Source organism: Rattus norvegicus, chromosome 14 (assembly GCF_036323735.1).
Source record: "Rattus norvegicus strain BN/NHsdMcwi chromosome 14, GRCr8, whole genome shotgun sequence".
In the NCBI taxonomy this organism is placed as follows: Eukaryota; Metazoa; Chordata; class Mammalia; order Rodentia; family Muridae; genus Rattus; species Rattus norvegicus.
In genome coordinates, this window is record NC_086032.1 from 98,194,542 (window position 1) to 98,266,630 (window position 72,089).

At 46.9% G+C, this 72,089-nt stretch overlaps 2 long non-coding RNA genes across 3 annotated transcripts; one reads left to right on the forward strand and one right to left on the reverse strand.

Annotated features, from left to right (window-relative positions):
- The first annotated feature begins 2,783 nt into the window (after positions 1-2,783).
- Positions 2,784-14,690, forward strand: LOC134481797 (uncharacterized). The gene is made up of 2 exons (XR_010057610.1): positions 2,784-2,879; positions 14,338-14,690. It is a non-coding gene; the product is annotated as an uncharacterized LOC134481797 (long non-coding RNA).
- Positions 14,691-23,085: 8,395 nt separating this feature from the next.
- Positions 23,086-29,488, reverse strand: LOC120096679 (uncharacterized). Of its 2 annotated transcripts, XR_005493439.2 has the most exons (3): positions 27,958-29,488; positions 25,728-25,793; positions 23,086-24,300 (listed from the first exon to the last, which is right to left on the reverse strand). It is a non-coding gene; the product is annotated as an uncharacterized LOC120096679 (long non-coding RNA). The 2 variants fall into 2 exon arrangements; XR_010057611.1 differs by having other exon boundaries at positions 25,728-29,488.
- Positions 29,489-72,089: the final 42,601 nt, after the last annotated feature.

Below are 72,089 nucleotides of genomic sequence, written 5' to 3' on the forward strand. Positions count from 1 at the left end.
CTCTTTTCAGATGACACTAGCTTATATCAAGTTGATATAAAACTAGCCAGGATAACTGACCTTGTCAACTTGACACACAAATCCACTGTTCAGTCATTTCTTTTTTGTTTATCCCCCAAATCACACATTAACATCAACATCACAACATAAAACATTTTACAAACCTTAAAAGTCCTATAGCCTTTACAAATTAAAACACTTTAAAATTCAGCCTCCTTAACAATCCGAAACTCTTTAAAATGTTAGGTTGTTGTAAAAATATAAAAAAAAATTAAAAATGCTGACTTTAATCCCGATCTAGATCCGGCACTGTGGTGCCCCAAGATATTTGCTGGATATCTTTTTTTTTTTTTTTTTTTTTTTTTGGTTCTTTTTTTCGGAGCTGGGGACCAAACCCAGGGCCTTGCGCTTCCTAGGCAAGCGTTCTACCACTGAGCTAAATCCCCAGCCCGTTTGCTGGATATCTTAAGTCTCAGTCAGCAAAGCCTCTCACCCGCTCTGCTCCGTCCCATATCACACTGCCGAAGGCCTCTCTCTGAGCCTGGCAGCAATCTCTCTACCTACCTAGTTCCCAAGGTAGGTTTCCATGCCAGAAATACACATCCCAACTCCGTGGTGGCCCACACCAGCTGCCTTACACTTAAATCTACACATGAAAGAACACACAACACAATAACCTTTGACCCAGTTGATAAGAAATAATTGCCCACCTAAACATACAAAACCCAATACACATCCATCCCTTAAGAACATTAATAACAACCTGTAAACTCACAGAACAGAATCTTAACATCACCTTCCACATTGTCTACCAGCTACTTTCTCTCTCTCTCCCCCCCCCCATTTCCTCCTCTTCCTTCAAACTTTTCTCCCTCCCATCCTTCCTTCTCCTCCAATGACAGGCCTCCTTCTATCCTGTACCTGCCCCTCACCTGTATTTTACAAATTAAATGGGGAGAAGGTTCTGGTGAAGTCACCTGAGTCCTGAGTACGTGGCAGCCGTCCTTGGGGCAGTGGAATTATCGTCAAAATACAGAAAACTCCAGGGCAAACCACAACATTTCCCCCTTTTTGTCCAGTTAAAAGGCCTTTCCACTTACATATAAATTGAGTACAATTATTACCATTCTACAATTTATAAAACATACGATACACTCAACACCCAGTCCATCAATTTTGTGCATTAACTAAAGACTATAATTCTCTACCTGACTTATATCCTGGTTTGAGATCTTATGCCATCTGAAAAACCACCCTTTCAAATTTATTATCCTTCTCAATGATTAGGCTCTGGAAACCTCAGAGAGTCATACTGATCAGATTTGATAGAGGTAGACCACCTGAAAAACTAGATTCAAGAGAATCAAACAAAAAGATATCTTGTTTCTAAACTTTTGTCTTGAGAGCTGTATTTTACAGAGTGTGCCTACTTGGAATCCTGGTCTCAAGGACTTTCAGCTGGGTCCAGTCAGGACACATTGGCTACAGCATTTGCTTCATTCTTCCTACCTCCTACCCCTAAGGATATCTCAACACCCATGTACAGCTTGAAGAATTTGTGGAGGAGCCGTCGCCCCAATTCCCTGGACTTTTTGGGGGCTAAAAGTGGTTATTCTAAAGTTGTTTTTATGAGGAATTTGAAATTGGTTGTAATTTAACAGGGAGGAATTAGCTAGATTGAGTTGTACAGTCATAATCTCATTTGGTAACTAAGCTAAAATCATATCTGTGCCTTGGTATAGAATTTATTTGTCAAAAAAGTTTAAAAGTACAAGGTTTAGAGCCAGTCCTTCTATTGATGTCATTACAAACTTCTGAGTTGATTACACATGTGAGTTAAGGGCCAAATAGCAAATTCATGGCTCTGACTTTGTGAGAGTACTTTTAAGATAATATTAAGATATAAAGACAACAGCCCAGATTGTCTTATATAGAGAGATGGTTTTCAAAAACGTCAGAAATCCACAAAATTTGAGATTTAAAGTTATTTATCCTTTGTTGAGACATATCTGCTCCTAACAGTTCCCCTTTGGTGGATTTAATGAAGAAGTTAAACACCTCTATGTCCAGGTGAGGCAATACTTTGTGGCTAGGCAGCCACTGGACAAAACTGCCTGTTTCATCTGCAGACTAATACTGTCCAGAAAAGGACAAATTATGCAGAATAATTGACTGATAAACCCTGCCAAGACAGGATGATCTGCCCTTCAAAATCTGCATTTCAAGAGTCTGTCAGTTGATTTGGGGCCAGAAGGCTGAAGACTTGCACTCACATGTTGCTAACAGGGGACTGTGATAGTGGGGATTTGTCTCTACAACCTGTCAGTTCTGGAAGCTATGTTATGCTTCTTATGAGTATAGATATTTGGTCATTCTCAGATTCCTGACAGGGTTGAAGACTGATTATAGTCTCATAGCCTATCAGGCTGTTTAACTCTGAAAATACCTATTTTATTAGATATTATCATATAGTATACAAGCTAGCCAGGATATAACATAGATTTTAAGCCTTTCTTAAACTGGAATGGATAATTAAATGTTCTGTTTAACTGATAAAATGTTGGGCTGGGTGTTAGGTATATTTTATACTTTTTATTACAAAATGATAATGGTTGTGCTCAGCTTATATTTGAGAGAAAAGTTTGGTTTTTTTTTTTTTTTTTTTTAATTAGACAAAACGGGTGAAATGTGGGATGATGTCACAGGTGAGGCAGGTACAAGATACAAGGAGGCCTGTCATTGGACGAGAAGGAAGGTGGGTGGGAGAAAAGTTTCAAGGAAGAGGAGGAGACAGGAACGGAAGAGAAGAGAAGACTGGGAGAGAGTAGCTGGGAACAACATGGACGCTGACGTAAAGATTCCATGCTGCACCTTTACAGGTTGTTACGAATGTTTTTAAGGGATGGATGTGTACAGGGCTTTGTATGTTTAGGTGGGCAATTATGTCTTATCAATTCGGTCAAAGGTTATTGTGTTGTGTGTTCTTTCATGTGCAGATTTAAGTGTAAGGGAGTGTGGGGCGGCTGGTCTGGGCCGCCACGGAGTTGGAATGTGTGCTTCTGGCAAGATATCCAGCAGATACCTCGGGGCACTGCAGTGCAGATCTAGTGGGGATAAAGGACAGTGATACTTTTTTTATTTTTTATATTTTTACAAAAACAATGTTAGTCTCTCGATTGCGGTCTCCTGTAAGATAAAGAATAAGGTTTGTACCGAGACAACAGAGTTAGTCAAAGCCAGGCCGACTCCACGACAGGCTGCAAACTGGCAGTTTGAGAGACTAGGACTAAGTGTCTGTTTCCAGAACTGGGAAAATCCAAAACCAGTCAATTTCAGGGAAAACCACCCCTTACGGGTAACCAGTCAAGAAGCTGCCTACCACCAAGCCAGAACCAACCTCACAGGCAACCAATCAAGAGCTATGGAAGCTGCCCCACCACCTAGTCTGAGTCAAGTATAGTTAATCAGCAAAAGTCCCCAAAATCCCCCAAAGCCTTAACCAGGATAGAGGCACCCATACCCCTGAAGACAGAGCCAGCCCATCAAGGGGAAGGGAGGTAAAAGTCCCCCACTGACAGGCTTTAAATTGACCCTGACAAAGCCACAACACTATTCCAACCTCATGCAAGGTGGGCTCCTGCCTGCAGGTTCTCTGCAGAACAAACGCTCTTTGCTGTTTCGTGCTGCTCGGTTGAGTACCCCCGGGACAAGGGGTTATAGGCAGTTGTGAGGCACAGGAGGCAGGTACTGAGAATTAAACCCGTGTCTTCTTGAAGAACTCTTGACCCCCGAGCCATCTCTCCAGTCCCTAGAACTCCCTGCACTCCTTGGGGTTTTTTTGTTTGATTGTTTGGGGGTCTAGAGTTTTTTTTATTTTTCTGAGACAGGGTTTTGTTGTGTAGTCCTGGCTGTCCTAGAACTTGCTCTCTCTATAGGCCACGCTGGGCTCGAACTCAGAATGTTGACTGCCTCTGCCTCTAGAGTACTGGGGTTAAAGACTACCATCACCCAGCAAGAATCTAACCTTAATGACATTAAAAAGCATTTAAAAAAAAAAAAATCAGGGCTGGAGAGATGGCTCAATGGTTAAGAGCACTGACTGCTCTCTCAGAGGTCCTGAGTTCAATTCCCAGCAACCACATGGTGGCTCACAACCATCTGTAACAGGACCTGATGTCTTCTTCTGGTGTGTCTGAAGAGAGCAATAGTGTATTCACATAGGTAAAATAAATAAATAAATCCTTTTCCAAAAAAAAAAAAAAAAGAGCATTTTTATCCTGAGAATGGGAAAACCAACTTGATTTTATATTTATTTATATAATCTGACTTAAGCCTAAAAATAATAAAATATAAATAAAAAATAAAAATAAATAAAGAATAAAACAACCAAAGCATGACAGACAGGGAGAGTTATTAGTGTGGGGGAGGGGGGTGGGAGGTAGGGGGAAGAGCCTCTTGCCTTACCCAATAGATTTAGCATTTGCAGTTAAGGTTGCTGACAAAGAGCTGATATTCCTGTTACAGTACCCATGAACCAGGCTTAAGGTCTGAATGCTATGACCGTGGGTAGGGCTTTATTTCCCTCCCATACATTTTCTGAGAATCTCAAACAAGTCTGGTAACTTCATTTATAATGAAGCTATCCTGCCTTTGCTGGATATCCTGCCTGTGGTTTCGACTTTTACTTTGTCAATCCTAATCCTGTCAGGTACACTCCAGAACCACCCTGTGATCTCATCTAGATTCCCAAACAACCTTTTGAGGATGGTGACTTTAAAAATAACAGATCTTACACACATCTTCTGTAAAGACAATACGGTCATTGTGTAAAGAGTGACTCTCTCAGAGAGGCCCACATTCATGCTCCCCTGAGCTCTACTGTCTTCCCAAGTGCCTCTCTCTCCACCCTCATGTTTAACATCTACCACTGAAATCCCTTAATAAATTCTAACCCTGCGTCACAATGGCCTGTCTCGAAACTCCTTTCTGCATCAAAGGCAATGATCTGGTTTTCCCTAAGTAAGGTCTCTCTAAAGGATTAAGAGAACCCCTGAGACAGTTGTGGACAACAGACACAAAACAGTGTCCCTGCCCTTGCCACTACTAACACAATTACTCTGGGGGATCAGTCTGAGGGCCCAGTTGTCCCTCTGACACCAGCAGATTTTCACACTTGACAGTCTCCTGCAGAGAAAGGCACATTCATCTTGCCCCCACTGTAATTTCAGAACTCAGGGACTCTATGTGTACAAGGAGGGCAGGAGGTGAGGAAGGCATCATAGAAAGGAAACACTCGATCTGTAGGAAGAATATAGGGCCTTTTGAAGCAGTTTGGTTAGAGAAATCCTAGAATACCATGAGTAGAGTTTAAGGACCCACTCTGATAGAAGTGTGGAAAAGCAGAATGCAAAGAAATGCAGACAAAGGAGACCTGAGTCACGAGGCTTCAGAGAAGACCAAAATCTGTTGGAAACCAGACGAGAGGCCATTCATGATACATTCTGATCAAAAAACAAAAAACAACAACAAAAAAAATCTGCCTGTGTTCTGCCCTTCAAGGCAATTGGTTACTCTGTTTGGTAGAGCAGATTTCAGTACAAAATACCATGCACTGTTACATTGTGGCATGACTGTTGTTTACCACAGTAACTATAACCCGGACCCCAGGGAACAACAACAAATACAGCAGAAAAATACAAAAACCTGCAGCTTGGCAAGGGACGGGGCAAGAGAAGGTTTAAAGCCTCAGGAGAAAGTATCTAGGATTCACATCATTAATGAGAACCCCTCGTTCTGCATTAGGACACTGAGGGCAAGACCCCACCAACCAAAGGCTCTGATTTGTGAAAATCCAAATTATTTAAGCATGACCTGGGAATGCTGCTGACGGGTATCCCTGCTCAAAAACAACTCTTTAGGAGAGCGTTTTGGTTTTTTTTCCCTGATTGAGCCAGAGGGCGTCATAGCTGTGATAGAAGGAAGTTAGTAGCAGAACGTGGCAGTGTTGTCGATGTGGTGCTGGCTTTTCAGACATGCAAAACGTAGCCATGAGCAAAAAATGGAGGCCTGAATCAGGGTTCCATAAATCTGATGCCAGGCAGTGCGTGGCAAGGTCGGATTCCCTGGGAGGAGGCCCTGAGAAGTCATCGAATGAAGCTGGAAATCGACACCTCAATTACAATGGAAATTCCAAGATGCTAGAGATGCCAAGGCTGGAGGACACCCACCAGAGAAAACTCTACAGTTTCCTGTAGAGTGGAGCTGGCCCAAGAGCTCGGTTCTGTGCGCTATAAGCAACAGAGCTGGAGAAGCAGGGCCACCCAAAGCTGACAGAGCCCAGGGATCCATTGTCAGTCCTGGATGCCAGACACCGACGTTGATACCCCCTTGAAACAACAGAATTTTAGTCCTTCTTTGGTCCTGTCTTTCCAGTTACCCTCCTGTTGCTAATTTTTAGATTGGATGTATTTATTCTGTCATATATTTGGAGTCATCTAACTTGCTCTATTATTTTTACAAGGCTTCACAGTTAAGAGCTTGCCTACAGAGTGTCAGAAGAGACTTTGGGCTTTTTTTTTTTTTTAACATTTATGTGTATATGTGTATATCTGTGTTTATGTATGTGTATATCTGTTTTTATGTGTGTGTGTTTATCTGTATTTATGTATGTGTATATCTGTTTTTATGTGTGTGTTGTGTATATCTGTGTTTATGTATGTGTATATCTGTGTTTATGTGTGTGTATATGTATATCTGTGTTTATGTGTGTGTATGTGTATATCTGTGTTTATGTGTGTGTGTTTATCTGTATTATGTATGTGTATATCTGTGTTTATGTGTGTGTATGTGTATATCTGTGTTTATGTGTGTGTATGTGTATATCTGTGTTTATGTGTGTGTTGTGTATATCTGTGTTTATGTGTGTGTGTATTTGTGTTTATGTGTGTGTATATCTGTGTTTGTGTATGTGTATATCTGTGTTTATGTGTGTGTATGTGCGACATGGCACATGTGTAAGTGTCAAAGGTCAGCTTTTAGTAGACAGCTCTCTCCCTCCACCATGGGTTCCAGGAATCAAACTCCTGTCATCAAACGTGACAGTAAGTGCCCTTACTCACTGAGCCAGTGAATCCCTGACTCCAAGACCTTAGACTTTGAAACAGGGTGAGGACTGTTAATAGTGCTGTGGTTTGAATGTAAAATGTCTACATCCGATTCTAATGCATGGATCCAAACACTTGGTCCCCGGCTAATGGTGGTATTTGGTAAGGCATAGAACCTTTAAGAAATATAGCCCTGAATGAGGAAATGGTCCCTGTGGGAGTGGACCTTCAGAGCCCAACTCTACTTCCGGCCTGCTCTCTGCTTCTTGACTTAGGACCCAGTGTGTTCAGTGCTTCATGCTCCTGCTGCCATAGCTGCCCCATAGTAATAAAGTCTTCCTCCAGAGACAGACAGACAGACAGACAGACAGAAACAGACAGAGACAGACAGACAGACAGATGACAGACAGAGACAGACAGGCAGACAGAGACAGAGAGACAGAAAGAGAGACAGATGACAGACAGAGACAGACAGAGACAGACAGGCAGACAGAGACAGAGAGACAGAAAGAGAGACAGAGAGTGACAGAGACAGAAAGACAGAGAGAGTGGAAAGTTCAAATCACAATTCCTGCTGGAGATAGCAAAGACATGTACCACCAGCATCATCTTCTGAAAGCAACACTAAGACCAGTGCAGCAGATTAGAATTAATCTATTGTTTATCTGCTATGACACAGTACAGGGGCTGGAGAAATGCCTCAGGGGTTCAGAGCACTGACTGCTCTTCCAAAGGTCCTGAGTTCAAACCCCAACAACCGCATGGTGGCTCACAACCATGGGCAACTGGATCCAATGTCCTCTTCTGGTGTGTCTGAAGACAGCAACGGTGTACTCACATAAATAAATAAAACATTTCTTAAATAAAATGATACAGTACAAGGAGACATGGGATTTAGACTTGCACTCTTCAAAGAGCATACAATTTAGCAGGAGAATGAGACGTGTGTGGAAGTAAGACACCACCATGATTGACTCGGCAAAGCAAATCATAAAATAGAGACATTAATGGGCAAAAGAAAAAAAAAGTGCTACACTTTAGAAAATTACACAATAAATCTCCTCGCTAAAGAGAACCAAACCAACATGCAAAATAGTAGAAAGAGAGACTGAAATAATAAATTACATACTTTAACGGGCAGCTACAAAATTAGCTTATTATAAAAAATGCTAAATTATAGGTGCTGCCCATGAAAAGATAGATTCCCAAATTCTTCCTCATGGAAGAAATTTTTACTTCATGCTGTAATGTATTTAAGCAAGTATGATTTGCACATTTTTACATTAAGTAACTGTTCATGCATTATTTCTATAACTTAAATAAACATTTTTAAAATATTTAGGGGCAATGCCTAATGTAGGCTTCAGTCTCTTCCTGGAGTCTCTTTGTTAGACTCTCAGCGCCCCTCACGCTGATAGAATATATTAAACTGAATCTGGGCAAGCATTCAGAGAGGAACATTTGAACAACAACCTTTCTGTGTTTTGATAAGTGCCCATTCACTTACTATTAGACAAAGCACAATGACTTGGAAAAGAAATGAATTCTGACACATCAAAAGCATTTTCCTTCCTCTGATATTTTATCTGTATGTGGTCTGGATTTTGAAATACTGGAGAATGTTATCGTGAATTCCAAATATAATTATGTGTTTCTAGAAAAGAGACATCATTATTTGATAGCATAAATGGCTTTGGTATAATATCCAATGTCACTTCCCCCACTTTGTTCTCGTAACTTACCCTAATTGAACACTTGGAGGAGACTCAGGCCCTGTCCACATAGGCAAAATCAGAAATGGCATTAAAGCTACGACAGAACACTCTACTAAAAGATTACTCCTACAGCTTAATTGCATCCAAAGCCAGACTCAGAGGTGGGGGACAAGCACTAATCTCATGCTCCTCTCCCATGAAGAAAATTACATCACCCCAAAACACAAGAGGCTTGTCTTTCACAAGGTACCGGAGAAGAAAAAGATCAAGCTCACATCCTAATCTTCTTGATTTCACTCCAAATGGGAAACGGACCCAGGGAATTCTGAGCCTGGCACCAGATTAAGTTAATGCCAATTCACCCTTCCCAGTGAAAGATTAATACACATGCACTGGGCAAAATATGACATATACACAAATATCCCTGGGTACTGATTTTTGTTTAACATTTATTCTACTTGTCTGCTTACTAGCATCCTAAACAGAGTTTGCGGGATTTTTTTTCTATTTATTCATGTACACTCTGCCCTCCATAGGGGGTACAAACAGCTGGAAAACAGGTGCCTCAGAAAATTGCCATCTGCCTGGCCTTGTCACCAGCATACAAATGTTCCCTCCTCTAGCCGAAGGATCCAGAACAGTAAGAGAAACTCTAGGCAAGTATATGTCTGTCCCCAGCCTCCTGAAGAGAAAGCATCTCCTCTTGGGGAGGAGGGGCATAGCTAACATCAGAGGTGATGACAAAGGCGGTCCAGAAGGAAGTTAGCTGGGTGTAAGAGCTCACACCTATAATTCCAGCACCTAAAAGGCTGAAGCAGGAGGATGATGCTGAGTTCAAGGCTAGCTGGGGCTACAGAGTAAGACAGAAAAAACAGACAGAAGATGAGGTAGAGTTGACTTGACGTCGCTCCTTTGAATGCATGGTTGTCCCCACACTTCTCTCCCCATCAGAATTCATGAATATCAGAAAGAAGAGTGATGCTAGTGGGAAGCAGCTCATTTCCTAATACAGGCTCACTTCCTGGGTGGGATGTGTGCATACCCCATAGGGATTCTAAGACATCAGTGGAATGAAAACTACATTCTGGAGGAAGGTTCAGACCAAATATGCAAATAGAGCAAGGGAAAGTAAACCAAGATAGAGAGAGAGAGAGAGAAATAGATATAGATAGATGTAGATTAGATAGATAGAGATATAGATAGAGATATAGATAGATAGAGATATAGATAGATACAGAGAGAGATAGAGATATATAGATATAGATATAGATAGATGTAGATGAGAGAGAGAGAGAGAGAGAGAGAGAGAGAGAGAGAGAGAGATCTTTCATAAACAGTGGCAAGGCTAAATGGGAAACAAAATCCTGCATAATACAATGCTCACAGCTACACAGAAAAGAAAAGCTCACAGACACGGTGCTGGAGAAGGAGCTGAGATTCCTCCACCTTGTTCTAAAAGGGAACTAGGAGAAAACCATCTTCCAGGCAGCGAGGAGGACGACCTCAAAGCCCACCTCGCAATGACACACTTCCTCTAACAAGGCCACACCTACTCCAACAAGGCCACACCTCCTAATAGCACAATTCCCTGGGCCAGGCATATTCAAACCATCACACCTATCTTCAGAACTACAGGGGCTTTAGAAAAGATCTCCACTGCCATCTTTATAAAGATCTTAGAGTTTACTAAAACCTAAGCGGTGTGAGGAAACACTGTTGGACATTGAACCAAAGAAGCTACACACACACATACACACGCACACACGCACACACGCACGCACACGCTTGCGCACACACACATTCGTGCACACATTCGTGCACACAGGTGCACATGCACACAATGACAGTGGCTGCTGCAAACAACCCAAGGGAAGAAAACCTTGGGATTTTATATCCAGCCTGTGTTTCAAAATGCATGGAAGAATCACTCCAGAGAATTAAGTGTCGTCTGCACCGGCCCAAAAAGCACCAGGTCCAGAACTGGTGGGCTAAATGGGTCACACCTCTCAAGCAGATGCAGGCTTAGTAGGTCACTGCTCAGAAGTGTGAGAAATCCTTGTAGTAATTCCCTAATTGGTTCTTGATTGTGTCAATAAAAGAGACGGGAGCCAATTGCTGGACGAAGGTAAAAAGGGTGGGACTTCCGGGTCCCAGGAGGACGAGAAGGAGACTAGAGAAAGATTTTTACCAGGCTGTTGAGCAAGTAGGAAGCTACAGGCATGTAGGTCTCGGGGCACTTATAGTTTGTAGCCTCTGCTGAAGCCAAGGAGGATGGAAAAAGCTAGTTGCTAAGATTAGGGCAGGAAATTCTTCACCCAGCCATTGAGTTATCTGGCTAGTTTTAAATTTATCTAGTGTTTTCCGTCTGCGGAGCTCTGGCTCGGCAAAGCTAGCCAGGAAGAAAAGGAAACCAGGTAGAACATGGGCTGGCAAGAGCACAATCTCGGAGCCTAGCCTAGAGCTCGGGAAGAGCTCCCCACAAAGCCTGTTTTTAAAAATTACACTCAACAAATCCTCACACCAGAAGCGAGGGCTCCAAATGCCAGTCAAGATAAAGGAAATTGCATCCTAGACTCTTTCCCACTGGCTACAATATAAAATTCTCCCAGAACAGAAAAACTAGCCAGGGGGATCAGAAAAGGTGGCCAAGACTTGAAGACATTCAACATACTCAGAACTTTGACCTGTTTCACCATGCAGGTCTCACGCAACCACACACAGCCACAGCCAGTCCTAAGTCAGGAGACTGAGACAGACACAAGTAGCAAATCTTCCAAAGAACCCTACATTTTCTGGCCAGACAACTAAGACAAGGAAAAAGGAAAAAAAAAAAAAAAAAAAAAAAAAGACTTGTGTGTTCCAAAGAACGTTGATAAACAACTGGGCTGGTTAATTTTTTGTCAACTTGACACAAAGTAGCATCATCTGGGAAGAAAGTGTTGGAGATTGGTTCTAATGCCTTATGCAATGGGGAATCTGCCTGTCTAAACACTGAAGGTCCTTGTCCCCATTTGGTTTGTGATGGGTCAATGAAGATGCCAGTGGCCCATGTCTAGACAAAGGATGATGGGTTAGGAACCTTAAATGTGCTTGGGCTAGGACACAGAAGGGAGGAGGAGACAGAGGATAACCATGACTCAGGGGAGAGATATGAATGGATATAGGAGCTGCAGGAAATAAAGCCAACGGCCAGTCATGTGAGAATGTGGGTGTGTGGACACTGGCCACTTCCCCATTTGGGCCTAGGGTAGCAGGGAAGGTTTACCGGGAGCACAAAGCCATGTAGCAAAAACTCACCACTACAGAGGGGAACCTCAGCTTGAGGAATCACGTCCATCAGATTGGTCTGTGAGGAAATTCCTTGCTAAATCAGGCTGAGCAAGCCACGGAAAACAAACCAGTAAGCAGAGTTTCTCCATGGTCTCTGCTTCAGTTCCTGCCCCCAGGTTCCTGCTTTGACTTTCCTACTTGATGAACTGTAACCTGTAAGTCGGATAAGCCCTTTCCTCCCCTCAAGCCCCTTTGGGTCATGATGTTTGCCACAGTAACAGAGAAGCAAACTAACACAACAACCGTTTGTTTATACATCGACCTCAGGTCAGTCTGGCCTGTTGAGCTATGAGGAATCACCCACTCCCTTCATCTAAAGTCTCACTGGCCATAAGAAATGTCCTTGTATTCCAGGGTTGGGAAAAAGGGAGAGAAAAAGGGGAGAATATTGTCCTCCCTTATCTCCTGTCACTCTGAGCATTGCAGCAGCTCAGCAGTGCAGAACTGCACAGGTGAAGACCGGGTAGTGAACTCTACCGACCGCCCACATCTGTGTGGGAACCAATATGTGTCTAAGCTGTACGTGTATGAGGCAGATTGTAAGACTTGGAAAAGCCACCAGGCACCAAATACCAATCCCTAAGTGGTGCGTGCTCAAGGAAGACACACACTTGATTCATTCACGGCACACGGATGGCAGGCCTGAACTCTACGTCTAAACCCACGGAAGTTGACTGACTTTGGTTTTGTTTTGGGGTTTTGGTTTTGGGGGATTTGTTATTGTTGTTGGGGTGTTTGTTTATTTGTTTTCATTTTTACTTTCTGTTGTTTGATTGCTTGCTTGCTTGCTTGCATGGCTGGTTGGTCACTTGATTGATTGATGATTGATTGATTGATTGATTGCATGACTGATTGGTTGATTGGTTGACCGTTTGGTTGGCTGACTGGCTGCTGGCTGGCTGGTTGGTTGGTTTGGTTGGTTTGGTTTTGGGGAATTACCATATGAAGCAATGAGTTTCATTATTGCATTTTCGTGCACATGTTGTTCTCAATGGCTCACCTCCCTTACTGGGCGTCCCTATACCCTTTCCCCCAGTCCAGCTGATTCCTTCCCACATGGTCTTCCACCACCCCACCCCTTCTGCTTTATTTTCTTTTAAAAAAAACAATTTTGCATTTGTTTATTGGAAGGAGGCACATCCTGCACTAGAGCACCCTTGCAGGTGAAAGGAAATGTTCAAAGGAAATGTTTTGGGAGTCACTCCAACTCTCTCCTTCCACCATGGTCATCAGTTTCTGGGCAGGCACCTCTACTGGCTGAGCGACCTCACCAACCCCCTTCCGTTTTCCCATCTGATCCATTACGTTCTCTTCTCCCCTCCCCTCTCATGATTCCCTTCCTAGTTTCACAATTTCTACACATGCACATACACACACACATAGTTTTTTTTTTTCTTTTTTTTTTCCGGAGCTGGGGACCGAACCCAGGGCCTTGCGCTCGCTAGGCAATCGCTCTACCGCTGAGCTAAATCCCCAACCCCTACACGCACATAGTTTTAACCTCTGTGTTTGTAGCTGTTCAGCGCCTCTGTTGCGGGTCCTTTTTCTCTTCCATGTTAACAAGACAGCTGTCACGTCTGTAGTTTACTGCTGGCAGAACACTAATGCGACCGCTGTGAAAAATCATGATGGAAATGCCTCGCAAAAGCCTGAAAACAGAATTACCAACTATGAGACCCAGCTATAAAGAGTGCATGGTAGCCGTCTGGCACTTACTGGTTTCCAGTTGCATCCTGTTTCTTGCAAATATGTCTTTTTGGTCTTTAGGGGAGCAGGGGGGTGGGGCGAGGTTTGTTTGTTTGTTTGTTTTGAGACAAGTTCCTACTCTGTCGTTAAAACTGACCTCAGACTTGCAGGGATTTTTTTTCTGATTCCCCTTCCCATGTGCTGGGGTTGCAGGCACTTGTCTCAGTGCCCAGCTTCCCATAACTGTCATGACTTCCGTGTTCTTTATAGCTATATAAAATTCTCTTGTGGGTAAGTAATATTTTCCTTATCCATTCATCTGTTGCCGGACCTTTAAGACTGTTACATTTCCTGGTTGTCGTGAGCAGTGCAGCGTTGAACATGAACAAGCGGGTATCTCTGTGGCATGTTGACTTGGAGACGTTTGGCATATACCCGCGTGTGCTACAGCTGGGTCACATGGCTGGTAACTCTATTTTCCGTTTTTTTGGGTTTTTTTTGAGGCACCTCCATCACGGTTTCCCTGGTGACTGCATTAGTGTACCACCGGGAGTATACATCTACCATGCATGGCCGGTTGGTTGACAACTATCGTGTCAACATGGAAGGCAAGGAGGACACACAACAGAGGAGCCGAACAGAAGACAAATAAGAGCACATGAAACGGGGGCTGGAGAGATGGCTCAGCGTTTAAGAGCACTGACTGCTCTTCCAGAGGTCCTGAGTTCAAATCCCAGCACCCACATGGCGGCTCACAACCATCTGTAATGAGATCTGATGCCCTCTTCTGGTGTGTCTGAAGACAGCAACAGTGTACTTATATATAGTAAATAAATCTAAAAAAAAATTCATTTAAGAACACGTGAAACGCTAAAATGTTACAAAATCCCTGCATGCATGAACAACCCAGGGAGGTACATGCCTCACATGTGTAATCGAGGTATTTGGAGGCTGACGTAGAACAATCATGAACTTCAGACCAGACAGCCTGTAGAATGAGGCCCTGTCTTGAAAGTCAAAAGCCAGGGGCCAGCAAGGTGGTTCAGCAGCAAATGAGCTGTCCACTAACCTGATGCTAAGTTGTGTCCTTAGAATCCACGAGGTGGAAGGAGAGAAATGAGCACAGCAAGGTGTCCTCTGACCTCTACGCGAGTACCTAGGCATGTGTGCAGGAACACACGCACACCCCATAAATGTCATTTTATAATATACACATGCTCCTCTGTGTATGCGTGTACAGTTTAAGGAAGCCCCTTTCATGGGCTACAGAGGTAGTTCTGCAGATGCGTGCACTTGGTGCTCTTGCAGAGGACCTGGGGTGGGTTTCTAGCACCTACATAACTGCTCACAACCATCCATAACTCTGACTTCACGGGATCTGGTGCCCTCTTCAGGGCTCTATATGCACCCGACATGTGCATGGTGAATAGACATCATGCACATTAAAAAAAAAAATTAACCACATTAAAATTTTAAGCTGGGCCTGGTGACACACACCTTTAACCCCAACACTCAAGAGGCAGAGACAGACAGAACTCTGAATTCTACAAAGTGAGTTCCAGGACAACCAGGGCTACACAGACAGACCCTGTCTCAGGAGGGAAAAAAAAATTAAAAATTTAAATGCCTATTAGAGACCCAACCTTATGCTAATATTAAAATTTTTAAATAAGTGGGGTACCTGTGACACCCCACTCCACCCTGGCCAGTTGTGCACAAGCATGGGCAGAAGAGCCAGCAGCTAGGGACTGGGATGGTGTCCAGGGCTATGCAGACTTCCGTGGTCTGTGCTGCAGCCTGAAGCCATTTTGATGTCTCTGAGCCCGACTGCCCTGAAGGGAGGGAGACATATTAATGTGAGTGACCTGTCCAGCCACCTGAGGCCATGTTGATGTCCAGAGCCCAGCAGTCTCAGGGGACCTTGTCTGGATCTGTGGTCCTACTACAGCTGTGAGCCACGTTCATGATCTGTGCTGTTACCAGAAACTGTGCTGGAAGCCATGGTCTGTGCCCCCATTGATTGTGAAGATCTAGGAGGCCATGATACTATGGTATTCGTGACAGCACAGCTGATATGGAAGGCTTCAGTGATAACTCCTCCCCCTACAGTAACAGCCTAACAGGAAGCCACCAAGGAGAACTCTTAACTGTGACGGGGATGCTGAAGTGTGGCTGTCCACCACTGACACTCTGGTGGACGTGTGGGAGGGGAAGGACGCGGTTTTATTTAAGGCCGGGCCACTGAGAGTGGGCCACACCAAGCGGGCTTGTTTTGTTTTCTTATTTTTATTTTTTTACTTCTCTGCAGGGGAAGCCAGAAGCGGGGTGGGGCAGACTCAGAAGGACTGGGAAGGGATTATGATGGGGGTGTGTGGTGTGAAACTCCCAGCGAAAATCAATAAAAATGTTATGTGGGAAAAAATTTAAGTAAGTTATAAGCATTTAAGCATAGTAATTATGTGATAATTAAAGACAGAATGGTGGGAAATATATACTATGCAAATATCAATTTGATTTTATAGGACTTTTCTAATCGTGCATAGGTGTGCTTTCCTCTAGGCAGTCGGTATATTGCTCATGTCCTTTGACCTAGACGACCTTCCAGGGGTCACAGAGGAACTCGGTGTGTCTGGGCTTGCCGCCATGCTCTTCGCCGCCTGGCAGGTGTTCACCAGGAAGCCACAGTGAGCTCTGGGGGTTTCCGCTGGCCACCAACTCATCTTTTAAACTTGGGTTAAGGCTGGAATGGAGAGCTAAATGTTCTATTTAACTCATGAAACATTGGACTGGGTGTTAGGTATATTTTATGCTTTTAATTACAGAATGATAATAGTTGGGCTCAGCTTATATTTGAGAGAAAAGGGTTTTTTTTTTTTTAATTAGACAAAAAGGATGAAATGTAGGATGATGTCATTACGCAGGTGAAGGCAGGTACAAGATAGAACGAGGCCTGTCATTGGGCGAGAAGGAAGGATGGGCAGGAGAAAAGTTTTAGAGAGGAGACTGGAGGGAGGGAAAGAGCAGCCGAGAGAGCATGGGGGGGCGGATGTTAAGACTCCATGCTGTACCTTTACAGGTTGTTATGAATGTCCTTAAAGGATGGATATGTACAGGGCTTTGTATGTTTAGGTGGGCAATTATATCTTATCAATTAGACCAGAGGTTATTGTGTTGTGTGTTCTTTCATGTGGCGATTTAATTGAATTCAAGAGAGTGTGGCAGCTGGAAACAGTGGGCCGCCACGGAATTGGGATGTGTATGTCTGGCATGGTGGTACATCGGCAGTGTGATACGGAATGGAGCAAAGCGGGTGAGACGCTTTGCTGACCGAGATGAAAATATCTAACAGATGTCTCAGGGCACCAAGGTGCTGGACCTAGTGCAGGATAAAAGACAGCCATTTTTATTTAATTTTACAGCAACACTAAGCTAAAGCCAAAAACATTGTAAATTAATACAGGCCTCTGTGACCTTTTTGGGAACTGGGGTGGGCATAGAAAGGCCTACAGTTACACCCAACCTCATCCAAAAAGAAAAACTGTTTCTTGACGAGTTTGTAAATTCATCCCAGACTGAAGAGGTGAAAGCACTTCTCTCTCCAAAGGAAGAGCTCCAGAAACATCCACAGTTCTCGGCTCACCCATCATTATGTAGCTAATTCTTCCCACCACAGACAACATCCTGAGATTTACAGACATGAGTTCTAAGCCTCTAGAGGTCGGGTGAATTGTCTGCATGTCATATAGCTGTGGCTAGTAAGTGGTAAACAAGGGCCCTTGATTCAAAGTCAAGAGTCCCCTTTGCTCATTCAACTCCACTTTAGCGGACTTGAAACAAGCCTTACGTGCTCTCAAAAAATGCTCCACCATCTGAACGTGACAGAAAAAACCCCATCGCCAGCACCTCACGCCTCACTGGATCTGCAGAGAGTAACCCATCGCCATGTTGACTGTGACAGACAGTAAGGGACCCACAAAGATACAACCCTAATCCCTTCATCCCCAAAGCCTCTGGTCACGTAACTTTACAAGGCCAAGGAGCTCAAGTAATCAATACTGAAATGGAAAGCACAAAAGATTCTGAGTGGTAGCATCAATACCATTCGTAATGGTGGAAGATACACAATGCTTTAGTGTTTGAAGCTAGGAGCCGTTGGAGAAATTCAACAACAAAATGCCACATAACTGTTTGGAGAGCAGTGGTGTGCAAACTAATAGAAAAATATCCATGACCTCTTGTTAGACAAGAAAACCTGGAACCCTGGTATAAATTGTTGTGAAGCAAATTAGATGAACAGGCGATAGAAAGAGCTGTGAAGTGCTCTCTTCTGTTAAGAGAGACCACGTCAAGCTGGAGTGATGGCTCAACAGTTAAGAGCCCTGGCAGTTCTTCCGAAAGATCAGGACTAGATTCCCAGCACCTATGTGGTGCTAACACTATCTCTAACTCAAGTTCCAGGGGATCTGGTGCCCTCTTCTGGCCTGTGTTGGCATTGCATGAAGCATGCAGACGAAAACGTGGTCTTACTTTAAAAACCTTTTAAAGAGAGAGAATATGTATTCACTTCTGCTTCCCTTGGACAGAGATGCCCCCTGAAGTCCCCTAATCTACCTTTACCTTTTCTTTAACACCTTCCTTGGAAGGAAGGTGACTTGCCTGGCTGGCAAATTTGAGAATAGAGGCTGTCCCCAGCTGTCCCTTCCCTCCACCCTTTCAAGCCATGGCTGTGTCAAGAATAGTCTCTACCTTTCCTCCAAGTCAGGAGTCACCCACTGGTGTCGGCTACAACCATCTGTTGGTGTGGGCTTGGTTCTAGGGCTCCGTTCGCAGTCCCTGTGACTCTAACACTGGGTTACACCTCCCGTGTTTCCTTTTCAGTACTATGTCCTATTCTTTACCTGCATTCTTGTGTTTGTGCCTCCATTTGTCTGAGAACCCAGAAGGTCATGGCAAGTAGGATAGAATTGGTCTCCCCAGAGGCTCTAACATGTAACAGGTAAGGCTCTTGGTGAAATGTGATTTTTTTTTTTTTTAAGTTACTTAATGGCTGGGCAATGGTGGTGCATGCCTTTAATCCCAGCACTCCAGAGGCAGAGGCAGATGAATCTTTGTGAGTTCGAGGCCAGCTTGGTCCACAGAGTGAGTTCTAGGACGGCTAAGGTTACATAGAGAAACCTTGTGATGAACTCATGAAAAACAGTGCTAGAGGGAGCAAAGTGTTTGCAGACTGAACAGAAGACCAGAGGAGCAGCCAATGGGAAGTCATGAAGCATGACGCTTAGTAATGGAGTTCCGGCAGGGACTCTGGGTGATTATGCCACCCCGTCAGCCCGCTCCTCTCATTCCTGCAGGGCCTTCTACCCAGTATCCACTGTCCACCTTCCCAGCAGACCTCAGGTTTCTCTGTATTCGTCTGCCCACTGCTCTTTATCCTGAGAAAGTGTACCCCACCAGAGTATAATTCCCGCCTATCTCCCCCCCCCCATCTCAGCCACTGGTTCATGAGTGAACAGGCTACTTGGACTGGGCCAATCAAGTGGTGGCTTGGAATTGGGGTACAGAGCAGAAATTTCTATTATTCCTGTCTCCCGAGTCCCCCTCCAGCAAACATGACTCTGAAGGCTGTTAGTAGGTTTAAAACTCGGCAGCTGACACCATGCAAGGCTCAAGAGCTAAACCGAAAGAGAGTGAAACCCTCAAAGCAGCCTGAAGCAAGAGCGGATGCTGGGCACGCAGAGACAGTAAAACAATAACTTGCACTAATTACAAATAAAGAAGGGAGATTCAGAGAGCAGGGGCTCGGGTCCCAGATCTTCGAGGCTAGATCGGCTGAGCGAACAGCCTTTCCAAAGCTTACTTCCTCTACAGTGGCGCGTATAACAGCAGTTCCTCCCAGCGTTACCAGGAACCAGATGAGAGCAGTCCAACCGCAGCATCGGCCCAAAGTAACTGCGGGGCATGTGTGTGTGCAGACTCTGCCTCACGCGTCTCGAGTGGCCTTGCCCTGTCTCTTAGTTCTCAAACCACAGCACCAAATGCAGGCCCACACTGGCTGTTCTTCCCTCCCTCTCTGGGCTTTTGCCGCTGTGTCCCGGAAAAGCAATCCAGGCGACCTCTCTGAGAAGCCAACTTTTCAGCAATAGACTGAGAGCCTTGGGTAGGCACTTTCTCCTCTCCATTGAGAAGTCTCAGTATGTATTCCCTACAGAGGATCAACCCAAGCAGCAGTCACTCCAGAACCACATCCTCCTGCCTCAGACCACCTTCTCTTCTGCCTCTTCTCTGGTGGCTTCCACTCTGAGCTCAGAACTAGGCAGCGTTGGTCTGACTGGTTCCCCCTCATCCCTGTTTTCTTTTTTTTTCTTTTTTTTTTTTTTTTTTTTTTTTGGTTCTTTTTTTTTTCGGAGCTGGGGACCGAACCCAGGGCCTTGCGCTTCCTAGGTAAGCGCTCTACCACTGAGCTAAATCCCCAGCCCCCTCATCCCTGTTTTCTAATTATCCTTATTTCTGATTTCTGACAAGTTGGTCTCTGCCGGTGAGCTGAGCCAGTTCGAGCCAGATTAGGGGTTTATCAGGAAGCCACCGGTGGCTTCACTGGTCCCAAGGATCAAGGCCAGGGAGGTCACCATGGGGAGAGAGACAGAGGGAAGGGGGAAGAGAAAGATCGTGTGAACGCAGGGAAAGAGAAAATGTGGAGCAAGAGAGACCAAAATGTCTGCATTACTTAGGGAAGAGCTTCTCCAGGAGAGGAAGCCCAGCCCCTCTGGAAAGTTCAGGACTCAGGGCCCCGGTAGGCCCAGCAGTTCCCGGTTTCAGGTAGGAACTGAGGGATGCTGGGAGAAGCTGGAGGTCAGGTCTGCTTTGTTATGTTAAATAAGCACCTCAGTCTCCTGTCCCGGGTCTGAATCCCAACACTAACACACCCAAGTCTTTCGGTTTCCTTTGTTTTCTCCAAGCCTGAAAACACCTCTCTAAGAATAACTGACCTTTGTTGTAAAAGTAATTCATAAGAGGAATAGAGAGAAATCAGTGCTAGGGAAAACCAGTTTTCTGTAAAACATCAGTTACCAACAGGAAGAACAAAAAGGGTAATTTCCATCCCTGGTGTTTCCAGATGTTTACAGCCAGCTTGGAGGACTTTCTCAGAGCAGGGGAATCCTGTAGAGTTTTCACGCCCGCCCCACCCCCCACCGACATCCTGAGCAGAGAAGACTCCGTGAGGTGGGAATGAGGAGCTAGGCCCCTTCTGTTCAGCAGAAGTGCTAACTAGTTGGCAACCCAAGGTAAGAGTGAGGGAGTGGGGAGGGGAAGAGGAGGCAGGAGGATGACAAGCTAGGTGTGAGACCCCACTCTGGGCTGGAGAGCCTTCCCCCAGGGCTGTCTTTGCACCTGAAGAACCACTGCTGCCTCTGGGGCCTCCACTGCTGCGGAAGGAAAATCTCTCTGAAACTGCATCCCTCGTACTGCTGAGGACCAAACCGTACATCAAGGTGCTGGTATCATTGCTGTGACCAAGCAGCTGGGTGACAGAGAGAAGCCCACACCTCAGCCAGCAGAGGGCAGGAGGTTAGGTAGCTGTAGGGTAGCCCAGAGATGAGCAAATGACACTCAATCAGCAGGTGAGACCATCAGATAATAAAGCAGGGCTTCACACTCCCCCACCCATACCCCCCACCCTCCACCCCTGCCTCCCTGCACAGCCAGGTCTCTCAAGAGACGCACATAATCCTGTTCTGAATTCTCTTTAGCTTTTATTGTTGTTGTTTTATTATTGTTGTTATAGCACAGGGCAAGGAATGTATCTGTACAGAGTGCTTGCCTACGGTGTCCGAATCCTTGCTGTCTACTCCCAACGCTACAGAGTAATTGTTTGTTTTGGTTTGGTTTGTTTCTGTTTGGTTTCTTTGGAGACAGGGTTTCTCTGTGTAGCCCTGGCTGTCCTGGAATTCACTCTGCAGACCAGGCTGGCCTTGAACTCACAGAGATCCGCCTGACTCTTCCTCCTGAGTTCTGGGATTAAAGATGTATGCCACCACTACCAGGCAATTTTTATAATTATAGTATTGTAAAGCCCAACCAACTCCAGGAAAAAAAAAATCAGAGTCCTCCTGAACAAGGGTCCTATGGCACCCCTCTTAGCAACAGCCAATCATGTTGGGGTTTAAAATCTCCCCACCCCTACCCCGGGTCTGGACAAAGCACAACAAACCAACATGGTTCCACATGGAAAGGTTTAATGAGAGAAGAAGAGGAGAGGGAGGGAGAGGAGAGGAGAGGAAAGGAGAGAAGAGGAGAGGAGAGGAGAGGAGAAGAGAGGAGAGGAGAGGAGAGGAGAGGAGAAGAGAGGAGAGGAAAGGTCAGCCATGGGCACGTGGGGGTAAGGGGGAGATGGGGAGAGAAGAGACAGGGACGAAGAAGGCACCAGAATAGGAAGAGCAAGAGAAAGCAAGAGAGAGGAGTAAGAGGGAGAGAAGGGGGCAAGCAGCCCCCTTTATAGTCAGGCACAGTGGGCTGTTGCCAGGCAACTGTGGGGCGGAGCATACCTGGCTATTGCCTGGTAGCTGTGGGGGTGGAGCTTAGACAGAATACCAATTTTCTTCCATTTTGGTTTAATTAAAAAAGGAAAAATTCGAAAGGTGATGGGGGAGCAGGAATAGGGTCATCATGATCTCTGATTGCTTCCTGCTTGCTTTGGGGTGACATGTCTCTAGGGAACCTAGAAAAATGAATATGGGATGTTTGCCCAGTCTTAGAGTTGGCTGTTTCCTTGTTGTACAGGGTCTGTGGAACCATCTGAGAATAAGTCAGAAGGAACAGGTTCAATAGAAGCGTCTGTGTCTGTGAGAGGAGATTGGACACCTGGAGGTGGCTTCTCTGGAGCTGTCCTGGGTGTAGTAAGCGCCTGAACTTGACAAGATGCTGAAACACACACACACACACACACACACACACACACACACACACACACACACACATTCTCTGCCTATATATTTAATATATATTAATATAAATTTTATATATATGCAGAGAATAAGATTAAGTGCATTTGGAGAAAAGAAAATTTTCTTCTTAGATGTACATTTGAAACCCAGAGGAATTCCATCCTTTGGAATAGGTAGTGAGTGGAAACTTTCGGCAGACGTACTTATCTGGGTGGAGTCTATTTGGTCTATGAGAGGTAGGTCAGAGTGGGTTTCCTGTAGCTTATACGTTTACAAAAGAGATAACAACATGAGTTAACAACATGAACATTTTTTTAAGGTTTATTTATTTATTTATTTATTTCATGTATGTGGGTACACTGTCACTGTCTTCAGACACACCAGAAGAGGGCACCAGATCTCATTACAGATGGTTGTGAGCCACGATGTGGTTGCTGGGATTTGAACTCAGGACCTCTGGAAGAGCAGCCAGTGCTCTTAACCTCTGAGCCATTTCTCCAACCCATGAACATTCTTTAAGATAAGTTTTTTCATGGAGCAGAAGGAAGAACTTATCCTACAGAATGTGTCCTAGATGTCTTAAAACAGTTTGCCACGACAAAAAGACAGAGAGAAAGCAGTTTCCAGATCCTATTTGGAGAGACTGTTCGTTTAGCAGCAGAGGGGTTCTGGATCTCCCAGACTCGGGGGTCTACCTGAGAAGCTGGTAAAGGAAGCAGCATGTCCGTGTTAGTAGGTTGGCTGGCTAGAGGGAGCAGAAGGGCTGCAGGCGAGCTTGAGTTTGGGCAAATGGGGGGAGCAAAATAGAGACTCCCAACTGAGCTAGAAGATCCCTTCCCAATAAGGGGACAAGGCAGGTTGGCACTACCAAAAAGGAATGGGTGAGAGGTACATCCCTAAAAATGTAGCCAAGTGGTGGGGTTTGGTGAGGAAGGTAAGGTTGCTCCCTACCCCAACAATGAGGAAACAGGAGAGAGAAGTGGATCTCCAAAACTCTGTTAGGACCGAGTAGATGGCCCTAGTGTCCAAGAGGAAGGAGATGAGCTGCCCACATACCATGATGGTTACCCAAGGCTTCCTGCTGGTGATGGCAGTGGTCAGGTCCAGAGAACTCAGGCCCCTTCAGTCATCCATAGCCAAGTCTAGGAGATCTGCTGGAGGGTTACCTGGACGTGATGTCCCCCTGTACTGTGCAACATGAGGGCAATCGACAGCCCAGTGTCCCTCTTGATGGCACCTAGGACCTGGCCTCCTTGCTTTGCAGAAATTAGGGCAAGCCCTTGTCCAGTGACCTTGTCAACCATGCTTGTAGCGGGAGCCTGGTGGTCCCTTAGCCTTAGAAGACCAGGAGTTCTGAGCAGTGGCTGAGGCTGGTTGGACAGCCTTTGCCAGCAAAGGGTACTTCATTCTGCAACCCTTCTCATCTCTCCCATGGCACTTTAAAGGCCAGCACCAAAACTTCTGCTGGTGGAGTTAGGGGCCCCCTCTCCAGCTTTTTAAGTTATCTTCTAGGTCGGGGTAGCTCTGGGAAAAGAAAAAAGGTCATCAGAAGTTACTTACCTTCTGAGCTTTTAGGGTCTAGATTAGTATATTGTAATAAAGCCCTGGTAAGGTGTTCTAAAAATTCGGATAGGTTTTCCTGTTTTTCCTGGATGACCTCTTGTAGTTTTTCAAAATTCACTGGTTTTAAGACTGTCCGGTTCCCAAACTCACTGGGGTTCCTCAGGAAGTAAATTATTAGTAAGGATCATATGTCAAGACAGGGTAGGAATGAAAACTCTGGAGAGCAAGGGAGAGGTGTGAGCACATGCATGCAGGCACACAGCTGGGACACTGGCCCACAGCTGGGACACTGGTGTGCACAGCTGGGACACTGGCCCACAGCTGGGACACTAGTGTGCACAGCTGGGACACTGGCCCACAGCTGGGACACTGGTGTGCACAGCTGGGACACTGGTGTGCACAGCTGGGACACTGGTGTGCACAGCTGGGACACTGGTGCGCACAGCCAAGGCACTGCATGCGGGTGGCGGCATGAGCACACTGGAAAAGACAGTGTGAAAGCTGTTTTTCTCGAGGCTGTGGCAGGCTGAGCACAGGAACAAAGTCCTGGACAGAGAGAGAGAGCTTGCTTGCATGCGGGGCTTAGGGGTTACACACTTGTGGGAAAGCAGGTCTCACAGACAGAAGAGTCCCTGGTGGATGCAAGGAATGGGGCCAGACCTGCTTTTCAGGGGGCACAAACCAGGAACTACAGACACGAGGAAGGGAGGAGGGGGAGGCCTGGGATGGAGCCAGACAGAAATATTGTTTTCTGCTTAGTATAAATTAGACCAAAACATCCCAGGAAATAGGACCAGGCGGCCAAGATCGATAGACTCGTTGGTGAGAATAGGGATTAATTGCCCCTACCAGTGTTGGGGCTACATTTGCAGCCAGTGCTGGGGCTATACTCAGAAAGCAGTTTATCCAGGCCTGTCCTGGCATTAAACTGTCTCAAAAAGAGAGGAAGGAAAAGTCCCACCCGAGGGAAAAGGTCTAGAAGGATCCATCCCCAGGGGCAGCATAGGGAGCTCCAAGCCAAAAACGCTCTCCTGAGACCATGTGTACATCATGGAAAGTCAAGCTCTGAGGTAAAGAAAGTGCACAGAGGTCGAGTAGGTACCACCCAGCAGCATGTGCTCGAAGAGGGCGCTCTCCTTAGCGGGCAGCTGCATGCAGGGCATCCTGGCGATGGGGAGGCCTGCTGGACTGACCAGCCAGTACCCAGGACACAGGTTACCTCAGCGGGATGCCGTGGGAATCGGAAACACAGAGAGAGGTTCGAGCGAAGGTAGTTGTGAGGGCCTAAGTGACCCCACGTGGCAAAAGCTGACACCACATGGTGAACCAACGGAAGGCAGAGGCTCACACAGAAGTCTGCATGCACTCCAGCTGAAGCAGTAACTCACATGGTGGAAGTCCTGAGTCCCATGGCAGCCAGCAGGTGGTGGTGGTAGTGGTCGAATGGCGTATATCTACATAGGGGAGGCAGCAGCTGCGATCAAATTCAGGTGTAATGGCGGGATTGATCCTCACCACAGCCCAAGCTGAGCAGCCTCGACCCTGCCCTGGGGCCCAGTGTGGACTGAGGACCAGTGGGCGCTGCAGTAGGAGTGCAGCTCCATCTCTCCCCACCACAGCCCCACTGCTCCTCCTCTCCTCCTCAAGAGAAAGTGTGACCCAAGTGAGCAAATGCAGGCTGGGGGCCCGCAGGCACTGTAGTGGGAGCGGCAGGTGTGCAGGGCTCCTGCCAGGCCACGTAGGTATGGGGAGATCAAAAACCACATACGGGTCACCAATGTTGGGGTTTAAAATCTCGGCTCGTGCCCAGACAAAGCACACCAAACCAACATGGTTCCACATGGAGAGGTTTAGTGAGAGAAAAAGAGTAGAAGAGGGGAGGAACAAAGAAGGCTGGCCATGGGCACGTTGGGGGAAAGGGGGTTGGGGAGAGAAGGGACAGAGACAAAGAGGTCACCAGAAGAGGAAGAGCAAGAGAGAGGAGTAAGAGGGAGAGGAAGGGGCAAGCAGCCCCCTTTATAGTCAGGCACAGCTGGGTGTTGCCAGGCAACTGTGGGGGTGGAGCATACCTGGCTGTTGCCAGGTAGCTGTGGGGGTGGAGCTTAGACAGAATACCAACAAATCAGGCTACAAAGGCAGGGTCAAGGTAGTTAAAGATTATGGTGTTTTATTATAAGAAAGTAAGAACCAGGATACGTTTGGTAGAGACACGGTAATGGTGAGGTGGAAGGGGATGCCTCTACAGGCTCATGTTGAGGCACCCTTCCCCCTGAGGTATCAGCTGTATGACTGGATATAGTATGGAATTTACAGTTTATGTGAATTCAGGTCACAGAGTTTATTTAGGGCATGGGAAAAGGAGTTGAGGAGGGAGGAGAGAGAGAGAAAAGCAGAGAGAGAGAGAGAGAGAGAGAGAGAGAGAGAGAGAGAGAGAGAGAGAGAGAATGAATGAGAGACCGGGCCAGGAACACGTAGAGAGATGGGGGAGGGGAATGGGGAGAGAAGGGACAGAATAAGAGAGTAAGAGAATAAGGAGGGGGCAAACAACCCCTTTTATAATGAGTCAGGCATACTTGGCTGTTGCCAGGTAACTGTGGGGTGGGGCCTTGAAAAAATGCTAACATTCCCCCCATTTTGGTTTAATTAAAGAAAAGGAAAAACTAGAAAGGGGCGATGTTGAAGCAGGAATTGGGTGGTCATAATCTTTAGCTACTTCCTGTTGACTTTGGGGCAACGTGTCTCTGGGAAACCTACGAGAATGGGTACTGGGATACTGGTCCAGTCTTAGAAGAGCCGGCCAGGGTCTGTGAACCATCTGCGGATAGGAAGAAGCAGGTCCAGTAGAAGCGTCCGTGTCTGTGAGAATAGACTGGAGCGTCTGTGGGTTGCTTCTCTAGAGTGTCCTGGATGTTATCAGTGTGAACTGTCTTTAAGATGAGCTTAGGGAAGTCAAAAAACCTTTTGTGGAGCAGAAGGAGCAAGAAGGGCTTTTAGCTTCTGTCAAGGAGACTGAATAGCACAGTGAGAAACATTTTTAAGTTTACATTTAAAAGACAAAAGAAACTCAAAACCTTGACATTGTGAATAAGACAGTTGATCATATGGTTTAGCAAGAGAAACACCTTAAATCCATAGCTTAAAGGCAGCCAAAGGAAGCTGAATTTTTTTTATTATAAATGTAGATTACACAGTGGAATGTTTTATTAGAGCTGGGCTAATTTAAAAGAACTCTATTGGTTAACAGTAGGACAACGGCATAGCAAGGAGAGGAAATACGAAGCGTTTAATCACTAGAAACTGAGTTTTGATGGGGAAGTAACAGAAGGTTGCATCTGTGAACGCCAACACATGAACTCATGTATCCTTCATCGTGAAGTCTGTGAGCAAGGCAAACCTGTCTTTCTGATAAGAGATCGGGCAGCCTCAGCTAGTTAACAGATTAACTAATGAGCCAATAAGGTGGTAGATTACCTTGGGCTAAGGAACTAGGTCTGTTTTCTAGCTGTCAAGCTACGGTTACCTTAGCTGTCGATGCTGTCAGAAACCTGGGAAGAAGAAATTATAATCTGGGAATCATGCATTAATTAAAATGACAGAGACTGGTCTATAGTCCATTACCTACAGTTCCCAGGTCCCTGTAGTCTCCATGGCAACCTGAGCAGAGTCAGTCTGGTTGTCTGGCCCAGAAGTCGAGAAGCTTTTTCTGTGGAGTAGATGCGTGTGAAATGAGAAATGGCCCACCTTGACTTAGGCAATAGGAGACATTTGACTCTAAAGGTATCGTGTGTTTATCCACAGTGTAGACCAAGCTCTGGCAACAGGCAAGACGCTGGAGCTGTCTTTCTTGGTCTTTATCATGCCACAATCTAGGTAGAATCTTGTTGCTGTGCCCATATCTTCTCAGAGACCTTGGGGTGGGAGGGATCACTGTTAGGCTTTAGGTGTCTCTGCTGTCATAAGCTTAAACACATAACGTTACATTTATCAGACTTCTTACAAGATTGAGAGCTAATATCTATTAAGCATATCTGAGCTAGACAACCTGTGCTTGTTTAATTATTTGTTTTAGAATGTATCTATCAAATAAAGAGAGCGCACTGTGACTTAAGGACAGTAGCAGAAACAAGGCTAAACGTATATTTAAGGCAGTGATCTTTAACTTTTTACTGTTTAGAAATAATTTTTTACCAAGGCAGGTTAGAATGAAAAATCTTATCTTAATTGCTAAGTGACTTTGACAGGCAGTACTCTCAAAAGGCAGTGAACTGGGGACTGCCCATAACAAAGATGGTGCTGAAGCTACAGCCAGCCACATGACTGCCCTTAGCTAAGATGGCGCTGAAGCTACAGCTCCGCCTGGAGGAAAGTCTCATGTTATATTTTAGAATGAAGCTGTAGAAATGTAGCTGGGTATCTTAGAATGGAACAGCAGAGACAAACATAAAGAAGAATCTACGTGGCTCGAGGGACACGTAGCTCAGCTTGGCAGCGGGCGGTGGCCACGGGAGTGCGCCTGCATCTCAGCAGAGCAGAATGTCGGCAAGCGGGGTGGGACAGACAGCAGCTCCGGAAGCCGCAGTCTGTCTGTCTCCTAGCAACTCTGCTCAGGCGGGAGAGCGAGCACACTCAGGGCGCTCTGGGCTGTGCAGGGCAAGAGAGTTTGTGCCCGGGCAGTTGAGTGCCAGGCGGCAGGGCTGAGGCAGGCGCGGTGAGGGTGTGGGAGGCGGCGGCGGTGGAAGGCAGAAGCACAGGCAGAGGCTCAGCAGAGCAGTGTACAGGGCAGATGGCCAAGGGATGCGGGGATGGCAGAATCAGGGGACAGGGAACCAGATCAAGAGCGAAGAAACAAAGTGGTGAGAGAACAAGGGGGAAGGGGAAAGGCCTACGGATCCCTGGATCACTGGCAAGTTGTGGAAGCACCTTTAAGCGGCCATGTAGAGTTATTGGTTTGGGATAATGTGGTCAAATTTAGCCTGTGAATTAGACCGGGAGGGTTGGCGGGTGAAGACATCCCCTCTGGTGAGAGCAGGGTGAGCTAGCGATTTGTCCGTTCTGTGTCAGGAAGACAAATTTGGTAGCAAAGGCGGCAGGCAACAAGACCAAATCACCAGGTTGTCATGCAGTGAACTGGGGGCTGAGCTCAGGGCCAGCTGTGGGGCTCAGAGCCTGAGGGAGAATGGTTTATCTAAGTTTAGGATTTTTGTCAGCAGCAGGAAGAGAGAACCACTTCCAGGAGAGCGAGAGGGAGAGTCACCCAGGGGTAGAAGTCCTAGAACAAAGGTTCAGTGAGAAGGCCAGTCATGACTGCCTTCATCCTCAAGGACACCACAGGGTGGTTGGGAGCTCAATAGCCCTCCCTTGGGACCAGGAGACATTTTATGCTGACCAGTAGGGAGGGGGAGCTTACCAAATTGCCGGTGTTTGAGTAGATAGGTCTAGCAAGCTATCTGATAACCACAAAGTCTATATGGCAGCAAGAGTTACGAAACTTCAAGTTTCTAAATCTGAGTCTCATGGCACCAAGGTTGTGCTTTATTAAAAAAGAAAGAAAAGACCAGGATGTTTGGTAGAGGTGATGTATAGTGAGGTGGAAGGTGATGTCTCTGCAGACCCATGCTGAGCCATCCCTTCCCCCTAAGGTACCAGCCACACTGACGGAGAGGAGGGGCGTTGAGGAGGGAGTAGAAATAAAGGAAGAGAGAAAGAGAGGGAGAGGGAGAGGGAGAGAGTAGAGGCCAGCCAGGAAGAAAGAGGGGAGGGGAATGGGGAGAGAAGGGACAGAGAGGTAAGACAGTGAGAAGAGGGCAAGCAGCCCCTTTTATAGTGAGTCAAGCACAGCTGGCTGTTGCCAGGTAACTGTGGGGCGGAGCCTAGAAGGAATGCTAACACAGATAAGGTAAGACACCCTGCATAGGATACCTTAGCCATCCTGTTTGTCAGTTGGTTTTTGTCCCTGTGTTCTGTTCCCGCAGATTATACCAGAAATGCAGTTTTTTAAAGTATTAATGTACTGACCCATATGGAAATTCCCCAAGTTTGCTGTAACCACATTAAAAACCCTGAACCCCTAGACCTCAGGCTCTCACTCTGAGACCGGCTGCAATGGTGAGAGTCTGAGAGTCCTTGCTCACGAGCTCGTAATAAAGACCCTTATGTGTTTTACATCGGAATTGGCTCCTCGGTGGTCTCTGGGTACCTGAAACTTGGGCATAACAGTATAGAAACACAGCACAGAGGACTTGCTCTAAACTCCTTTAAATGCTCACAGTCCAGCGACATAACTTGAGCACGCGCTTACAGAACGGGCCTCTAGAAGCCCTTCCTACTGCAAGCCCTACCCATTCATTCAAGCCCCCTTTCCTTCCCCGCCTCAGCCCTGCCTGCCACCCACCTACTTTCTAATAGTTTCACTACTTCAGAAGCATCACGTTAAGTGGAATCATGCAGAAAGGTAGCACTTGCCTTTCCGTGACGGGCTTTCCAGTTAGCAGCGTCTTCCAGGTCTGCGTCGTAACCCACGACAGGTTTTCCTTCGAGGCTGAGCCGCTGCGTGGGTGGGCAGCTTCATTGCATAACTTTAGTGACCGTGGAAGTGCAGCTGGGTTGATTCCACACCTTCTCAGGGAACAAGCTAACTGACTGGCCAGATACCAGAGTCGTGAGCACCTCTGATTTAACTACATATTGAGTATGGACTGAAGTCTACTATGTCCCACTGCGCCGGATGAATGGGTGAAGGCAGAGACCTTGCCATCGAGCCCTGTAACCATGGAGCACAAGTCAAACACACTCTGGTGAGCCCCACCCCTAAGCAAATGCAGATCCGGCAGCACATTTGCGTGCAAACACCTTCGTCCCAGCGCTTAGGAGACAGAAGCAGGCAAATCTCTGAGTTTTGCCTGTGGTCTACCTAGAGAGACCCGCTAAGGCTACACAGTTAGCAGTGTCTCCAAAACAAAACGATAACAACAAACACTTGAGTAGAGGCCACACAGGAAGAAGGTGGTCCCACCCTGAGCTCGGGGAGGAAAGAGGAAGGGGCTCCTGGAGTCTCTGGACAATGAGAGAGCTGAGCAGCAGAAACGAAGAACTGGGTGACGAGACCACAAGACCCAGGACACAGCTGGCGGTGACGTAACAGGAGAGACACAGCTCCTCGCCACAAGCATCTCCCACAGAAAAGAACCTGGGTCTAACCAAAAGTCTAGCTCAGGGTCCCAGCTTTTGAAAGAGAGACACGGGAACCACACATGCCCAGTGGTTCACATCCACCATCCCAGTGTCTGTGGAAGCTGAGGCAGGGAGATCACAAGTTCAAGCATCTTAGTCAGCCACATCTCAAAAATGAAAAGAAAAAAAAATCATAAAAGGTGTTGGACGAGCACTTGCCAGGCACACTGGAGTCCAGGAAATGCCTACTTTTAGGCCCACCTGTATCTCCTTCTTTGTGTTTGCTGCTTAAATTGGTTAGAGTGGAATTCGTTTCTAAGCAAGAAGCTAAAAGGACTTAAGCCTCGTGTGCAGGATGTTGGGAGAGACCTTGGAATCTGAACAACCCTGAAATCAACATGACGCACCAGTGTGCACCAGACTCCTGACAGGGACTGTAAATAGATACTTTGCTTCCGTTTACCTCCAAAGATCTCAGCCCCTTCCCCAGACAAAGATGCTGCCAGCTTCTGCCCATTCCTCCCCATCCTCTGAAATCCACACTTAACTGAGTCCCCTACATCTTATGAGACAATGAATGGCTTCATGCTGTCAGCCAGCCACCGCCAGAGCAATAGGTCCAGAGAGCACAGATGGGACCTCAGACAAGTCCTGAGAGAGCACTGAGGGAGCACCAGGTCCTCAGACAAGTCCTTTCTGGACCTTTGCCTTATTCCACATTCTTTTTTTCTTTTAAAGATATATATTAGCTGTTTTCAGACACAGCAGAAGAGGGCATCAGATCCCATTACAGATGGTTGTGAGCCACCATGTGGTTGCTGGGATTTGAACTCAGGACCTCTAGAAGAACAGTCGGTGCTCTTAACCACTGAGGTGTCTCTCCAAATCTTTCTTCCACATTCTATGTTCCTTAAACAAGTCTGAGGTCCAGCCCACAGGCAGGTAGAGAGAACGTGACTGTCTCTTTAGAGGGAAAACTTATGACTCTCAAACCAAGATAATCCCATCTTACATACACACACACACACACACACACACACACACACACACACACACACACACACACTATCTGTATTTCCGGACATGCTGGAGTATCTGTAGACAGGAAACCTGGTTGGGGCATGAGGGGCTAGGAAGATGTCTCAGTATTAAAAGCGTCTCCTGGGCTGGAGAGATGGCTCAGTGGTTAAGAGCACTGACTGCTCTTCCAGAGGTCCTGAGTTCAATTCCCATCAACCACGTGGTTGGTTCCCATCAACCATCTGTAATGGGATCTGATGCTCTTCTGGTGTGTCTGAGGGCAGCCACAGTGTACTCATATACATGAAATAAATAATGTTTTTTAAAAAAAGTGTCTCCTAATCTTCAAAGGACCCAAATTCAACTCCCAGTGCCTGTAGCAGGCCTCTCTCAAATACATGTAACTCCAGTTCCAGGGGCAAACCTGCATCCATACATATATAATCTAAAATACATTTTGAGGGTTTTTTATCTTGGCACTGGAGAGCCCACTCAATAGTTAAGAACACGTTCTGCTCTTGGAGAGGACCCAGGTTCAGTTCCCAGCACTTACATGTGGCTGTCCTTAACTCTAGGGGACCTGAGGCTCTCTTCTGGGTCTGAGGACATCACATATGCACATGATAGACAATGCACAGGAGAAAGAGAACCCATCCACAGAAAACAAAAGTAAATTAATCTCAGAGGGAGATTGAGCAGCCCGGCCTGGATCAAAGAATCCCTGCACTCAGGAGGCAGAGGCAGGCAGATCCCTGTGAGTTTGAGACCAGCCTGGGCTACAAATCAAATCCCAGACAACCTGGTGGGAGCTACGACCTTAAAACCCTCCATTATCGATGTTAGTATTAGTTAGAGTTAAGTAAGATAAAATGGAGAAATGCTGGAATGAAAATATGATGACTGGATTCATTAAGAGGTCAGGACGATGGAAAATCCCCAGCCAGCTGTAGAAGGCTGATACAAATCTGTTGTCGTCAGGATGCCTAATGATATGACAAACTTGTGACCTTTCTGAGAAACCAACATCCTGTTGATGATGTCAGCCGATTGCCTGACCACAAGAGCACAGTGTCCTTGGCTTGCGTGAATATTTCCCGCTTTCCCCTCCCTGTACCCTCTGTTATCCCTGCTATGGTATAAACTCAGCCTTGGGAAAAAAAAATAAAATTTGTCGCCTTGATCAGACTCCTGTCTTGGCGTCCTTCTTTGAGCCTCTTGTCTTCCATTCTCTCCTAGGTGGTCCCCAACCTCCGCTGACTGCCCTGCAGGCCGGGGCAACAACCAAGGCTGGTTATACTGAGAAACCCTGTCTCAAAACAAAACAAAACAAGAGAGAGACAGAGACAGAGACAGAGAGACAGAGACAGAAACAGAGAGACAGAAACAGAAAGAGAGAGACAGAGACAGAGACAGAAAGAGAGAGACAGAGACACAGAGAGAGACAGAGACAGAGAGAGACAGAGACAGAGACAGAGAGAGTGGCCTGCAGCCTTCCTAGTCTCCACGAGCAAATGCCACTCTCCCTAGAGCTGCACCAAACGAATTACCCATCCCTCACAGAGAGAACTTTTATTTTTGTTTAGCTTTATTAACTGAGCAAATGATTTAGGCTTATTTTAGCAAACAAAAATTTTTATAGCAGGTAAGAAAGCAAAAACAGAATGCGTCCTACAGAGTAGAGGTCAGACAGAGAGAGACACATGTGGCCAATGTCTTGTTTTTCTTTTTAATCTTTGAGACAAAATTCCAATCTTGTAACCTGGGTGAGTCTCTGCTGGAATTTCAGGGGTACACCTCATACGAGGCTGGGGGCCTCCAGCTTGGCCCAGAAGGCAAGTCCCGCCCACACTCAGGAAATCAAAGTCAAGGATTCCACACTCCCAGGACTCTGTCCTGAGATTTGCTCTCTTTAAAAGGCAGAGTTTTGCTGGGGGAAGAACATTCCCAGGGGTGGGCTCTGAGATCATAAAGCCTCACCCATCTGCTAGCATAGCTGTCCTCCGAGAAACTCCACTAAAACTGCAGCTGACTGAAATGGATGCAGAGACACACAGCCAAACTTTGCACGGAGCTCAGGGAGTCCTGTGGAGAATTGGGGAAAGGATTCAGGGACCCAGAGGGGATAGGGAACTCTGCAGGAAGGCCAACAGAGTCAACTAATCTGGACCCTTGGAGATTCCCAGAGACTGAACAGCCAACCAAAGAGCATACATGGGCTGGACCTAGGCCACACACACACACACACACACACAAACACACACACAGCAGATGTGCATCTCGGTCTTTGTGCAGATCTCCCAACAACTGGAGCCAGGGCAGGGTGGGGGAGGAGTAGAAGGGGCTGTCCCTGACTCTGTTGCCTGCCTTTGGATCCTGTTCCCCTAACTGGGCTGTCTTGTCTGTCCTCAGTGGGAGAGCATGGACCTAGTCCCTGAAGTGCCAGAGTGGGTTGGTACCTCCAGAGGGCCTAATTCTTCTCAGAGGAGAAGGGGAAGCAGAGGGGACAGGGGGAGCTGGGAGGAAGTGGAGCTGCTAACTGGATGTAAACTGAATAAATTAATTAATTAGTGGGGGTGGAGAAGCCTCACCCTACTTCCAGTCTCTCCTATCTCTCTCTCTCTCTCTCTCCTCTCTCTCGCTCTCGCTCTCGCTCTCGCTCTCGCTCTCCACCCCACCCCCACCCCCTGCTTTGGCCTCCCTACCATCCTGGACTCTTGTTCTCATGAACTTTAAACCCAAATAAGTCTCTCTAGGTCATGGCGTTCTATCTTAGCAACAGCAAAGCGGCTGGTGGGGAAGAGGGTGTGGTGCGGTGTCCACAGCCCTGTGGGTGAGACAGGTGTTCGGGCTGAAGGGAAGCAGTCATGGTGGCCACGCACCACATGCAGGAAACTTATTTCCCAGGCATTTTATGCAATTCCTTTTGGTTTGGTTTGGTTGGTGTTCTGTTCTGTTTTTTTCTTGTTTCAACAGTGTCTAGCTAGGTACCCTAGGCTGGCCTGGAACTCATGATCCTCCAGCTTCGGCCTCCCTAGTGCTTGGGATTGCAGATTCATGCCATTCCAGTCAGCTTGCCACTGGATATTTTAAAAGAAATCATTTCGAAACTAGGAAAGTGTCAAGTGGATACTTGGTTGACTTAGAAGTATCGTGATAGAGAACTTCACAAAGAGGGAAATAGGGAAAGGGCTCGGAGGCACGCTGACCACTTAGCCACACTCTCAGGGACCTGCTCTTTTGACCCCAGAAAAGCCCTCTCCAGATCAGAGACAGTCAACACCCCCCATGTCATGTGACAGACCAAGTCTCCTTCAACTGAGCCTGACACCGTACAAACTTTACAAGGTAACAGTTGTATCCGCTGTGTGAAAGTCATATTCATAATTAAGCAATATGGGAGAAGGGAGAACCCTTCACTCATTCAGGTCACAAAAGCAAATATGAGCACAGACTGCCCCACACTGTGATTGGCTCCTGGGAACCACTGGTATAATACACACACACACACACACACACACACACACACTGTGACTGGCTCCTGGGAACCACTGGTACACTATACATACACACACACACACACACACACACACACACACACACACACACATACACTGTGACTGGCTCCTGGGAACCACTGTTACACTACACACACACATACCAGCCGGCCCCGAGTATATTTTTAAAATTACAGACACTGGGTAGGGTGTCCTGTGCCTGTAACCCCAACACTAGGCAATCAGACCTTGCCTCAAGGAAAACAAAGAAATATTACAAACAAAATGGCGAACCTGCCGTACCATCTCTCCAGCCCAGATGGTCACAGATCTGCAAAGCAAAATCAGCTTTGCTCTGCTGTGTGCTACCATCTCAACCCCGGTTGCGTTTTGGAATAATGCAGAAAGGCTTTGGGGTTTGGTTTTGGTTTTATGACACCTAGTATCTAACTCCCACACCTAGGGAGTCTGACACTTGTCTGGGCGTGAAAACTGAACATCAACAAAGAAGAAAAAGTTTTGTTTCTTTCAAACAACACTAATCACGTTGGAGACCTACTTGTGAACCACTGAAAGTGTATACAAAAGGATGACCACTAGGTGTCACTGCTGCCAAAGTTTTGAAAAGAAATTGCTCTCAAGCGGTCCGATAAATTCTCTTAATTCTTGTCAGCTTCCCCCCCTCAGTGCTGGGACCCCGTCTGTCCATGTCCTATGGGTGCTGCCACAGTTTCTATGAGTTCATATGTGTATAGTGCTAGCGTGTGTAGTCTGCTCCAGTGGAGTGTCACTGTGTGTATTAACCACACCAGAGCAGGCTCCATACCTAGGAGTAGCTGGTCAACACAAAACAAACTCCACAGTAACTTTGTACAGTTTTTGTCTCATTTTGCTTTGTTTGGGCTTTTATTTTCTTATTGGTCTTTTGCTTGTTTATTTTGATTTCTGTTTTTGTGGGTTTGAGGGTGAATTGTGTTTCTTGGGGTTTGTTATTTTGTTCGTGTGTTCTAGGGAGAGGAGAGAAAACAAACATAAAAGTTCATGATAAGGGAATGTACTGACGAATCTTATGTCAACTTGACACACAAACTAGAGTTATCTGAAAGGAGGGAACCTCAATTAAGAAAAGGCCTCCAAGAGATCCAGCTGTAAGGCATTTTCTTAATTAGCGATCAATGGCCGAGAGCCCAGCCCGTTGTGGGTGGTGCCATCCCTGAGCTAGTGGAAGCCATGAGGAACAAGCCAGTGTGTAACACACACTGTATCATCTCCCGTCTCCAAGGTCCTGACCTGTGTGAGTTCCAGTCCGGACTTCCTTTGATGATGAACAGCAATGTGGAAGTGTGAGCTGAATAAACCTTTTCCTCCCCAAGGGTTTATTGGTCCTGGAGTTTCATCACAGCCATATAAAACCTAACTAAGACAATGAGATACGAAGGATCTGGGAGGAATTGGGGAGGGGGAAACATAAAATATATTGTATAAAAATTTTAATACAGGGGCTGGGGACTTAGCTCAGTGGTACAGCCCTTACCTAGGAAGCGCAAGGCCCTGGGTTCGGTCCCCAGCTCCGAAAAAAAGAACCAAAAAAAAAAAAAAAAGTGAAAAAAAGTTTTAATACAAATTCATAATCCTTCTACAATTCATGCAATTCATAGATTTAGAATTGAAGGAAAAGCCTACTTTTTAAAAGATGGGTTTGAACCAATCAGATGGTTTAGTAGGTAAAGTGCTTGCAACCTAAGTTCAATTCCCAGAACCACATAAAGGTAGGAGGAAAGAACTGACTTCCACACATGAACCATGATGTGTGTGAGTACATGTGTGAGTACACACATGTGCATACAGGAATGCACAAACGTGTGCACACATGAGTGCAAACACACATGCATGCATACGTACAAACACATGCATGTGTGCACACTCATAGGCATGCACACTTACAGGTGTACATCCTTGCCTGTGCACACACATGCACACACATACACCGGCATGCACAGTGACGTATATGCACACACATGTATACACATGTACACACTCACAAGGGCACACATGCCTACATATTCATGCAATTCATACACAAATGCAGGAGAACACACATGCACATACTCGTGTACATGCAGGCTTGAGTGAGCACACACACACTCCCGCACAAGCGTGTGTACACAAATGCACTCTCACATGCAATGCGTGAAGGCATACAGATGTGCACTCACTCACAAGTGCACAGACTCTTGCCTTTGCATACTCACACATCCCCACACATGCACACACAATATGTGCACACACTCAAGCATACATGTGCATAAACAGGGCCAGTGAGATAGCTTTGCTGGTAAAGGAAATTGCCAACAAGCCTGAGGACCTGAGTTCCAGCTTAGGAACCCATGTGGTAGAAACAGAACTGACTCCCTTAGGTTGTCCTCTGATTTCCACATGTGTACATGTAGCACACAGGTGTACATACACACACACACACACACACACACACACACACACAATTTTTTTTTTCCAGAGCTGAGGACCGAACCCAGGGCCTTCCGCTTGCTAGGCAAGCGCTCTACCACTGAGCTAAATCCCCAACCCCCACAATTTTTAAATGTAATAAATTAACATGTGTTCTTAAAATATTCCTCAAAGTCTTAGTCCTTAAAGAAGTGTCAGGAAACAGGACACAAACCCTCTTTTTCCGGAGTTGCCCTAACCGTGTAAAATCAGGACCACTGTGCTTAGCTTATGTGACACGTGCTTGCTTTCTGACAATTGTGAGCTTGAAGCTCAAGATGAAGGTGTGACGCATGGAGTTGGCTGAGGACTGTCCCTGTCCTGCAGATGGCCTCATCCTCACAGGTCTGCTGAGTGCCCCTGCCCTGACTCTTCAGATACAGAAGCCTGTGGTGGGGTTAGGGACCCACCTCTCCCCCTGAGCCAGCGCCAAAGCACAGTTCTCAGGCCCGAAGACTTAAGAAAGGTGATCCCGGAGGAGCCTCACAAAAGAACGCTTGCAGCCTGCAAGGGCCTCAGTGTGTGGCTCATACCCCTTCCCCACAGTCATGCTTGATCCTCAGTTTTAATTCCACGTCTTCTACGTGGTTGTTTGGCTCTATTTCCTGACCAGGGCACTTGAGCTTCAAAGGAAGGGAGTTTGGGCTTGAGAGAAAGGGGTAAAGCTGTATTGTACTGGTAGATATGGCAAGGGGTGTGTGTGTGTGTGTGTGTGTGTGTGTGTGTGTGTGTCTGTCTGTCTGTCTGTCTGTCTGTCACTCTTGCTCTCTTCCTTTCTCTCTCCTTCCTCTCCTTTCCCCTCCCCTCCCCTCCTGCCCTGTACTCTCCAGACTCTCATGATTTGGGAGGCTGAGGAGGATGAGGAGCTCAAGGCCTGCTCACCCTGGCACACCAGCATGAGATGCGTTCCTACCCTCTGGCCACCACCTAAGATGAAGCCTCTAGAACTAAAGCTCCTCTCTGTCCCTGGCCACTAACTCCGGGGCCCCCTACTCTGTGAAAGTCGGCTGTCCTACCTACTATGGCACCAGAGCCTCTCATCTTGGTTGACATTTTTGTTGGAAATGAGGCAACAAGGACTTGCTGAGTCCTGACTGGAAGCAAAGCAGCCCTGAGGTGAAGAGGGCCTCCCTGCTGAGGCCACACCTACCCTTGAGGAAGAGCACTTACCTACAATGCCTGTACCTCCCACCTCCCCATTCTGAGGTACAAAGGGTTTGCTGGGGGCTGAGCCAGATTCCCAACAAAACCCAAGCCTGTGAAGGCAGGCATGGAGGTCAGTCCTGCCAGCCAGGTTCCTCCACTCTATCTCTCCCCTCTCCTCTTTTCGCACTGCCCAGCTACTCCCCCCCCTTCAACAGCTCCCCCAAGCCCCATCCGCTCCCTGCCCCCAGTACTCCCCCACCTCTAGCCACCCCCACCCCTACTCCAAGCCACACCCATCATCCCACTTTCTCCCTCTCTTCCCCACCCAGAACATTCTGAAGACCTTGTTCCCATGAAGACAAGCTCCCTCTTATACCCACCCTCTGTTTCCCAAGAGGGAGGCTGCTCACTCTCCCACACTCTTGGGGCCCAGGGCAGGAAATAGCAGCGATGTGCTTCCTGTTCCCAGTTACTGCTCCTAGAACATCAATCTTCCGTCCTCCGCACTGTCTCCGACATCCTGATAGCTCCGTGGCCAAAGTTCCTTTTGAATTCCACATTGACCATCATCTCCAGACTCCCATATACGGAGAAGCCTCGGGCTCACAGTTCCCTCCCACCAGGGTTTTCTACCCCACCCCACCCCTTCAGCCTGTGTTCCTGGCCTCGCCCAGACCTGTACCACCTAGCAAACTTCTCTGTCACAGGCATCATGAACTGGTAAACCCTCCTGCCCACTGACCTCTTTCCTTCCTTTCTTCTTTTCTTTCTTTCTCTCCTTTCTTCCTTCCTTCCTCCCTTCCTTCTTTCCACCATCCCTGCTCTCTGCCCTGACCGCTAGTCCCAGCAAGACATGTACAGGGAGCCTGCCTGCCTTGTTGCACCCTGTCCCCTCTGTCCCTAAAGTAGCTCTCTGTGACTCCCCATTGGCCCTCTGACTTCCCGATTTGCTCCAAAGTTTGGTTTTCATCTACACATTACCGTACTTACTGTACCATTTGCTTTCTTTAAACACATTCGTTCATAATTCCATTAAACACATCAGAGAGCTGACAACGATCAGCCCCTTCTGCCTCTGCCTTGTGAAGCAGTCTCTCCTCTCTCCACCCTTTTCTTTCTTTCTTTGTTTTGGTTTTGTTTTAAGCCTGCTGTTGGAAGTTGATCTCACCTTGGTTGCCTTGGCGCTCTGCTTCCTGCTTCTGATCGCCCACTCCCTCCGGCCCCTACTGACAGGCCTGCCTCATTATCCACTGAAATTGCTGGCACGGGATGTCCCTTGTAATGTTAGGAGCTGCAGGGCTCTGAACACTCAGGGTCTCTCTGATGACCACATGACGTTTGCAACTACTGTCCTTCCTTCTCACCATTCTCACTCAAGGCACCAGTCCTCAAGCTCCCGGGCTTCACTGACAACTGTGGGCGGGCAGATGCAGAGCGGGCCTGGGATACGCCCACCTGCTCGCTGTTCTGCAGACATCCAAGAGGAGCAAGCAGAACGCCGTCTGCCCTCTGCCGTCTGCCGTCTGCCCTCTGCCCTCTGCCCTCTGCCCTCTGCCCTCTGCCCTCTGCATACAGACAGGGTCCTTCCTGCCCACATCTAAGAAGGATGCAGTATTTCCCTAGACTGTCCTTTCTCATTCTTGAAACTCAGCCCAGAATTTCATCATGTGGGAAGCTTTCTCTGAAGCCCCAGGGTCAAGCAGGGGATCCAAGACACAGCTGCCACATGGAGGCCGGGAGCTCAAGTGAGCCAATGAAATGGTAAAAAAACAAAACGTGACTCCAGGTGGCTGCAGGCTAGAGGTTTCTGAGTTGACCTCCAGGTATCAGCTTCTTCAAAGGTGGCCAGTCAGTCTCCAGCAGGGCCTCTCCCTCCACCTGCTCAAACCTGCCTGCCGGTCATCTGGCTTCCTCCACACCTCCTCATTCCCCATTCCCCTGCCCACGGAGCTTAGCCCCTAAACGCCCTCCTCTCAGCCACCTCCTTCTCTCCGGCATTCATGCACCTCTCCGCCTGTGTGCGCATGATCCAACACTGGCATCCGCCCACCCCGAAGGAGCGCCCTCCTCTGCCTGGAGGCTCGCAGGCCAGCACCATGGTGGCATTTAGGGAGGGAGAAGCTGGGAAAGGCGCCTACAGCCTCAGGAAGAAGGCATTCTGGATTGACATACCCAAAGCATCACCGGGGAGCACAGGTCCCCCTTCCCCGTTGGACCAGTGTGCTGGGAAGGACTGATCATCCTCCAGGGTGTAACACACAGGCAGGGTGGCCTCTGCTCACAGTGAACTAGAGCGTTCTGCATACTCACAGTACCACTTCCTCTAGAAAGTCTCATCTCCCACAGAGCATTAGCAGAACCAAGGCAGAGGTACTTCATGGTGCCTGGGGGACCGACTCAAGAGGAGCTTTCTGGATTAAGTGACTCCCACACTACGGGAGGCAGTTGGACCTCCGAGACTCACGAGTGTGGCCATCAGGAGCTGTCCCAGTATTTAGAAATGGTTCTGCCTCTTTACCGTCAAAACAAAGGAGCATGACCCAGTCGTAGCACACACCCGTAAATCCAGCACTCAAAAGCTACAGGTAGTAGGGTCAGGTCAAGGTCATCTTCAACTACCCACCCAGTTTGAGACCACCCTGGACTACTTGAGACCAGGTATTGCAAAGAAAACTAAAACAAAAACAACCTAGAGACCACAAAAGAGAATGTCAGATGGGTGAGCAAAAAACAGACAAACAGACAAAAACACGCTGCACCTCTCTGGTGACGTCATCACTAGTCCTGCAGAGCACAGCTCCGTGGGCCTCAAGCATCTGAGAGAAAAGGCCTGAAGCCGCAACCAATGTCCCTGAGTACACAGCCACTTCGATTTGGCAGAGAGAGGCCTGGAAACCCTCTGGGGCTGGTGGATGGCTTAAGTGGAATGAACACCTGACAGGAAATGAGCCCGAGACACCACGGGGTCCCATGGCCCTGCTCTGGCAACCCCGGGATTCTAAGGTGGGGCCAGGCTCTACTGGGGATCCCCGGTCCGGGGAACTCTGGCCCTGGCCTTTGCATCTTCCAATTGTGAGACGACAGAGGGAGAAGAAAGATCCCTATGGGGTTTGGTTTTCGGAATGTCCCCTCACAGGAACGTTTACTGTGGTTGAGCTGAACAAGTGGCTGATGCTTGTTGGTTCCTTACCTGCACATTCCGTTGGTTATGCATCTTACAACCACCCTCCAGTGGACTTTTTACCTTATCCGGCAAAATGCGACACTTCCTCAGACTCTGCTGTACAGACCACATTGCTTGGGTCTGTAAAGTTCAGCTTCGGGAGTTTACACTTTTCTTCCCGTGTCTTCTCCCTGATGTCCACGAGAGGGAGCCAGCACGCCTGTCTTGTGGCGCTGGCTCTCAAACGCAAAAACCCAGTATTTGCAGAATTCTAGTGAACAAAGATTCTGGAGGACCCTGGGATTTTTGGCAACATGTTTTAACACAGTAGAACTTTGGCAAACATGAGAAGACTTTCAGATCTTTGCTGTCTTGGTTTTCTGGTGTGTGTGTGTGTGTGTGTGTGTGTGTGTGTGTGTGTGTGTGTTGGGGGCGAGGTTGTTGGCGACGATGCTTGGTTTGTTTTTAGTTTTTTTCTCTTTTTTTTTTTTAAAGATTTATTTATTCATTTATTATATATAAGTACACTGTAGCTGTCTTCAGACACACCAGAAGAGGGCATCGGGTCTCCTTACAGATGTTTGTGAGCCACCATGTGGTTGCTGGGAATTGAACTCAGGACCTCTGGAAGAGCAGTCGGGTACTCTTAACCACTGAGCCATCTCTCCAGCCCAGTTTTTTTTCTCTTTTTAAAATTTGTATTTACCTTTATTTTATGTATGTTGGTGCTTTCCCTCCATGCGTGTCTGTGTGAGAGTGTCAGATCTTGGAGTTACAGACAGTTATAAGCTGCTATGTGGGTGCTAGAATTTGAACCTGGGTCCTCAGAAAAAGCAGTCACTGAAAAACCACTAAAGCTATCTCTCCAGCCCTTGTTTTTAGCTTTTGAGACAGTCTCACCTAGTTCAGGCTGACCTCTAACTCATTACGTATGTATCAGAGCCTGGAAGCCCTGATCCTCCTGCCTCTGCCTTCTAAGCCCTAGAATAACAAACACGCAATACAAGGCTCACCTGTACATGTGTGTGTCTGTTGACCTCCCTTATTCTAAAGAGTGAGAAAAAATAACAGAATAATTCTGTAGAACTAATAACATGATTGGTGCGAACATGAAACATTTTAGGTTATTTTTGAAATATTAGAACACAGAAATTACGGTTCTTATTTTTGTAAGATAAGGTTTTGTTCGTTTGGGAGTTTTGCTGTGGTTGCTATGGCTAGCTGGCTTTTCCATTGTTCCAAACAAGATGTCATGTAGCCCAGGCTGGCCTTGAACTGGCTATGTAGCTAAAGATGACCTCGAACTCCTGCTTCTACCTCCCAGGCTTGTGTCACCATGCCCGGTGAACACAGTTCTTTTTATTATATATTTTAAATGCCTGTGTGTGGGTGTGCATGTGCACATATGTGCCATGGCTCTTCTGTGGATGTCTGTCCTTATGGAGTCGGTTGTCGTGGATCCTAGGGTACCCAACAACCTGTGTCACCAACTGACAAGTCCCCACTGAGCCACTTCACTCAACCTTCGACAGTTCTTAATTCCACCGGTGGCACAGGCCAAACAGCAGGCGAAGGGGACTGGAAGCCCCACAGGCCTTTCCACCCAGGAAATATGTTGGCCCCGGAGAAAGACTTGTTTGGTGGCTGCAGGACACTCAGGAGTTGGGCCTTGAAGACTGGGTGGCCGTGTGTCCAATCTGTGAGTGGCCAGGATCTGATGACAGAGATGGGAGAGGAAGGGAAGCCTTGTGAGGTTGTGAAAGAACTGAGAGACTACGTTCCTGATCAGGAGGAGGAAAGGAAGCAGGCTGGAGGCTGATTCAACATGGCCGGAGCTTGGGGCGGGGGAAGAGGAGACTGATAATTGGCCTCTACGTCTTTAATGTCTTTATTCTGTGTTTTTAATTGCATGAGTATGAGTGCATCCATGTTGTGTTATGTGTGTGTGTGTGTGTGTGTTTGTGTGTGTGTGAACGTGTACCTGTGTGTGAGTATGTGTGCATGTGTGTCTGTGTGTGCAGGAGTGCATCTGTGTATATATGCACGTGAGTGCATATGAGTATGTGGGTGCTGAGTGTGTGTGTGTGTGTGTGTGTGTGTGTATGCACACTCACAAGTGAGAGCAGGTGCCTTGATATTGCATTTGACTCCCTCAGAGCTGGAGTTTAAAGCACCTGTGAGCTCCTTCGTGTGGCTGCTGGGAACTGAGTCCATTTTTCTGCAAGAGCAGTATGTGTAACTAGTTAGCCATCTCTAGCCTCAGTGGCTGTATCTTAATTATGATAAATTTATAAAATAACAGAACTCACATGACTTACTTGATCCAGGGCTTGTTGCCCTTTCAATCACTTCAATACTCTGCATGCCCAGCCAGGAAATGTGTGACGGGAAAGAGACTCTTAGGCTATGGCTCCATCCGCAGGGGAAGTGCCTGAACCAGTCCCATTCCAGTGAGCAGACTTATGGACACATCCTAGACAGCCTAGGGTGGCCTGGGGTAGGCACAGACAGCCTTCGAGACACGTGACTTAGGTAGACTTTATCCCTCCTGGCTTCTCCATCTCTCCTAAGCCAGAGTTCCTGCTGGGAACTGACGTTTCCTGGTCTATAGTCTCTATTGCCCAGCACACTCAGCACAAGATGGGGTACTGAGTTTGTTAGTCAGGGTTCTCTAGAGGAGCAGAAAATAGAGAAAGAATCTATATAAATACAAAGATATATTAGAATGGCTCACAGGCTGAGGTCCAGCTAGCCCAACAATGGCTGTTTACCAACAGAAGGGCTGTTCATCCAGGAGCTGTTCAGTCCATGAGACTGGATGTCTCTCATCTGGTCTTCAGAATCCTGAGGTAGACTCGAATGCCAGTGAAAGAATGGACGTGCCAGAGAGAACAAACACAAACAGGCAAAGAGTTGACAGTCTCCTTCCTCCATGTCCTTTATGTAGGCTGTACAGGAGGCGTCACCCAGATTAAAGGCAGACAGTCCCACCTCAAAAGATCCGGATCAAAAGTGGGTTTTCCTACTTCAATTATTTTAATAAAAAAAAAAAAAAAACCTTCCAGGCAGTGGTAGCTCACACCTTTAATCCCAGCACTCAGGAGGCCAAGGCTGGAAGATCTCTGAGTTCAAGGCCAGCCCGGTCTACAGAGCTAGTTCCAGAATAGCCAGGTTTACACAGAGAAACCCTGTCTCCAGAAACAAAAACAAACAAACAGAATCCCTCTCAAGTGTACAACCTCAGTCATTTGGGCTTCAATTAATTCCGGATGTAATCAAGATGACGTCACTGTTAGAAAGATTGCACTGTGAAACCCAGAAAATTCTCTCTTCTCCAATGTACCCTTGGTGAAAAAGCCTCACCTCCCCGAGAGCCTCTGAGTCAGGATTCCTGGGGCTGGAGGTAGGGGCTTTTTCTACAGAAATCTTCAGGTCAATCATGAACAGTCTTTGCAGAGAAGGGACACAAGCCCTGGACTCTCTCAGTCTGACTTTGTCACCCTCCCTGAAGCAGTACTGGACTGTCCTCTGGTGGGAGGGTCACGGGAGAGAAACCAGCACGCCTTTGGAACAGCATTCAGACACGGGTCTCTCCAGCACAGAACATGACATAGGGCCCCAGAGGAAAGTTCACCTCTTCTCACATTCTCAGGTCCCCAGTGCATTTGCTGCCATTTGCTGAGGACAACGGTCACCATCAAATACGGCCTTGGGAAACTCCCACCCAATGCATAGAGACCAAGTGCCCTAGACAGAATGGCTGCCTTCAGGCACATCCCCTGACTGCCCTCAGCTGTACCTGAGTTAGGACATCTCAACACTGTGCCTGGCACAAACAGTGCTTTCAACAGGGCTGGTGGGGATGACACAGGCAAGGTCAAAGGAGGCTGTAGTTGGAAGAGAACACATGTGCGTGACTGCCACGCTTTGTAGCCCTGATTACCAGAGTGGCCCTGTCGTAGGGGGCTGGATGGTTCTTCCCTGACTTGTGCATTCTGCCACCTTTCACTAGCATCCCAGCTCCTACCCATTAAATAACAGTAAAGCCCTGTGAGCTATGACAAATGTGTCTGCAGCCATTAACGAGTCTGTATGGAGGAGGAATAGTGGCAATGTCACCCCAGCTGGCATTAACTGGACTATGATGTCTACAGCGTTCAATAGCCTGGGCCTCCTCCACAGCCTCAGACCCTGCACTCTGAGATGTCCCCATCTCTTTCTCAAAAAGTTACGCTACTAAAACCTCTGGGACCGCTTCCCTGTTCTTTCAAAATATGAGTGAATTAAAATTCAGTTATTAATGGAAAAAAAAAAAGGTCCCACCTGTTTACCTCCACACTGCATTGTTCCCAGAACTCTGAGAAGCAATCCTTTGACACGAATGCGTGTCACAATGACTCAAGATAGCACCATCGGGGAGCGGGGGCAGTGACAGCATTTTACACGACCCCATGCAGCTGGTGAACACGTGGGCCTCAGCTCAGCAAGCCTGCTGTTCCCTCAAGTCAGAGTCGCAGAGGTCTGCACAGGTGCCCATGCAAGGTGCCCTCGCCAGAGGCACGGAGGCCTGCAAAGGTGCCCACACCACCCTTGGAAAGTGACTCAAAAGTCGTAAGTGAGAATGTTGAGGGCTTGAGCCAGGAATACTGCATGGCCGTAATCCCAAAAAGCTGAGGCAGGAGGATCATAAATCCCAGGCCAACCTGGTCTACATGCTGAACCAATTCCCCTGCCATGTGTGTGTGTGTCCCTCTGTTCCCCTCAAAAAAGAAAGAAGGAAGAGAAAAGAAAAAAAAATAAAGGAAGGTGATGGTTTTAAGCAGTATCCAAGTCTCACCCTGAAACCGGTGTGCACAGTCCCCACCTCCGCTTTTCTCAGAGATCCCTGGCTAGCACCACAAAGAGGGATGAGGGAATGAGGGACAGGAGCCCATGGACCAGGTCAGCAGGACACTCAAGAAATGCCTGGTGGCTTCCTGGCCTCCATACGCTGAAGCTGCCTGTGACCTGGAGGCATTCCTCAGGAGCAATCACCAGCGGGCGAGTCAGCTCGGCCCAGAGGCTCTAACGCAATCGCTTATTCACAACTACAGTTTTAGCACAATGGCGCACAGCTAAGAGCTCTGAGAAACCCACCCACCTATGACATGCCAGTGAGCTGCTCGGCCCCCTCTGGTGGATGTCCTGTTAGTCATAGACAGCATCTGGCCCCGCTCCCCTGTGCCCCCCTCTTTCTGTATCTCCAGACATTTTACTAAACAGACACTGAGTCAGAATAAGTCGGTTTAGCAATTAAAATCTGTGTGGGGGCTGCCTCGGGGAGCATGTGGCGGGCCTGGAAATAAATAGTCCTCCAGTATGAATCGTGCACGCACTGCAGAAGTCTAAATGTAATGTGCATGAAGCTGAACAGGGCTGAGGCCGCGGTGTGACGACTCGCCCCTTAGCAGGGCTAGGAGAAGCTGCCATCTGCTTGCAGGGTAATTGTGGTATAGGATCCACTGTCCTTAGGCAGAAAGAGCCCTGTGATTCTGTCAAAGGGAGCATATACTTGGCTCTGAAAGAAGAAAGTTCCACGAGGAACCTTGTTCAGGCAAGCCATGCCCTCAGACAACATCCATTACACTAAACCCAGGATGTTCAAAGAAACAGACAGGTAGCCCGCACACACATTCCCGGCCCATCCTCTGAGGAGAAGTCAGGGTCTGGCTATAATTTGAATGATTCCGGTAGGGGCCGCAGAGACCACCTACAGCTCCAGATGGGAGAAAAAGCTGCCAACACCAACGCCTCTGGCTGCAAGCCTGTTACCAGGCCAGCCACATGGCTCTTCAAACTGGGTCACTTTTATCCTTCACAGGTGAGAGCAGAGCCACCTGGGAAACCGGAGGACCGCCTTTGCTTGCTAGAGCTCCCACTTAAAGGGGCTTACCTTTCCTTTCCACAGGGCCCACCCACCCACTCTCTACAGAGTTCCTGGATTACAGCTGCACCTCCACCCTGGGCAGCTGGTGCTAACAGCTGGCACCCGGGACATAGGCAGAGTCTCAGAGATGCACAGTCTCTCCATCACCCGCCACCCCCACCCCCACCCCCGCTCCCAGTCCCTTCCCCAGCCCCACCCCCAGCCCCACCCCCCACCCCTCCACCCCGGCTCCCAGTCCCTTCTCCAGCCAGCAGCAGAATCCTGCAACTCCAAAGGCGGCAAGTCCAGGCGAGACCATAACCCTTCACACAGTGCGTGTTCTGTTCTGCACACTCTGGTAAGCCAAGGAGGGGCAACGCACAGCTAAATGTCCCTGTCGTAAGATTCTGCGCCAGTGGTTCTTGACATTCTTATGTCACGGACTCTTTCTCTTGGGACTGGGGAGGTGGCTCGGCAGTTAAGAGCACTGTTGCTTTTCCAGAGGTCCCACGTTCACAACTGCCTATAACATACACACACCTATATAAATAAAGCTTTTAAAGAACGCAACCACTCATGGGCCTCTAGAAACCTCTCCTGCCGCACTGGCATGAACAAACACCAACCAAGTCCCTTTCCTAGTCCTTGACTCTTAAAGGTGACACTTTCTACCACACTAACCACTTCTCGCCTTTCTGGCCTCCGGTGGCCTCAGCTTTAGCACGGACATGCGGACAAGCACACACATGTAAGCACACATACACACAAGAGCATGCACAAACATGCACATAGGGCATGGGCAAACTGGCACACGGGTCACACGCATGTGCGCGCGCACGCATTAGTATGCACACTTGCATACAGACGATCCACATGGCATGCGCATACATGCACACTCCCACACGCATGCACACCGGTATACGTGGGTGTGCACTTGCACCGGTGTAAACATGCTCACAGGACTCCCGAGCACACATGCACACATATGTTCACATACACCCGTGTACGTATGCACATGCTCAGAAACATTCACACTCCCTTATGTGAACTCATGCACGTGATTGCTCATGCTCATACGCCCATGTGCACATGCACGCTCACAGACACACATGTGCACAGGCAGACACACATGCACACACGTGTACGTGCACACACATATGCACGCACCTGACAATCCTAGTAAATCTTCTCAGCCAATGGAATCCATACAATATAGGACACAGATGTAAGGCCACCTGATTTTTGTCAAAGGCCAAAAATGCACATTGGAGAGAAGGCAGTATTTTTAACAAATAGTGCTGGAAAACCTAGATAATTAACACAAATGAAACTTGACCCTTGTCCCTCTCACCCTGCGCTTTGGCGATTTTTATCAATTTTAAATGGATCAAAAGTCTCAGACCCGAAACACTGAAAATTCTAGAGGAAAGGGTAGGAACTACACATCAGCACGTTCAGGTGAGAACTCTCTGGACAGGACATGGGTCGTCCAGAAAACTACCAACAGAATAGTGGGACATCGTGAAACTTTAAAGTTCCTCCATTCTCAGGGAAAATTCCGATGAGCTGAAGAGGCAGCCTGCAAAATTGAAAAACAATCTTTGCAAGCTATACAGCTAGTGGGGGATCGGTGTCTCAAATATACAAAGAGCAGATACAAAAAAAAAAAGTTTAAAAGGTGATTGTGGGACTGTTCAGAGAGTTCTCAGAACTCTCTGAATTTCATCATTCTTAGCCATCAGAGGAAAGCAATACAAATAAAAACTACCTTGAGATTTACTAAGATTAAGAAAGATAATAATAATAATAATAATAGAAAAGAAGAACAAGAACAAGAAGAAGAACAAGAAAGCCAGTAATAATAAATCTGGTGAGGATATAGGAAGTGAGACATCCTCACATCCTGTTGGGAGTGGGGAATGCAAACTGGTGCAACCACTGTGGAAATCACTACGGAGGTTCCTCAAAAGGCTAGAAATAGATGTAGCATGGGACCCAGCCACACCGCTCCTAGGCACATACCCAGTGGACTCTCCCCCTATGCGAGAGGTATGCTCGTCCAGATCCATTCTTGTTCTGTTCACAAGTAGAACACGCAGACAGCTTATGATTAACCGATGATAGATAATGAACATGTATATCTATGTACACAATGGAATGCTATTCAGATGTAAAGAAAAATGAAATTTGCAGGCAAATATATTAAACTAGGAAAAAATTATATCAAGTGAGGTAATCCAGACCCAGGAAGACAAATGTCAAGTTTGCACTTACATGTGACCCCAGAGTCAACTCTTTAGATTTGTGGGTCTAACCTGGGGTACACATAGAGTCTTAGAAACTAGAAAGGGGCCATTGGGAAGGGAAGAAGGAAGATCTTAAGGGAGCCGGGAGAGTGGAGCGTCAGCGACAGGAAGAGAGAAATGGGTGGGGAAAGGTTAAAAGGAGAGGAAATGGAGACAATTAACAATAGTGTCGTCTGAAGAAGCCAAATGGAAACCTGCTGATTTATAAGCTGTGTCTGTCTGTCTGTCTGTCTGTGAGAGTTCGTTTAATTAGAGCTACCCTACACATCTGATGTAACTTCTTGCAGAAGCCATAGGTTGTTGGCAAAAGAAAAAACCCTGCCAGGTATGAGATACCTCTCCTCAAGTTGTGGATAAGGGGTGTCCCACACTCCCGACATTGCTCTTGGTTGCCTCCTAGAACTTGGGGGGTAAGACTATTGCTGAAAACAGCATGCACTTTGGCCACAGGACTTGGAGAAACCAAGCTTGTGTTGATTGGGAAACTTCCTCCCTGGAGGCTAACTTTCATAGTACTGAAAGGTGCTATGTAGAGTTCTGGGGAAGAGAAATCATCAAATTTTACACAGCTGTGAACCCTGAGACCTGCGATAACTACCAGCCCAGCACAATACACCTGTGGTATAATGGCGGCATGAATGTCGTATACACCCATGGTGTACTGGCGGCATGAATGTTGTAGGCCTAACCCATTTCTGATTGGATTTAAGGCCCATTCCATAGCATAAAGCACAAACCCAGTGCTGTAAATCTGACCAAGAACCCAGGGCAGGGGAACTCATAGACCCAAGGATTGACCAACTACTATGTGCATAGCTTCCCGTGCCCTCTAGAGACCTGTGTCTTTACTCATAGGTTAGTACAGCTCTCTGTCCTCACCAAGGAAGCCACTGAATGGATAGTAACATGGGAACTCACAATCAAAGCAAGCTTTAATAGTCTGAGTAGTGTTCACCCTACACAGGGCATCTAGATTGCATACCAAACCCCCAAGGCTCAGGGGACGTCCTAGAAGAGAAGGTGGCAGAAAGAATGTTAAGAGGCAGAGATGGGAAGGACGGGGTGCTTATGTCCCCTAGATGTGACAGAACCAGTGTACCTACAAGCTCACAGCAGCTATGGTTGCCTTCGTAAGACCTGTCTGAGATCAAGCCAGTCAGCACTGCGACGCAGAGCGGAGAGGGGATCACAAACGCAAAGTTTCATTCCCAGCTGAGGAACTACTGAGGATTGATGGCTAGCAGGAGAGAGAGATTTGTTTAGGGGTGTGGTCTATGTGCATTGGCTGGTCTCTGGTAGGTGTCCACACATTCAAGCACATATGGGTAACACAAATTGGATTTAGAGGGGTATTAAAAATAAAGAACTTGAAGATAGGAGGGGGACAAGGAAGGGAATGGATACAAGAAGAGTTATGGAAAGAACAAGGCAGTAAATATGATCCACATACTTTGTTTTGTATCTATGGAATTCTCAAAGAATAAAGATACTACTTTATTTTTTTTTTTAAATAGAAAAGGCCAACTTATTGAGTGTGTTTGTTCCATTTCTGTCTCATGCTGAAATCAGTTCTGTTCATGCTCCTGGTGGCATTTTTCTTTCCCTTTACTGTTGATAATAACAACATCACTTTGCACAGGGCTCCCCCACACTCATACTGCTTCCACACAGCACGTTTCTGCTGTGTCAAGGCTGCCTGGATAAAGGCCCCACACTGACCTGCTGGGCCACGTATGGAGAGAGAGCACAAGAAGAGCCGTGCATGGTGGCCGGGAGATCACAGCAAGAACTTCAGACCAGCTTGGGCAACATACCCATCCTCGAGCATCAGAGAAGAAAATGGAGAAAGAAAGGGGAAGGAAGAAAATGTGGGGGAGGGGAGAAGGAGAGGGGAGGGGAAGGAATGATCTGATTTCAGGATGGGCCTCTGAGAGACCACTAGCAGTCCAAAACGAGGGCCTCAGTTTCACAGGGCCAGACTCTTGTTGGAGCAGAAGATGAGAAAACCAGGACAATGAGACCATTACCTCCTACTCTTTCATTTACTGCAGTCAAGCTTTACAACTGACCAATTCCCAAAGAGCAAAGCAAACCCTGGGATATGTATACCCTGCAATACTGCTCTTCCACAGTTCCACTGGAAAAGTACAGGGACCCTGGCTTCCTGATTTAGGAGACTAGAGTTCTGTGAAGCCCGTGGTGTTAACCGAGAGAGATACCACGAGCAGGTCCCAAAAGCAACGTACCAGAGGTGCCCAAAAATAGGCACAAGGCTGGTCAGCAAAATGGCCACACAGGTAGAGCATGCACCCCCAGCCTGTAGGACATGCAGACCCAGACAACAGTTTCCAGATGCACACATAGTGAAAGGAGCTAAAGGCAGTCATGCATGCCTCCCAGACGCCGCTGTAGTCCAGCCTGGCCAAGGTTCCACCTACAACAGGAGTCACTACTCCCAGCGAACCAGGGCCAACACAGGCAGGGACTGAGATAGAAGACAGCAGGGAACACTGGCTCCTGGGAGTCAAAGAGCCACCTCCCCAGGAGAACAGTGTTGCTTACTGTAGCCTGCAGCATTTCCTCCTCCCAGTGGAGGGGTGAACTGTAGTCTAAGTTGGTGGCTGACCTGAGTTCTAGGGATTGTTTTAGTCCCCCTTTCAAGGTCATCCCGAGCCCCATCAAGACCCCAGAACTCAGAGTCAGCTGAGCAATGACCTTCAGGGAGGATCCAGGAAAGTGAAACCTGGAAGCCTCTGTCCCGCACTGGAACAGCCACACTGTTGATGGCCATGAGCAACTCTGGCCTCCGTCCTCGTAGTTATGCTTCCACAGGGCTCAGGTTAACTTGCATTGCCTATATTGAAGCTGATGATTCCTAACTACTTAAAAAAGACACTGTGATGTCACCAGCAGACAGGACAGGAGGAAGATCGTTTTATGTAAGCACCACACGCACGCAATCTGCTGAAGTTTTGGGTTTCCTTTGCTCACTGCTGGGTCAACAACTACCTATTAAGTCCTTTTGTTCCTCCTATAACACTAGGTATGGTGGATACACACATGAATAGCACGTTACTGCATGCTCCCTAAGTTGGGGCTTTTGGTCTAAGGAAGGAGCCGATACACAGAGATTACACGGATACAAATGGAAAGACAGGCTGAGGCAGAAGGATCATGAGTGTGAGAAAGCTTGGGCTGAATAAAGTGTCCCTGTCTGTGACCCTTTAAAAAAAAAAAGAATAAAAGAAAAGAAACATTATGGGGAGAGGAATGGGGTCTGTCCAAAGTACCACATGTTCAGAGAGCTTCAAAAGATGCCACCAGAGGTGTGAGTAAGACCTGAGTCACAGGAAATGCAGCCGGTGGGAGCTGGGGTGGTAACTGCTGAGTTCACAAGCTCTCAGACCCACTCTTGTCACATCTCTAAATCAGTATGTGTCACACAGCTGTTGCCAGATAGGTGGGTAATCACAGCCAGTCACCACTGCCTGACATCACCGGGTGGGTGTCAGCATCGAGATACGCAGGTGGGTGTCCAGGGGCTGGGGAGGAAGGGCGGAAAAACAGCAGCGGGAACCCTTTCTGTACGAGGCTGGGGAGATGGCTTGGTGGGTAAAGTAAGTGTGAGGATCAGAGTGTGGGTCCCTGGAACCCACATAAAATCCCAGTGGGCATGATGACCCTCCCATAATCCCAGCGTACAGGAGGCAAAGACAAGGGATCCCCAGAGCAAGCCGGCTAACCCGACTAGCGGAAATGGGAAACCATGGGATAAGCAAGAAACCCCACCTCAACACAGAAGGTGGAGATGATGGAGGAAAACACTTGCATCAGCTGTGGGCTTTCACACGTATGTGCACACCCATGGACCCTCGACACATTCAAACACACACACACATATACACTTGCAATAAGGAAAGAAGAAAACTGCATCACAGATACATCTGTTAGCAGAGGGGATGAGACTGTGTGGGAAACCAGACAGAAAACTGATGTAAGTCAGGTTTGGTGATACACACCTGCATCCCCAGCCCTTGGTGGGTCAAACAAAACAGAAGATGAAGGTGGTCTGAAGCGTGGTGGTTTGAACAAGAACGCCCCCCACCCACCACAGGGTCGGGTATTTGAATACTTGGTCCCCAGTTAGTGGCACTGTTTGGGAAGGTTTAGGAGGTGTGGCCTTGCTACAGGAAGTATGTCATTTTGAGATTTCTAACCTCACACCATTCCCAGGTCACTCTCTGCTTCCTGCTCTTGGCTTCCAGGTCCTGCTGCTGTGCCTGTTTATTCTCATACTATCCCACCATGATGGGTCATGGACCCTCCCCTTCTGGAACTGTAAACCTAAGTAAATGCCTCTTTCTCCAAGTTACCTTGGTCATGGTATTTCATCACAGCAAAGCAACTTATACATGCATTGGTGGTGACACTGTACAACCTTTAAGTAAACTAAAAACCTGGAGCTACATACTATGAAAGGCCCTATCTTTTTTTTCCTGATCCAATTGATAAGATATAATTTGCTGATCTAGACAGTACAAAATCCTGAACACACCCATCCCTTAAAAATATTCATATCAACCTGTATCTACGTGCAGAGAAGAATCTTAACATCTGCCGCCATGTTCTCCCCGCTCCTCTCCTGCTTCTCCCTCTCCTATTTTCTTTTAAAGATTTATGTATGTATTCTATATGAGTACACTGTAGCTGTCTTCAGACACACCAGAAGAGGGCATCAGGTCTCATTTACAGATGGTTGTGAGCCACCATGTGGTTGCTAGGATTTGAACTCAGGTCCTCTGGAAGAGCAGCCAGTGCTCTCAACCGCTGAGCCATCTCTCCAGACCAAAAAGGGCCTATCTTATCCCATCATTATATCCTAAAAGATTGAAGTGTTTTAGAAATAAATGGTGCTGTTGGCTGCACAGCAATACGAATGTCACTAATGCGTATACTTTTTAAATGGTTAAAATTAGAGTCTGTACTCTTCATGTTATATTATATATATGTATGTATGTATATATGTGTGTGTATGTATATATATATATACATATATGTATGTATGTATGTATGTATGTATGTATGTATGTATGTATGTATGCAATGCTGCCACAGGGCTTCCCCATTCACTCGCAAAGCCATGTGCTGACTCCCCCTTTGTTTCAGAACTCACGTGGAAATGGCATGCATTTCTAAAGACCCTCATGTGCTACACCACAGGGGACCTGAGAGTTGACGTGCATCAGATCTAACTTCTCAAGGCAGCAACAAGAGAGGAAAACACAGACACTTGCCAGTACAAAACCCTGAAGTTTGGGATTGGCCACCATTGCACAGACCAAACAAACCCTCATCTTGACAGAGGACCCTTCAGTAGGCGTTGAAGACAAAACATTTGGGCCTCAGAAGACACGTGTCTCATCTCACACGGCTGCAGATCATTGACTTGGTGGTTAGGAGCATCAGCTGGTCTTCCAGAGGACCCACGAGTTGGCTTACAACCATCTGTAACTCCAGTCCCAGAGGATTGAGTGCCCTTTTCTGGCTTCCTCAGAGACCTGACATGCATGTGGTTCACAAATATACATGTAAACAAAACACTCATACACATAATATAAATTCTAAAATAAGTTTTAAAAAAAAGATTAAAAGCCAGAATCAGGTACAAGAACAACATCGTCAAAGTACAAGTTGCCCTGACTGGCCCCACACCCCCTATCTGGAAGAGCAATGACTCCTGTTGGCCGTTCCTCCTCAGGAGGCCATGTGTAGAGCCCACCTGGTAGATATCCTTAGAACTGAGCAGAAACAGTTTGTCCTGTTGAGACAGTGTTGAATGTAGCCCCATTTGGCCTAGAACTCAATGTGTTCATGAAGATGACCTGGATCTCCCGGTCTTCTTGCCTCCACATCCCAAGTGCTGGGATTGTAGGGATCGCAAGACACAGCTCAAGTAGATTTTTGCCATCTACCAACCAACATGAAGATCACTGATCTTTCTCTCCAGTTCGCACAACCACCTACTGGGAGCAACCTACCCACCTAAGTCCAGGCAAGAACACGCAAGGAGAATAAACTACTTTCCCGAAGTGTGAGGATAAAAACTAATTTGGGTTGAAAGGGGCATGTTGTGGTTTGCCCTGGAGTTATCTGTATTTTGATGCTAATTCCACTGCCCCAAGGACAGCTGCCTAGTCAGGTACTCAGGAATCAGGTGACTTCACCAGAACCTTCTCCCCATTGAATTTGTAAAATACAGGTGAGGGGCAGGTACAGGATAGAAGGAGGCCTGTCATTGGAGGAGAAGGAAGGGTGGGTGGGAGAGAAGTTTGAAGGAAGAGGAGGAGACTGGAACAGAAAGGAGGAGACAGGAGGGAGAAGGAGGGAAGCTGTGGCAGGACAATGGAGGCTGACGTCAAGATTCTGCTCTGTGTATTTACAGGTTGTTATTAATGTTCTCAAGGGATGGATGGCACTGGGCTTTGTATGATTAAGTGGGCAATTATATCTTATCTATTGGGTCATAGGTTATTGTGTTGTGTGTTCTTTTATGTGATGGTTTGAGTATAGGAAAGTGTGCGGCGGCAGGAGAAACTGGGCCGCCGTGGAGTTGGGATGTGTTTCCACCAAGATATCTTGGGGCACTGAAGTGCCAGACCTAAGTGGGGAAAAAGACAACCACACTTTTTTTTTAAATTTTTTATATTTTTACAACAGATGGCAAACTAATGTGATGGCCAAGAATCCACTAGTAATCCTAAGAGTTGAGAGAAAGTTTTATTCTCTAAGTAAGAGGAGGCCGGTGCCATGTTAAGTCATGTGACATCTCAAGCATGGGAATTTAACAAAGAAACAGGGAAATAGCCTGGGCTGGCAGGCTGTAGGTCCCCTGCTATGTGATAAGTAATGGCAGCTCAGAGAGTTAGAGATTAAAAGCTGCTTTTTATGAAAGTTATTTAGAAAGTCTTTCAGGATACTCATATTCCTTTTAACGTGGGCTCCACAGGAATTTTGGGTTGAAATCCTAGTTAGACAAGCTATTTCCTAATTTCAGGTATTAAAAGGTGATTAAGTTTGTTTTTAGAAAGAAGAGAGTAAAGAGATTACCTGAATCAGGTGGGGATTTTCATCCATGGTTCAGAACTTACATAGGGAAAAATTAGTCACTGACTCCAAGTAGAGAGTTGTGATAAATGACTGTAGCACCAGGTGGAGTGAATGCAGACATATATTATAGAAGTTATTAAGGGTAAAGAAAAATCTGTGTCTCCGGGTAGAGAGCTTAACAGATGGATATATTTTGGGTTAAAGTTCTGAGTTTTAAGTTGCTTATTGGTATTAGAATTGATAGAAGGTGTTTAAGTTTTAAGGAGAGTACAGAGATTACCCAAATCACGTGGGGATTTTCATCCATGGTTCGGAACTTAGATAGGGAAAAATTAGTCACTAACTCCAAGTAGAGAGTTGTGATGAATGTCTGTAACACCAGGCAGAGTGAATGAAGACATATATTATAGTAGTTATTAAGGTTAAATAAAAATCTATGGCTCCGGGTAGAGAGTTTGACAGATTAAAATATTTTGGGCTAAAGTCCTGGTTTGATATGTTGCTTATTGATATTGGAATTGATAGAAGGTATTTGGTTTATTTTATGAATTGCCCCACTAAAGACCATATGGCTCATTGATGCCGGCTAGCAAGGGTTTGTGGTTATTGTTTTTATATCTATCACAACAGGAAGCTCAGATTCTCTTAACGTGGGCTCCACAGGAATTTTGGGTTAATTTCCTGGTATCACAGAGTACAAAAGCCTATCAGGCTCATGATTTAGCTTACTTCCTTTTTAAAAAAATTGTTTAGTCTTCATGATGGGTGTGACTTTGAGTTTTATGGTTATATTATTACTACTCTGGGAGAGAGTGCAAGATGCAAGCTTTTCTGGTTACAGACTAAGGAACACAGTATTTTGGGAGAAGGATTTTGTCTTTGTGTCTTTAAAAGTGTGATTAGGTACTGGAAACCTCAGAGAGCCATACTGATCAGATTTGATAGAGGTAGACCGCCTGAAAAACTAGATTCAGGAGAATCAAACAAAAAGATATCTCAATTCTAAACTTTTGCCTTGAGAGTTGTATTTTACAGAGTGTGCCTACTTGGATTCCTGGTCTCGAGGACTTTCACCTGGATCCAGTCAGAACCCATCAGCTACAGCATTTGCTTCATTCTTCCTACTCCCTACCCCCAAGGATATCTCAACGCCCATGTACAGCTTGAAGAAGTTATGGAGGAGTCGTCGCCCCAATTCCCTGGACTTTGGGGGGCTAAAAGTGGTTATTCTGGGGCTGGGGATTTAGCTCAGTGGTAGAGCGCTTACCTAGGAAGCGCAAGGCCCTGGGTTCGGTCCCCAGCTCCGAAAAAAAAGAACCAAAAAAAAAAAAAAGTGGTTATTCTAAAGTTGTTTTTATGAGGAATTTAAAATTGGTTGTAATTTAACAGGGAGGAATTAGCTAGATTGAGTTGTACAGTCATAATCTCCTTTGGTAACTAAGCTAAAATCATATCTTTGCTTTGATATAGAATTTATTTGTTAAAAGAGTTTAAAAGTACAAGGTTTAGAGCCGGTCCTTCCAGTGATGTCATTACAAACTTCTGAGTTGATTACACATGTGAGTTAAGGGCCAAATAGCAAACATAATGCTGACTTTGTGACAACACTTTCAAGATATTATTAAGATATAAAGACAACAGTACAGATTGTCTTATATAGGTAGATGGTTTTCAAAAATGTCAGAAATCAGGGTTGGGGATTTAGCTCAGTGGTAGAGCGCTTGCCTAGCAACCGCAAGGCCCTGGGTTCGGTCCCCAGCTCCGAAAAAAGAAAAAAGAAAAAGAAGAAAAAAAATGTCAGAAATCCACTGAAGTGCTAGAGTGGGGAGAAAGACAACCATACTTTTTTTAAAATTTTTTATATTTTTACAACAACAGGGGCATGCTTATTATATAGCCCAGGCTAGCCTGGAACTAGTGATCTTCCCGCCTCTGTTGGCCATGTGCCGGCTATGATCAGCATGTACTTCTACACCTGGCTAAGGATGAAAACGTTTTTCAGTGGTTCTGAAAACTAGCATGCGAACTAGCATTCTACTATAACTTCAGTCAATGCTAATTCTTTAAACAAGTCAATGCTAATTCTTTAAACAAATGTGTTAATTAGACCAGAGTTCTCTGTGCAAAGTCATCCTTAGAAATAGTTCAGGAATAAGAATGAAGTATGGAGACTTCGCTTACTTCGGACCCTAAATTCTATGATCACATAGGACAGAGGCCACCTCAGGAAAGTCATTGAACAACCACTCACACACTAGAAATTGCCCAGATGCAAGCAAGGCTGTGAACTTCTTGCTACCACACTTCAAACACAGCACTCTGGGCTCTGGTGAAATCTGCATGTAGGTCAGCTCATTTCCATCAAGTTGTGACTTGAGAACAATGTTTTCATGATCACGTTAGTTTTTAGTCACACATCCCTAAAAATTATCTTCTAGTAAACATTTTCACACTTCAAGATGAGACTCCTCTTCATACGGGACCAAAAATAGCCATCAAACACATGCAGTCAGCCTCCAAATGTTGGGCCCCAAGCAGGCACAACGCACATCCCACCTTTAGGGGGAAGAGGGTCATGTCACTTTCTAAGCAAGCAACGTCAAATGCAGAAGGTCTGAAGACATTGGGGGCAGAATGCGTAATAAATAAGAGCTTCGGGGACCCAGTTTCAGCCCCGTCTTTCTGAAGGACCTCGTTGGCAGTGTATGGAGACAAAGAACACCACTTACAAGGGGACTACCTTTGACATTGTTTTTATTTTCATTTATTATCATTGTGTGTATGTGTGAGTGGAGATCAGAGGAACTGGCACTTCTCCTTACACCTTGTTTTAGGGGCATCTGTGTGATAATGAGAAGAGAACATCACATCTGGCTTTGTAAGTGGATTCTGGGAACTGATCTCAGGTCATCAGGCATGTATGAGTGGGTTGTTTTTGTTTTGTTTTACCCACTGATCCATCTCCCAAGCCTCTACCATTTTGGAGCATAAATAAGAAAAATTGCCTAAGCACACTGTACAGCACACTGCAAACACAAAGAGTAAGATCATCGTGGATGGTTAGAACTGGGTGGAATTCGAACAGGCTTCTCTCCAACTAGTAGAGCTAGGGTACAGATTAAGCAATATTTTTCAACATTTTGAGAACAGTCTCCATAAAGAAGTACTTTTATGTTGCAATCAAGTACCAATTAACAGATATGTGTGTACCTTAGGACTGGAAAGATGACTCCTTGGGCACGAGAACATACTGTTCTTGCAGAGGAACTGTGTTCCGGTCTCAGCACCCAATGGCAGTTCACAACCACTTAAACTTTGTTTCCAAATCTTAAAAACAGATATGTACAGAAAGAAAAAGCAGTTTCACCAAATAATTACTGTTACTATGATAACTTTGTTTCATTTATTTATTTACTTAAAATACTTGCAGGAATACAAAATACCACTCACCTAGCAAGGTGGCTCAGCTATAGTACACTGTTATTCTGCACTGGCTAAGTCTGGTGGGAAGGGTCATTCTGCACATCACAAACTATTCAGAAGTTGTCCTGACCTCTATCCAAAGACACGATTGGTAGCCTTATACAATACCAGTTGTTACAAATAAAACTGTCTCCAGACGTTGCCAAATATCTCTGGTAGGTAAAAATCAACCCCGTTGAGAAGCAAAAAGTCAAACCTACTGATGGGTACCGTCTTAGTTACTGGTCTATCGCTGTGAAGAGGCACCATGACCAAGTCAACTCTTATAAAGGAAAGAATGTAACTGAGGTTGGCTTACAGTTTCAGAGGTTCAGTCCATTATCATCATGGTGGGGAGTATAGCAGTAGGTATGGCAGGCACAGTGCTGGAGAAATAGCTGAGCACTACATAGGGATCTGTGGGCAGAGGGGGAGAGACTGAGCCAGGCATGAGCTTTTTGAAACCTCAAAGTCCAGCCCCAGAGACACACTTCCTCCAACAAAGTCACATCTCCTAATTATTCTAATCCTGTCAAAGAGTTCCACTCCCTGGTGACTAAACATTCAGACATACAAGCCTGTTGGAGGGCATTCTTATTTAAACCAACACATTTACCACCTGACCAGACTCCTTCATTGTCCTTAGTAAAAGACTCCTGCACATGCAGAAGCAAACAAGTTACTGCTACACAGTTGCCACTAATGATGTGTTTATAAGAAGATAGAGTGGGGGTATAATCTGTGATGGTGTGGTGAGTTGTCGGGGAAGGGGTGCCTCAGCGGACTCATGCTGAGGCATCCCTTCCCCTTGAGGGACCAGCCACACATAGTATAGAATAGAGTTTATTCAGGGCATGGGGAGGGGAGTTAAGAGGGTAGTAGGGGTAAAGAAAGGGACAGAGAGAGAAAGAGAGAAAGGAAGAGGAGGAGGAGAGAAGAGAGGACAGAGAGAGAAGAGAAGAGAGAGAGGAGAGGAAAAGAGGAGTAGAGGCCGGCCATGAGAAAGTGGAAAGAAGCGGGGAGGGGAATGGGGAGAGAAGGGACAAAGGGGGAAGAGGGGAAGAGAGAAAAGAGCAAGAAGAAACAAGAGCGAGCGAGAGCATGAGGAGGGGGCAAGCAGCCCCTTTCATAGTGTCAGATATAACTGGCTGTTGTTGCCAGGTAACTGTGGGGCGGAGCTTACCTGGCTGTTGCCAGGTAACTGTGGGAGTGGAACCTAGACAGAATGCTAACAACTAAAAAGATTTACCATGCATTCTACAAATACGGACAATGCCTCTAGACAATGGTGGTTGCACCTCTAACCCTGCACTTGGGAGACTAAGAATCACTGCTAGTTCATGACATCCTATACTACACAGGGATTTCCAGGCCAGCTTGAGTTACAGTGGGAGAAGACCCTCTTGTCTTTGAAAACAAAAAAAAAAAAAAATCTACTAACTCTTTTTTTTTTTTTTCTTTTTTTCGGAGCTGGGGACCGAACCCAGGGCCTTACACTTGCTAGGCAAGCGCTCTACCACTGAGCTAAATCCCCAACCCCTACTAACTCTTATAAAACCATAATGCCATTACTATACCTAACATTTAACGTTGATTCAGGAATCTTTTCTCCTCTTTTGTTTGCAACCCATTAAATTTCAGGCCCCACTTACACATCCTGTCTTACAGACTCTTCTTTGAGAAGCTGGGTTACTGAAGGCCAGCTTTGCTCCCATGGAGACATTTAAAAGCTGGAGGGAAGCCCGTCCCTGAAGCAGGAGCGCACACAGGAAATCACTGAGCCCAATGCACATTTACAGGAGACTGACCAACACACCCTGCTCTTTCTTTTCCTTCTGTCCTCCCCACCTCACAGAGCCCCCACCCCCACCCTTGGGTGGCACTGGGAAAGGACAAGCCAACTTGCCCCACTCTTCAAGGGACCTAGCAGTTCCAGGCGCCAGCGAGCCCCTCTCCGGGTGTGCCCTGGCCTGTCTGTGTGGAGCTGGTGGAGCCCACAGACAGAGCTGGGTGCACAGTGGCCTGACCACATCACAAGCCCAGGCCTGGGTGCAGGCTGTGGCAGGCTGCCCATCCTTCCCTGTTTTTCTTTCCTTACCTACACTGGCCCCAGAAAAGCAGTTACAAGTTGGTCCAGAAACTGCCAACAGACTGGGGCCGAGAAACATGAAAGTCTATGAGTCAGCGGCTGCTTTCAATGCCCTGGCCTTATAAACCTGGCCTTTGAATCTAGCATCAGGATCCAAAGAGCAGAGAAAGCTGAAACCAGAGCTACCAAAAATGAATAAGGAAGTTGCTGACAGAGCCCCATGGCTAACCCCACTTCATGCCAGGTGCCCTAGAAAGAGCAGCGAGGGCCAGCAAGGCCCAGTGAGGCACAGTGAGGCCCAGCGAGGCAAGGGAGGATCTTCAGGCTACCACCAGCCAGGAAGATGTCCTTTGCTCCTATGCCCGACTTTTTCTTCCTACAATGGCTTAAAACCTGCATAGACCAGGCTTTCCAGAAGTCAGGGGTTTTTCTAGCGGGAGGGAAGTCCAAAGACAGGAAAGCTTAATGGATTCCATGTTTGAGGAGCAAGTACAGAAAAGCCCAGGAGAAACCTCCAAGGACTGGGTTCTGTTTGGGAAGCAGACACTAAGTAAGAAAAGCCATGATCCCTAGAGCCCAGAATCCTGCTGGTCCGTGCACTGCCCAAGGGAGTGAGGACAAAGGAGAGGAAGACTTTTCCAAAGATGGTGACTGTGAAGGGAAGCAGCTGCAAGGGAGTGACATCAACACTTCCTGACCGGAACTGCTTCCCCAGCTGTTATTTCCAGGATAACTTCAAGGCTGTTCCTCTGTTTTCTGTCTTCTGCACTGAGCAGCAGGGAGGACTTGTCTACATTGCTTGTTGTGCCCTTACTTCTGAGGGCAATACCAACAACAGTAGAGGTATGCTCGCTCGCTGGTGCACAGACAAGAAACACAAAGTCTCAGTCTGCTCAAGCTGTGTAACAAAGTATCATATACTGAGGTGGAGTGTCTAGAGGTCTGGTCCATTGCTATGGATTGTAATGCTAAATACTGGCTCCCAAGGACTGGTTGCCCCAGGAAGGAGGAAATTAAGCACACTAAATAATGCTACGTTACCTTAACCCCGTTACCCCGCTTGGGCGATAAAGATGCCTACACACCCTGAGCTGGGCAGAAGGGAGGGAGGCAGGGCTTTGGTTCCCTGGCTTGGGATCTGTGGCTGGACCACAAGGGGAAGACGCCAGAGAGAGGTGAGGTGAGATGAGGGGAGTGGAGGGGAGGGAAGGGGAGGGAAGGGAAAAGAAGGAGAAGGGGAGGGGAAGGGGGAGAGGGAGGAGAAGGGAAGGTGAAGGGAAGGGGGAGGAGGAAGGAAGCGGGGAGGGGAGGGGAGGGGAAGGAGGGAGGAGAGGCCAGCTGGGGTAAGAGCAGCCCAGGTGGAACATAGCAAGTTCTGTCACAGAGTTATTGACAGGGAAGTAGACAAAATAGCATAGAGGGTTGATATCTGCCCTGCTCTACTACTTTGGGAACTGAATGATCCAAGGCAGAAAACCCCAATTAATAATTACCGCAGTGACAGTCCACAGTGTGTGACTTTTCCTCAAATATAGTCTGTTTCACTTTTCCTGACTTAACAGAGGGGGAATCAATCCCCACCCCCAGAAGTTGCCCAAAGTCAGCTTAGAAAGGTGGTAGCTGTGATGTCACTTCCAAACAGGGGCTCCCGGAGGGCTTAGAGACACCCCCCAAGCATTTTACCCTGCTCTAGCACACCCCATTCTAGATATGATAGAGAAGGGCTCCTTATACTCTATCTATCTAGATGATACAGAGATATAGACGACAGACAGACAGGCAGGCAACAGGCTGTATGTAATCCCAGCACTCAAGCTGCTGAGGCAGGAAGATCATGAGTTCGAGGCCAGCCTCAGTTATATAACAAGGCTCTGTCTTAAGAAGAAAGAGGAGAGGGGCTGGGGATTTAGCTCAGTGGTAGAGCGCTTGCCTAGGAAGCTCAAGGCCCTGGGTTCGGTCCCCAGCTCTGGAAAAAAAAAGAACCAAAAAAAAAAAAAAAAAAGAAGAAAGAGGAGAAGGAGGAGGAAGAAGAAAGAAAGAAAAAGACACATGATTGGGGCTAGTGTCCTACAATTCAATGCAACTTGGTGAGAGAAGAGAAGTTCAGAGTCCAGAGAAGCTCGTGTCCTGGAACTCTGACTAGGTGCATCATGGGAATGAAGAAACGACAGGAGCACGTACAGAAAAGCTGGAGTCAGGTGAGCTGTGCTCACTCTGACAGAGTCAAACCAGCTGCACAACAACCCAGAACCCAAGCAGCTTCACGGTGTTCAACACTGTAGGAAGACTTAGCTGGTCTCGGTGAGAGGTGTCTGTAGGTGAGCAGACGGGCTCAGGCTGTAAACGGTCATGTGCAGGAAGCTGTGTGTGCATGCCGGTTGGTCGGTCATACTTACACACTGTCAACCTTCACACTCAGACCAGAGGTGGCCTTGTCATCCTTCCGAACCTCACCCTGATGAAGGCTTTGCCGAGTTCCCGTGGATCCTTGGGATCCTTGATGTGGCTGTGCCCACGTCAACAATGGCGTGGTCTCTCTGTAGTACAGCCTCTCATGGCCTCCTTGGCTGCCCCACAGCATGTGTGGACTGGGTTTGCCCAGTCAATGCTTCACTCATTAGAAATAGAAACAAGCAGAGACCGTGGCTTACACTGGTAATCCCAGCACTTGAGCTGCGAAGGCAGGAGGATTGCCGTGAGTTCTAAGTCAAGTCAACCTGGGCTACAAAGTCAGACCTTCTGTCTTAATAAATAAGCCAGTGAGTAAATAAACCAAATCAGGCCGGCCATTGGCCCAGGGAATTCCTGGCAGACCAGGGTAGGTCCACACAGCAGGTTTTCATCTAACAAGTGGTCCCGAGGCTCAAGGAGAGACCTGGAGAGATTGACAAGTCTCTTTCTCCTGAAACACATCCAAGCCTGGGGCCCAGAATGCACAAGGAAAGTTCCAGAAGGGGTGAGTGTTGCTGCCTGAGCCTGAATCCTATGATGTCATGGTCTGCGTCACTCACCCTAACCTGCAGCTACTTTATTTGCTATGAGCCACCCACATCACAGAGACCAGAAGGACCCGAAGCTCTATGATCAGCATTTCACTGTGGGAGAGCCAGGTGGGAGAGCCAAATGGCAGCAGCAGGAGGCTCAGTGCCCAGGTGGTAGGGCAAGGATGAGCCTGTCAGTCTGCAGATCTCAGTCTAAGAAGCGCATGTGGAAAAAAAAAAAAAAAAAAAAGAAGCGCATGTGGTTTCTGCAATGGAGACTGCCAGGCCTTTGCTTCCAGACTCAAGACCCAAGACCCCTCAAAGGTAGACGTACTTACTGTAGGTGAGTAAGTGAAGCACCTCTCCCCTGTGCCATGCAGGGTGACGGTAACACCCTTCTTTGTGGATAACTGGTGGTGCTGGCTTCCAGATGTGTCCATCCATTTAATCCTGCTGCAGCCCAGGGAACCAGGAGCCAGCTGGCCCCTCCTCTCATCCCTGAGCAGTTTCACTATGTAACCCAGACTGGCTTTGAACTCACAGTCCTTCCTCACCTCCTGTCTGAGTCAGGGTCTCTTAGATCTCGGGCTGGCCTCAAACCTCATAACCGTGGAAGGATGACCTTGGATTTCTGATCCTCCTGCTTCCATCAGCCCAGTACTAGATCACTGGTGTGTACCACCAAGCCCAGCTTATAAACAGCTGGGAGTCAAAACCAGGGCTCTGTGTGTGCTAGACGAGCGCTCTTCCAGTCCCAGTCCCAGGCTCTCCCCCATTTTCTTAATCTGCCATCCAAGAGTGCGCAATTGCGGGGTTGGGGATTTAGCTCAGTGGTAGAGCGCTTGCCTAGGAAGCGCAAGGCCCTGGGTTCGGTCCCCAGCTCCGAAAAAAAAGAACCAAAAAAAATAAATAAATAAATAAAAAAATAAAAAAAGAGTGCGCAACTGCCATCATGGAAAAGACACATCTTTCAAAAGTGTCTTCACGAGGTACCTGTGCGCGGATCCCCGAGAGTGTACCTTCCCGACACTTGCCTCATTAATGGGACAAGGTTTGGGACAAGTTTGCAGAGGCTGACTGAGGCTTTGGTGAGATGGGTCTAGAATGTTTCCTTATGTTCCCACACAGGGAACATATTAAATATAGAAAATATTTAATTTCAATCCAGGGCTTCTACCCTACCTTTGATCATTCAGTTCCTGGATAAAAGACACACAACTTTTATTATTTACAATAAGCCTTAATCAGCACTAGAGCTTGGCAGACATCTACCCTCCGTGCCATTAGAATCTACTTTTCTATCAATAACCCCGAGTTATTGTTTGCTATGTTTCATCTGGGCTGCTCTTAACTCCAACTGGCCAGCCCTCAAGGCCATGCTTTCTTGACTCCTAACCCATGGGTTCTTTCTCTTCTCTCTACCTTCCTCTCTCTCGACTTGTGGTCTCCTCTGACCCCAAGCCTGGGAACACCAAGCCCCTCCTATCTCAATTCTGCCCAGCTATGAGCTGTCGGCATCTTTATTCACCAATCAGAAATAACTTGGGGGCAAGGTCACATAAGTCATTTTGGTCTACATGTGGACTCTCTTGTCTCTGGGGCAACCAGGTCTTGGGGGCCCAATTACAATACACAGCAACAGTTGTTAGTTGTGTGCACAATTTTAGATGTCTTATAAGACCCAAATCTGTCTTTGCTGTAGGGTTGAGGGTGGAGAAGTTCAGAATGTGTAAGGTCCCCTTCAAAGGTATCTTCTGGAGGGCACACATACCACGTCTGCCATCCTGTTGGCCAGGAGCTATTCCTAGCCACAGGGCAGATTGGTCTTATAGGAGGTTTAGCTGGGTAGCATTGTGCTCTGGTGAAAATTCTATTTCTACATAAAAACAGGAGGGGCCAGACCTGGTGGTACAGACCTGTAATCTCCGGCTACTCGAGAGGCTGAGGCAGTGGGATCATAAGTTTAAGACCTCTGTGGCCTACAGAACAAATTCCCTGCATCCCTAGGCCACTTTCCAAGGCCCTACCTCAAAAATAAAAAGCAAAAAAGTCAGGGGCATGGCTCAGCAGTTATAAGGCATTTACCTAGCTCAGTGACACATAGGTTCAAGGCCCTGTTTCGCTCCCAGAATACAAAAGTCACAAGGGAAATAGATTCTGTCTCTGCACAGGCCCCATATCTCCACTTTCCCTATTCCTAGTACTGCCCAGTAATAAGACTTGACAGTCAAGACGCCAGTGCATTCAGTGAGCCCATTCCAGCTACTTGGGGTGGGGGGTGGGAGAGCTGAGATGAGAGGATCCCAGGTTCAACACTAGCCTAGGCAACTTTAATGAGGGCTTGTTCCAAAACAGGGACAAAGTTTCCATGAGAAGCACTTGCCCTGCATGTACAGGACCTTGGGTTCAAACCTCAATACCAGAACCAAAACAAAAACCAAGTCCAACACTTTCACACAATCCCATTTTTGAAGTTGACTATGAAGTTGAAGATGAGGACAATTCTCCTCCAATCAATGCATGGGTTGGGGTAGTTTTGATTGAGCGGCAGTTCTATAGAGAGAAAGAGTAGATCGGAAAGGAGTCTGGAGTCTGCCTTGGTTAGGGTTTTCATTGCTGTGAAGAGACACCGTGACCAAGGCACATATTATAAAGGCAAACGTTTAATTGGTACTGATTTATAGGTTCAAAGGTTCAGAGGTTCAGTCCAGTATCATCATGGCAGGGAGCACGGCAGCGTGCAGGCAGACATGGCGCTGGAGGAGCTGAGAGGTCGACATCTTGATCCGAAGGCTGCTAGGAGGAGTCTGTCTTCCACAGTTAGCCAGGAAAAGGCTCTCATTCCACACTGGGCAGAGCTCGAGCATAGGAGACCTTAAAGCTCACCTACACAGTGACACACTTCCTCCAGCAAGGCCACACCTATTCCAATAGGGTCACACTTCCTAATACTACCACTCCCTTTGGCCAAGCATTGAAGCACATGAATGTATGTGGACTGGGGGGCAGGGGTGGGGTGGGAGGGGAGTGGCAAACCTATTCAAACCACCACAAGGTCCCACTGAGGGAGCCCCAGATGCACAAAGAAAAGGACATTCTGTCTTTATGCTAGGTTCAGTCTTTATTACACATTCTAGTTTATAGAAATTTCTATGTATAAAAAAGACATTACCACAGAAAGAAGGTGAGGCAGGAGGAGGAGTGGATCCGGAGGGCAGGAGAGAGGAACAAGAGAGTGTAACAGGGGTGAATATGATCATGACACATTACATAAACCAGCTGTGCTTGCGCACTTCTTAAGTCCCAGCATTCAGGAAGCAGAGGCATGGGACTCTCTGTGAGTTCAAGGCCGGCCTAGCTTACATAGTAAGTTCCAAGTTAGCCAGGGATATGTAATAGAGAGACCCTGCCTCAAAACAAAACACATTCTATACATGTGGAAAACATAATAAAACCCCTGACCGGGGAGTGGTGGTGCACTGCGTTAATCCTAGAAGTCAGGAGGCAGAGGCAGGTTGGAGGCCAGCCTGGTCTACAGAGTGAGCTCTAGGACAGCCAGGACTACACAGAGAAACCCGGCCTCAAGCTCCCACCACCACCACCAAAACCCTTTTGGGTATTAAGTATGTGCTAATGAAAACAATAAAATTCCTGTGTTTCTGGAACTCCTTATGTATTCAGGGATGGTCTTGACTCTCTCCTACCACCGCTTCCCCAGTGCTGCGGTCACCCAATCAGGGTGGTGCTGGCATTGAACCCAGGCCTCACACATGCTGAGGGCACTGACCACCTGAGCTGCATCCCCACTCCCAGAACAAAACCTACCTGACAGCATTTGTCTGCACTGGGATCGGCTCCAGGCAACTGCACCTTAACAGTCCCCTACCCCACACCATCAGCTCCTCACCCTCCCGGCATCCATGAAGCTCCCTGTACTGGTTTCCCATCTCCCAAAGGAAAATCTCTGTGCTCTTCAAAACTAAATGAAAATAAAGTAAGATATAATTACGCACAGTTGCAACAATAACCGCTGGGTTGGTCACTATAAATGTTGCAATAATTTATTGGTCCGCTTCTGATCTACCACATGAAACATCTTTTTTAAAAAACTCAAGCCCTTTTCCTCAGTCCCACTGGGAGGCAAGAGCATTTCAACCACCACTTCTGATAGACAAGAAAGAACCACTTTGGAGCAGACCAAATACAAAGGGAGATTAGTTACTGTATTATTACCTTTGGGGCATGGGAGAAGGGACCTTTTGTTTATTTGAATGCTAGCTTTAATTCACTTTCCTTGCCTAGAATAACTTAGCAATTAGCTAGACTCTCCGTGTTTTATATGTGAGCATGCCAGATTTCAAATCACAGAAAACAGAGGTTGCTAAAGGATTTCCTCAGTCCAGGCAAACGGAATTCTCCAACTGTATTCCCTTACCCTGATTGCACACCGTTTTCATGTATATCTGTCTCTCCTCACTGTAGACTCGACCAGGAAATATGTTTTACCAAGGAACAGTGGAAACCACCTCCAGCAAGGGGGTGAGGGGGAGAGAAATAGAAAGAAATAGAGAGAGAGAGAAAAATGAATGTTCCCTGACAAAAACCCAAACCGAAGCCTATGTTGGTGCACAGGTCACTGCTCTTCTAGAAACTTCTGAAATGTTCTCCTCTCTTGCAGCATTCTCTATACGGCTCTTATTTTGAGAGATGCCCTTCCAGAGGAAGGACTATCACATTCCTCAGTGATGTGGCCACTGGTAAGTTGCCCACCATCCGCTCATGCTCATTGCAAGCAACCCTAGCTAAACTCAGTAAGAATCAGGGGTGAGAAGGTTCATCTGGCAAAGGGGCTTGCGGCCAAGCCTGAGAAGCTGAGTTCAAGACCAAGGACTTGAATGGCAGAAAGAGATAACGGAGTCCTGTAAGTTGTCCTCTGACCTCCACCCCATACTTGCACACAAAATAAAAATTATTTTTTAAGAAGTCTCAGTGGGCCACACACACACTAAGAGAGAGGTGAAAGTAAGGGAGGGGTGTGTTGGAAAGAGGAAGGAGGTTCAGCAGGGAAGGAGAGGGTAAGAGAGAGGAGTGGATATGATCAAAGTACGTTATAAACGTGTGCATGAAGCTGTCAAAAAAACTATTAAAAAAAGAAAGAGCCTTCCTGATGGGCAGCTGGCTAGGGTGGGGCTCAACGGTAGAGTGCTTCTGATACTAAGGTCACGGGCCTGATACCCTACACTACTAGAAGGAAGGGGAGGAGGAAGGAGGGCAGAGGAGAGAGGGGAGGAGGAGTGGGCAGAGGTGGGAGAGGGGAAGGAGGGAGGGAGATGAGAAACATGAAGAAACATATGTGCCTGGACTTGGCCAATAGAAAGAGATCCTTTCTGGTGTTTGGTGAC